The following is a 66,362-nucleotide window of genomic DNA, read 5'->3' as shown; positions in this document are numbered from 1 at the left end:
ATTTTTTTAAAAAAACCAAAAGTCGCCCACAAGAATCTGCCTGTTTTTTCTTGCTTCTCCTTAAGCCCGGAACTTCTTCCCAGAAAGGACACAGAGAGTCCTGCCTGTTTTCCTTCTTCCAAAACTCAGCTGAGCCGAAAAGGGGACATTGTGTACTTAGGGTAGCCAATTATGAGGATTCGAATCACCAGCCGCAAGGACAAAAGAGAGTGCCCATTTGCATAATATCTGCACGTGGTAATTTACATGCAAATATTTAAATTTAAGAAACAATGGCTGTGCTTTCAGGAGAAGCAGAGTGCATCTCGCCATAGCGGGGGGGGGGGGCACCAGGGGACGTTTGCAGCTGCCTCTTTGGTCTGTTGACCAGGATGGGAAACTTCAAAGACCCTTCTGCTCCCCTTTGGGTGGTTCCTTATTTTTAAACTAGTCTTGGGCTCGGCAGGCCTCAAATGGAGGAGATCTTCAAGCAAAGGACTGCCTCTAACAGCCCTCCAAAACGTTGTGAGAATGTTTAGTAGGATTAGTATTGGTTTTAGCTGAACATAAAATTGGGGAAAGTTTGGGTCATAGTGATTTGACTGAGGGCTTTGCTACCAAGGCGGCTCAAAAAAGTTCATTTCATTAAATAGGGAACTAGAGAATTTACAGTGGTACCTCGGGTTAAGTACTTAATTCGTTCCGGAGGTCCGTTCTTAACCTGAAACTGTTCTTAACCTGAAGCACCACTTTAGCTAATGGGGCCTCCCACTGCCGCCATGCCACCGGAGCACGATTTCTGTTCTCATCCTGAAGCAAAGTTCTTAACCCGAGGTACTATTTCTCGGTTAGTGGAGTCTGTAACCTGAAGCATCTGTAACCTGAAGCGTATGTAACCTGAAGCGTATGCAACCTGAGGTACCACTGTACTCGTATAGGATTAATCATTATGGCAATTTTATCAGTGAACTGGTTATCACCAACTCACCATATGCTCCTCCTACTAATATGATTTTTAAAGAGGTTTGGTTTGGGGGGGGGGGCTGTTTCTGTTTACGTACGAGTACCACATGTGAAGGTCACAGCTTGCTTCTTCTCGTGACCTGCATTCATGTATTTAGAGTGCATTAAGTGATATTCTCCACCCCAGTTGTAATAAAAAATTGACCCTGATGGAACGTATTGTGATACAATCAGCCTTACTTTCATTTTAACTTCCTGTATAGAAATTAGTGAAATGTTATGCTTGACTTATTTTCGTACCTTTAAAGGGGATCCAAATGACATTGCCCATGGTCCCCCAAACCAGAGGGGGCCCCCACTGCCCCATAGCTCCCCACTTGAGAACAAGAGAAAAGATGCTGGATGAGGCTGATGGGAGTTGTGGTCCAGAACAGCTGGAGGGCACCAGTGTGGGGAAAGGGAGCCTAGCCAACCAGATTACTCAGGTCTAATAAAGCTAATTCAAAAAGGAGGCAAATTCTGTTTGGCCTCAGGGTCATCCTGCAGCCAAATCTGATTGGCTAGGTAATGACCTGCTGGTTCACTATAGGCTGATGGGGAGGATGGGGTTGCTAGGGTGAGAGGCAGTGGCATTTGGAGGGGTCTGGGAAAGCCCCCTTTGCACAATGAGAGCGAGCTTGCAAACTTGGACACCTGTGATGGCATTAGGGTAGAATTATGTGGTGCTTTTTTGCATGTGATGATCCTCACCGGTACAGAGGACCATCGTTTCTTTTCTTGCTACCCATGGCAACTCTTGTGTGTGGGCACCCATGGCGCTTTTATCAAGATATGTGTACCAGCATCTCATATTTCTACTCCCCCAAAGCACCGGAATTACACGTTATCTTGGCAGCCATGGCTGCATTCACAATGTGGGTTTCTCCGCCTGGCTCAGCAGGTGAGATCATTCAGAATATGGAGCATTAGCTTTATTGGATTTGTGAATTACTTCCCATTATATAAAGTCCCAAGTATAGCTGGGAATTGGTACCTAAAGGGAAGCAAGTGAGACCCTGGTCGCTAAAGAGAGCAGCACATTTTTCTTGCAATCTCAGGGGAGGAGGCCCCACATCACTGGATATATTTAGAGGCATGGCTCAGCCCCTGGATCCAGGTTTTTTACAGACTGAGGGCTCATCCACATTTCTGTTTGCCCCACTACTCCCCTCCCCTCTGGGTAAACCTGCTCTTTTCTGCTGAACTGGAGTAAATGTCAATTGGGTTTTCCCACAGATTGCTGTTTGTTCTGATTTAGCACTAAAGAGCAGGTTTTCAGTGGGAAAGCGGCGGGGCAGAGGCAAAACTGCTCAGTTGGTGCTGAGCGTGGTGCTGATAATGCCAAGCTTTCAGGTTCGCTCCCTGTATATTCCTGCATTGCAGGGGGGTGGACTAGATGACCCTAAGGGTCCCTTCCGACTCTACAATTCTATTATTCTATTTTAGGCAAATTGCATACAGACCCGTGCCTAGGAAGTACAGGACAAGCAGGAAACTGCTCAGATCCTTGTCTTCTAGGCACAGGACAAGCGGAAGTGTGGATTGGCCCTTGTTGGCAGCGCGGCAGCCACACGCACCCTCTCAATTTGCCTCTTTCTGTATGTGTTCTGTTCCTCTTTCTCCTGATCATGGCAATTTACCAGGCCGCGGCCCAGGCAGCTGCTCATTCATCCCTTCCTTAGTTAAGGATGCCAGGATGTTCCAAGAATGGCTGGTGGGTTTTTTCCACCTCCCCCATCGCCACAATAACGCTGATTAGATGGTCCAGGGTTGCCAACTGGCCGCAAAACAAAGCTGCCTGTGCCGTTCTTCTGCAGCCTAAGATGCAGCCAGTTGGCAGGTGAAACACTTCACACCGTGGAGAGGAGCACATTCAGCTGCTCGTTTCTGCTGACCAAGCCAATGTTAAAAGCCAGCGGAAAAATAAAAACAAAAAGAGGGCATCTCAATAAGAAGATCAAGGCCTTTTCTTCTCCGAAGGGTCTGACTAAACGTTGCAATTAAACGCATTATTGCATTTAACATATCTGGGCCGTGTTTTTTATTTGTTTTTGTGTTTTTTCAAAAATAGCAGCTGTCATGGCACACCGTAACTTTATTTAATGTTCTCCATTCTCGGGCTGAGATCTGCCTTCTCCACCAGCTCTTACCTGTACAGTGGTGCCCCGCAAAACGAAAAACTCGCTAGACGAAAGAGTTTTCCGTTTTTTGAGTCGTTCCGCAAGACGAATTTCCCTATGTGCTTGCTTCGCAAGACGAAACGTCTTGCGAGTTCTTGCGAGTTTGTTTCCTTTTTCTTAAAGCCGCTAAGCCGTTAATAGCCGCTAAGCCGCTAATAGCCGTGCTTCGCAAGACGAAAAAACCGCAAGACGAAGAGACTCGCGGAATGGATTAATTTCATCTTGCGAGGCACCACTGTATCAGGAAGGAAGACACATTTGGGGCCAATTGTAGCTTTCCCTCCACACATGGCAAGTAGCAGCTTTGAGAAGTGGGGGGCAATTTTTCATCAGATTAACACATCCCTTCCTATGGCCTTGATTCCGATCAGAAGATCTGTGGTTCGAATCCATGCAATGGGTTGAGCTCCTGTTGCTCTGTCCTAGCTTCTGCCAACCTAGCAGTTTAAAGGCATACCAGTGCAAGTAAATAAATAGGTACCACTGCGGCGGGAAGGTAAACGGCGTTTCCGTGAGCTCTGGCACTTGTCACGGTGTTCCATTGCACCAGAAGTGGTTTAGTCATGCTGGCCACATGACCCGGAAAGCTGTCTGTGGACAAATGCCGGCTCCGTCACCTGAAAGTGAGATGAGCACCGCAACCTTTGACTGGACTTAACCATCCAGGGGTCCTTTACCTTTTCTGCCTGACCCTAATCAGCCCCTCCCAAAGCCGCCATTTTAAAAGGCATCGTAAGTGCAACTCCACATTTAATACAAAGGATTGTTTCCAACATTAGGCCCACTGGGATTAATTAACATGAGAAATTTACGTCCATTAATTTCTATGAGTGCACTCCACATAGAACTTAGCTGCCTACAACCTGGTGTGTAGCTTATTCCTTAGTTCTAGTGAATTATTATTATTATTATTATTATTATTATTATTAATGCCCCGCACATCTGGCTGGGTTTCCCCAGCCACTCTGGGTGGCTCCCAACAGAGATTAAAAACAGAATAAAACACCAGACATTAAAAACTTCCCTAAACAGGGCTGCCTTCAGATGTCTTCTAAAAGTCAGGTAGTTGTTTATTTCCTTGACATTTGGTGGGAGGGCGTTCCACAGGGCGGGCGCCACTACCGAGAAGGCCCACTGCCTGGTTCCCTGTAACCTCACTTCTCGCAGGAGTGGAAGATCAGTAAAAAAAAAGAGGGGGTAGAACTCAGCTCTTTTAGAATCCAAATCCTGCCACTTATGCAGCAAGCTCAGAATTGCAGATCCCAAGACAGCTTGGAATCATAGACTTGTAGAGTTGGGAAGGACCCTGAGGATCATCTAAGTCTAACCCCCCTGCAATGCAGGAATATGCATTTGTCCCACACGGGGAATTGAACCTGCAACCTTGGTGTTATCGGCACCATGCTCTACCCCACTGAGCTACCCAGTAGTGAGATGGAACTTTTGAGCCCATTAGGGTAACAACAAACAAAACAAAGCAAGCGAGTCTAGTTAGAAAAAAACAACCCACGTTTATTGATTGGTCAAAGTTTGCTCCATGCTTGGATGAGAGACACGGAGATGTGGATGGTACAGCAAGGAGAAGCTGTGAGCAGCGCCCCCTGGGGGAAGTGGAGTGTATGCCACAAAAGCAAGCCCTCCCTCGCTCCTTTTTATTCCTTCGGCTGGCCCTATCCTTGGCTTCACAGGTGGCCCAACACCACCACCCCACCCCAAAAAAGCGTCCTGGTTTCTAGCACTGGGGCAGATTGGCTCTTGGGTAGAATACCCGTCCCCCTTGTGGCTATCGTGGTCACTGGACTTCTTCTTTTTTTTCTTACAACGTAGCGGGAGGCACATAAAGCAAAGCAGCAGCAGCTATGGGGGGGTTAATATGCCCAGAAGCAAGGGGGCATCGCTGGGGGGGGCGTGGTGTGGCATGGGGTGGGTGTTACCCAGAGGGTGGCAGCAGGCAGCGTTATTGCAGTTTAAAGGGACCCTGTTTTGGGGGTTATGGGAACCAGCCCCCAGCGGGGTGGGTGCCAGCTGAAATAGACAGGCAGAGGGACTTTGCTACCTCATGGCCTGTGTAGCGCCCCCAACCCCGCCCAGGTGCCCGCCCCCGTCATGCAATGGAAGCGCAAGAGCTAACTGGTTATAAAATTGCCCCTCCCTTGTCGAGGATAGAACGGAGAGCCCCTCCCCCTCCCAGGCAGTCGGTGCCAAGGTGCCAAGGTCTCAGGAGAAATGTTCCTGGGCGCAGTTCATCCCCCAGCCAGTCGGGAGCAGCAGAGATTTGCGAGGGCACCTACACACCACCGGCTGGAGCTGGAAGAGAGAAGGAGAAGAAGGAGAGAGGGAGAGTTTGAGAGAAGAGTGGCAGTGGCCGTGGCAAGATGGAGAGAGACGAATCCTAGCATTCGGGAGCCCTGGCAAACAATGTCTCCCTGTAGGCTTCCCAGCTGCTGCAGGAATCGTGCTCTCCGTTGCCATGGCGTCACCATAGAGTCCTCAGCATCCCCTCCGACGTCAGCAAACTCCATGGTAACGGAAGGTGGGCGGGAGGTTACCTCAGGTGTGGGAGCTTCAAGCCGCCCTCCCTCTCACAATTTCCTCAATGCCTCCGTAAGGCGAAGGTGAAGGGGGCAGAGAAGCAGGCACCTTCGCATGTGCGCAAACACAGATCGGCGGCGGGGGGGGGGCTGTTTTCGCCTTGGCGAAACGCCCTGGCCACTTTGAGGCGGTAGCTGTTCTTACAGGGGTCTGACCGCATCCTGGCAAATCCAGCTTGCACCATTGAAGTGGATTCGGCCCTCTTGTGCAGCAGGGCCCATTCCCCCTCCCCCCAAAATATTTATTTTTATTAATTTATTTTTGCAGTAAGGAAAGGGATGTGCTGGAAACTGAGGTAATGGCTGCTTTTGAAGCAACGTTGTCTAACCTCTCTGGGAAGAAATCAGAATGAATGTCTAATAAACGTGACCTCTCTTATGGGTAAAATATGGCGGTTCAGGTGGACCCCTGGCAGTGGAGGCTGGTCTGTTAGGGCATACATATGAGGCACTGCCCTGCCAACCTCAGTCTGCACCTCAGACAGCCCCCTTCTGCCTGCCTTAGCACCCAGTCCGGGGTGCAGGGAAGGGCTCTGGCTGTCAGCTTCCTCCTCCTTAGTCTCACATACCCGTCAACTGCCCTGGAAAAAAACAGGACATCCCTTTTTTTCTTACGAGAGGACAGTGGCCCAAGTGGCCATCATGATCTCACACTATTTCACCATTTTTGGGCATGGCGCACAGAATTTGCATTTCAGGGCACCCCAAAACTCATGTTTTTGGGTGCTGTGCCTGAAAACAGTGCTTTGGGAGGGGGCTGCAATCTCACGCAGGTCACGTGACTCGCTTGAGACCCAGAAGATGGTGTCCCAGATTCAGGCCATGCCATGCTGGAAGATATGGTCTCAGTGTAGCATTTGTAGAACTCAACAGGGAAGAGGATGAGGATAAAACGAGAATTAGTTGGCTTCGCTTGTCATTGGCTCTGGCTTCACCTATTGGTGTCTCTGGCGCCCCCTACTGTTGGCCTCCGTACTGCCTATCCTACCAGTCCCAATGCACCAGCCACCACTGACCCCTGGTCTGCTTTTAAGTAGATTGAAAATAGAGAGAGAGGTTGTGTTCCCTGCTAGGTTTGCACAAGGCTACACACACAAACAGGCCCTACACACACAAACTTGCCCTGTGCCTCCCTCCCTCCCTCCCAAGGCCACGTCACACTTACTAGGAGTCTTGCCCGATGCCCTGGGGTCCGACAGGCTGCAGAGATGAAGACACAGAAAAGGGAACAAGTGAATAGGGATGAAGGGCACAACGTTTGAGGAGGAGGGACGTCAGGGATGAAGACGAGAGAAGGTGGTCAGGAAGCACCTACCTGGGGTCAGATTTTTTGCACTTGAACTTTTTACCTGCAGCAGGAGGGAAAAAGAGAGAGCAAAGTATTAATGGAAGGGAAGGGCTGGGAGGCTGCAACAACGATCCTGTCTTGCTATCTGGTGGGAAGAATTGTCATTCATAAATAAATAAAAATACTACTGGGGGCTGTAACAAAACGTTGCAGCGTAACATCGCCCTATTATTCAAGGCTGCTTCCCAGCTGGAAGAGGAGCCATGTAGTGCTGTTCAGAGCTCTCAGCATGAGTATAGCATGGTCTAGAGTGGAGGAAAGGACCCCCCTTCTCAAAACACACGGTAGACCCACGAGCCTCAGCTGTACTTTGTAGTGAAATGTGGTTCTGATTTAGGACTGGAGCATTCAGATGAGCTGAACTTGGGCATTTTGTAGCTCTATAGTGAAAGGTGGGTGAGTGTCTTGATAATGAGAAAGGGGAAGGGCACCCTTTTTCATGCCTGAAAGATCTGTGCACAATGTAGGCAAACTAGCTTGTTAACTTTACAGTTTGCATCAACCCCCCCCCACCCCTCCCACCATCTATCACCTTGTCTAGATAAACCTAATAGGGGCTTTAGCAAGGCAATTAACTCTTCTCCTCTCATTATCCCAGTTTCCTTCCTTCCTCCACTCTTTCAACTGCCACCTCAATATTCAGCACAGTCCTGAAAGGTCAGACAGGTCCTTAACAGGCTGCTATTAAAAAGTATTTTCCTTTTCATATTTTGTTTGTTTATGAAAAGATTACAGCTGTGTCATAAAATATAAGGTTATTGCTTGACAATAAAACTTAAAACGCTATTTAAATACAGTACAAAATAATCATTAAGGTGATTGGCTAATCAATAATGTTTTTAATGACTGCAAAGGCCTGTCAGCCTAAAACGGTCTTCCTCAATCACTGCTGGAGGAGAAACTAAATGACTGTCATCTAGCTAAGGCCAGTCAGGGGTCTGTAACTAACAGAGCTCCTCTGGATGGCCTCAGTGACAAATGTATATATGCACCTTCCACATATACCTAGGGAGATCCCTTGGTTAACCCTTTCCCTTCCAATGAAACCCCCCTGAAGCTGCTATTTGCCCTGGAAGTTGAGAAGTCACTGCTCCAGGCCCATCGCATGCAGCTGTATCTTGCATTTCTGTATCTCACAATGGATAAGGTTATCTATGATCTGGGATGAAAATAATAAGCAGAATTCTTTGTATTCGTGTCCCGAAAGCACGCTTCTCATAGGCAAATGGTTGGCCATTGTGAGAACAGGATGTTGGACCTTTGGTCTGACCCAGCAAAGCTCTTCTTATGTTGCTATGTATAAACACGATGCAGAATATGACTAAATTTGCTTATGTTACATTCTTTTATCTACCTATCATGTGTGCCCCACCCTTCTTCCATGAAGCTTAGAGTATTGCTGGGGATTCACCACACCACCACAACAACAACAACAACAACAACCCTGTGAGTTATGTTAAGCTGAGGGAAGGGCCATGACAAGGACCAACACCATTGGTTCAATGGAACAGCTCATGCCTTGATGACTGAAGGTCCCAACATTCAATCTCCAGCATATCTACTTTAAAAGATCAAGTAATAGGAGATGGGAAAGACATCTCCATGAGTTTCTGGAGAGCTGCTTCCAACCAAGGGAGACAACCCTGGACTGGAATGCATAGGAGTCTTGACTTGATATAAAATACCTTCCCATGACTGGTCCAAAATCAACCAATGAGCTTTGTGGCTGAACAGGGATATGGATGTTGGTCAAAGTTCAACATGCTAGCCACTGCATCACTGTGGCATCTCATATATGTTGCTTCTACTAGTCACTGGAGGGGATGAGCAGAGAGCTATTGTGGGCTCCTAATCCCCTGGCACCTCTGGCATCAAAAGTTTCCTGAGATGTTACTTCTAGAACCTTGTAGACAGGAAGGAAGGAAGGAAGGAAGGAAGGAAGGAAGGAAGGAAGGAAGGCTAGATTCTTCAGTAGCTGCTGATTCCGTTGGCTGATACAGGTATCTGCATTTGGGTAGTTTGTCTTCAGAATAGGGCAGATATTGGACCTAAGTAAAATATCAGAACTGGGAGCTGAGGGAACCAGACAGGGAGGCCAGTGTAGGAGCCAAGAGAGGCATAAAGGAAGCATACATCAATAAAAAAAGAAGTGACTCACTCAGTGCTATCAAGATTCCCAGCACAAACATGACGATGGCCAAGACCAGTCCCACTGTGCGCAGCGTATCATAGTCTGGAAGGGTAATGGAGCTGGTCAGAATGTACGATGTTCATGGTCACCCAAGCACCCAAACCAAGATGCCTTAGATGCCGTATTTGCCACCCAAAGACATGCCCCGCCTCTCCCTGTAAAACCCAGGCACCGCCACCCTTGCACCCCAACATCTTAACATCCCCACCTAGAGTTGGAAGGGACTCCCGAGGGGCAGCCAACTCCCTACAATATCTCTTCCTTCTCGTGTGGGGCAAAAGGATCTCCAGGTAAATTCTTCTCAGAGCAGATCCCATTGAGAATAGTGGAGCCAAGTTAGCCATGCTCAGTAATTTCAGTGGGTCTACTTTGGGTATGACACAACCCTCACACCCAGCGACTGTGCTGCATTTTACAACATTACTCACCATAGGTGAAGGGGTCCATGTGGCTGCTGTTATCTGGGGAGAAAACAGAGAGTGAGAGTACAGTGAGCAACCAGGCCTATTGTGCATTTCATTTCATTGTCTGGTAAATCATTGTCTTGGGTAATGTCGTACCCAATAGGGTTCACTAAAAACAATGGCTTAAATAAATGTTGTGTAGTTCATTCCTGCATCCACTATGTGGATAGTGTCATTATACTCATTAGTCACTAGGTGGCGCTGGGCTTAGTTGTGCCTGGGTATTGCCATGCATTTCCTGTTGCTGTCCTGTTCTTATTTAAGAGAGATGCTAAAAGCTATTGCCTATCTTCTTCTAAGCATCCTCTAAGCCTTCTACATTTCTCAGTTTAGGGAACACAATCTGGTGAATCTGAAGTCACTGGTTCCCTTCAAACCGTTTGACACAGGATGTGCCATGAAGTGAGTCTAGCAGTGACCAGGACACTGAGTTGGAGGCTACAGCATCACTGCCCAAGGAGCTGCACCAGGTTCCTGGCTGGTGCTTAAGAAGGTGCTGAAACCCAAAGCTACCAGGCAGGAGCCCACATAAGAAGAGACCTGCTGGGTCAGGCCAAAGGCCCATTTAGTCCAACATCCTGTTCTCACAGTGGCCAACCAGATGCCTGTGGAAGCCCCCAAGCAGGATATGAATGTTGTAGTAGTAGTAGTAGTAATAATAATAATAATAATAATAATAATAATAATACATTTTATTTATATCCCGCCCTCCCCAGCTGAAGCCGGGCTCAGGGCGGTTAACAACAATCAAATAATCAAACAATCAAATAATCCAACATTCTAAAAACATTTCATTATAAAAATTAATTAAAATCAAATTAATGGTAACCGTTAAGCAAAATTCTGTGCAGGTTGCCAGAGGAGGGAGTCAGGCTGCGCCCTGACCAAAGGCCTGGTGGAACAACTCTGTCTTGCAGGCCCTGCGGAAAGATGTCAGGTCCCGCAGGGCCCTAGTCTCTTGTGACAGAGCGTTCCACCAGATTGGAGCCGCAGCCGAGAAAGCCCTGGCTCTAGTTGAGGCCAGCCTAACCTCTCTGAGGCCTGGGACCTTCAGGATGTTTTTATTTGCAGACCGTAGGTTCCTCTGTGGGGCACACCAGGAGAGGCGGTCCCGTAGGTACGATGGTCCTAGGCCGTATAGGGCTTTAAAGGTAGCCCCCTCCCCACTTGTGATTCCCAGCATGCTGCCTCCAGCAGTAAAGGCAAAACATAGCCAGAATGTCTAGTAGATAGTGATGGCCTCACCATCCATGAATTTGTCTAACCCTCTTTGAAAACCATCAAGCTTGGTGGTCATCGCTACATCTAAATCAGGTGTCGTAGAACCAGAACTAGGATTCTCAAGAGCAATTTGCCCTGAGCTTGAGGAACAAACTGACTCCCACACTACCTCACCGTAGTTCAGGGCTTGGGAACATTTTTCAGGCCAAAGGTCTCATTGCCTTCTGGGACGGTGGTAGGAGGGGCCAGAAGCAAACGTGGGTGGAGCCATGAATGTACATGTTACCTTGGTATAGCAGACTACCTCCTATACGCACATGCACACACTCTTCTCTTTCATCCAGGCAAGAAAGAGGCAGGATCAGAGTTTAAGGACAAATTCCAGACAGGCAAAAGCATCCAAGGAAGGTGCAAAGTAGGGCTGGTGAGGGGTGTGTCCTGGAGAGAGGGTGTGGCATGGGGAGAGTCCCAAGGACCAGAGAAAGAGGCTTGGAGGAGTGCATTTGCTCCTTTGGCCAGAGGTGTCCCACCCCTGTTCTTCAAAAGGAGTGGACTGGAGAAAGAAGCTCAAAGGGCCCCTTCCACACCTTGTCACTGGGAGCTCTCCTTGGTGCTGTTGAAGCAAATTGCTTCCTAGTGGTGTTAACAACTAACCTGCTTTACTGCCTTGTGTAGATCAAGACAGGATTCGAGCGTAGCATGAGTGGGTTCAAATAGGATTGCCAGGTATCGTTCTTCTAACTTCATAAGATCTAAAGCAATGAGTGATGCTATAACAGCTGGGTTTTTTGACCATGGTCCTCCACTCACTAAGCTCTTCTACCCTACCTGTTATTCAGCAAAGCTGTAAGTTGTCCTTGATGCAGTAAGTGGGAAAGGAGGGGAGGTAGTGGGACCAATGGGCAGTGGGTTGAGAGGTACAGCGACTGGAGCTGCTTTCAACCTTTTAAAGATAACAGGTATGAATTGACACCTATCACTTGCTTCCAGGCCAGGATGGGATTTCTGCCATTGTAGAATGAAGAACACATTTTTTCTAAGAATTGACCATTAAGTGCCTGCCTCTGCATGTATATATAGCAACTCTGGTTGGGAGTGTTTTGCTTCTGATCCTAAGATGTTTTGATACCTGATTGGAAAATTCAAATGGTGTCCCCTCCCCATGGTAAAAAAAAATGTGAATAGCTGGCGGTTTGACATCCTTTAGTATTGCCTACAATTTGAGGCAACTGCCTTAATCTTCCTAATTTTATTTATTTGTGTTTATTTCCTTATAATGATGTATTGTGTTTCTTCCATCATTGAACCCAAGGCATCACCCTTCCAGAAATGGACCAGACTTGGACCTGTCTAGCTTCAGTAAGGCCGTGGTCCCACGTTCCTTCAGACTATATCATGGCATCTAATGGAAGGGCAGGCCCTAGTTCTCCAAACAGTGGTCTTGGACCACATTGGGTAGCATCTTTTAACAATGCAATTCTGGATGCTGCCTCTGATCTGGAAATGTGGTTCTGGTCTTGTGCATTCCCCCAAAAGGTGTGCAATTGGAGGGAAATAAATCTTGCAAAAGAGTACCTTTTTCTTGAGCGGTACAGAAAGCGTTTTGCTTGTTGTGCAAGTGGTCCCGTGAAGAAGGAAAAGATGGGAGTCGAACAGTACTGCAACCTGCCATCTAATCTAATCACACTTTCAGTGGATCATGAAGGCCCTTATAGGTTCCTGCCCTTTGGTGTTCTGGGTATGCAGAGCCTATACACTCAAACCAGTTTCTAAACCTCTTTAGCGGCTGAAGTTCCCGACTAAGGAACTCTGTGAACTCTTGTTCTGGCGAAGGGTCTGGTCTCTCTTAACGCAAACTTCCCAGTACCTTCCAAAAATGCCAGTTCCCATGATCCTTCAGAAGAGACTTGGAGAGTAAAACCAGTTTCAAATTGGTTTTAATTTTGCAGTGTAGACGTGCCCTGATAATGATTCAAACAGTACTGTCAAGACAGGACAGAGTGACACTGACTCATCAGGGAGTCTGGGGTGCTTACAGGCAATGGTGGATCCTTTTAACTCGGTGGCAGGGCACCTGCATTGAATGCAGAAGGCCACAGGTTCAATCCCTGGTATTGCCAGTTAAAAGGATTTACCAGCAGGTGATGGGGGAGACCTCTCTGCCTGTGAGGAACATCGTTGACAGCTCCTTGCAACTCGAAATATTGCCACGTTTCTGACTTATGGGGGGGTGGATCACATTCCACATAGAGGGCAAATCTAAGCTGCCCCAGCGATTGGCCACAGAGGCCATTTTCAGAATGCCAGGGCCTTAGAACAAGGAACACCATCAAGAGTGACTGTGGGCGTATACAGAGTGCCTTTCCCTCACCAGTAACTAATCACACACAGCCATCCATCTAGGCTTCAGTGAAAGAGGTTCTAGGCTAGAGGTTATGACTTCAAACACATTTCCAGCAAACATGACATCCCACAGGTGTTTGGCCAACAGAGGTCTAGACACATCACATTGAGACAGTGTTCATTCTCCTCACCACCAATGGTGTCTTGGCCGCTTGATATAATTTCAGCCATATTTTCAGGAAAGGCAGATAAATGCAGATCTCCCATATTCTCCAGCTTCTTGTGACCCATACATGAGCCAAACAGCCCTCAACTTGAGAAAATCCTTGGGAAGGCGGTGTGGTGCAATGGTTAGAGTGCTGGACTAGGATCTGGGAAATTGGGATTCAAAGCCCTATTCAGCCATGAAGCTCCCTGGGTGAGCTTTAGCGAGTCACTGTCTCTCAGCCCAGCCTACCTCACAGGGTTGTTGTGAGGATGGAACAGGGAGGGAAAAGAAGCACCTGGGCCATCTTGAGCTCCTTCGAGGGGAAAAGTGGGATAAATTAATACATTTTTTAAAAAATCATCTGCATAGCCAAAGATAACCCAGCTGCACAAATATTCACACCTGCCCACTCTGACATTTCTTCCACCTTTTTGTAAAGGCCACTCACCTCACACACAGAATGTCATTTGACCACCCCCCCCCCCGGAAAAAACCCTCCCCAATTCTCTGCACCATCAACCTCTCCCTCTATCCATCCCTTTTGGTGCAAAACCTGATATGCCCCAGATTTCCAAATGGAGCTGCTATGTCTTTTAGGAGCAACACAAAAAGAGAAAATACCAGCTGCTGCAACTTCTCCCGATATATATTTATACTTCAGGCAGCAGGCAGCTTTCTCTGCTACGGCTGGAAGTGACGTTAAAATCGAGAGTTAACAAGACACACGCACACCGGTTTTCACTTGCTCCCTTCTCCCATTCTCAAACGTGCCCCCTCCCACTGCCCCCCTAAGTCAAATCGCCACCTATGCCCCTCCTCTAAGAGCAGATCTCGGCTCCATCATTCTGGGTTATTGGGAGCAAAGGCCTGCTTCAAGTGCCCCTACCTCTTATTAAACAAACCCACCCTACCCGTCCCGGTCACCTGCATAAGTGATTCCTTCTCTCTCCCCCCTTCCCCCCCCCCCCCGCCCAAACCTATCTGCAGAATATAGGTAGGGAGAGGGCTCCAAAGTGCTTGATGCAAGATTGAGGGCGGTTGCTGCTGCAGCGCAGGGACTGCGGATGAATAATGCAAACTCCAATGCAGGGGATGGGGAGTTGCCATGGAGACAGGACACCGCATAGCCGGGCGCAGTGTCTTAATCCGCTGCCAGGGCTAGGAGGGGGCAGCTGAGGAGACAGGATGCTCGCTTGGGGAGCCACGCAGCTGGCGCCTTGCCAGCTGTCGACAGGAAACTTTCCTAGCTGGGGCTCCTCCTGCTCCCCACCACGAAACAAGCACCCCTCGTTTTTTTAAACCCACAACTGCCCTGCCAGTGGAAGGCTGGCGAATGAAAACGACCACCCGTGTCCTCAGATCCCCTCTTGCGCTCCCAAGAGTCCCATCTCTCACCCTTCCTGCTTCCCTCTGCCCCTCCTGTAGCCCCTGCGGCCTGTCCAGGAATCCAGGGGGCCAGACAGGAGGCTGGCGTGTGGGTCAAGCTCCCCCACCGCTGAGTCAGCAGGTTTCCCAGAAAGTTCTGGAAGCCGGCCAGGGAAACACCCTGCAGACAGCAATAACCAGGGCAGCCGCATAGATAAAGGGAGAGGCGCTTCCCAGAGATGCTTATTAAATGGAGAAGCATTTCTTTCTCTCTCTCTCCTTCTCCCCACAATACCTCCTGCCACAATCAGACCGTGGATGTCCTCGCCTGCCCACCAAAATCAAAGCAGCCTATGAGGCTGGTGCTCTGCAGTGCTGAAGATGCCTAGGAATTCTGTTTAAAGTGCTGACCCTGTTCAGAATTTGGGATTCGAGGTTGGAAGGTGGAGGTGGGGTGTTTGTGGCTCCAGGCCAGCCCCTCAGAAGTCCTTGAAGTAAAACAGCATTTCTTTGGCTGGCAGATTCTTGTTGGGCAGGGGTCCAGGATAATGCCGGTGGTAGGTTAAGGACTGTGAGCATTTGGAAAGGTAATTCTGCATCTGAAAACTGCCTGAGGCAGGAACTCTTAATAGGCAACAATATCTGCTCTGATAGGATAAGCATTAGTGGTGCGTTGACCACAAGCAGTTTCATTCTGGGCTAGACGGCTCCAGTAATTAAGTCACAGAGCCTGTTCTCAGAATGCCAGAGCTCGGCCCTAGAAACGCAATTAAGATCAGTGGCCCTAAGCATGTGCAGAGTGCCTTTCCCTCATCAGTGACTCAGCCTGCCACCTAGGCTTAAGTAGAAGAGTTCCAAGTTGGCGGGGTTGTGGTATGATTTCAGACACGATTTGTACACTACAAATCTAAACTGAGCAGTAACTAATGTAGCTTCCCCCAAGGATTCTGGGAATTGCAGTTTTGTGAGTGTGCAAAGAACCCTCTTTTAGGGGCCCCAGTGCATCTTCACATTATAGTTCCAGAGTTAATGGTTGGTAATCATGACAGCTAAGCAGGCTTGAAACCAGTTTACATGTGTAGTCCATATTTTAGTCTGGCCCCACTTTAAAAATTAAGCTCTGATCACAAGTCTATCCTGTGCATAGGAACTAGCTTTGGGTAATGATGATGAGTCTTATTATTGTTGCTATTGCAAATACTGTTTAAAGGTTCGTTGTAGAGCAGAAACAAATGTCGGAGAGGACTTCAGTCTCCAGCAGATTCTAATCTGAATTTGTTTATAAAACCTGCCCATCGGATTGTTTTTCACTACACCCAGCTATGGAGACTGTTGGATACTTAGTTTTTAAGGTGCAGAGATGTTGACTTTAGCAAGAATACTTAATATTGCCTTAAAACTCACCTACAAAAATCAGCTCATGTTTTTTAAATGCCATAATCATTTGAATTTCAGAAGCAAAACTGGATCGTCTGAACTTTTTAAAAAAATCAAATCTGAATACAGAGGTGTTAATGAATTCCAAATTTGTGTGAATTTCATTTCATCTGTTACTCTAATGCGAAGTCGTCAATGGGCTCAGAGGGTGGTCCTAGACAACTCACTATGGTTTAACTTGACTTCTCCAGCTCTGACATGGAAGTAATAAAGCAGGAGCCTACAGGCTTCTTATGAGGCTCAGTGAGATAAGGACTGTAAAATACTTCAAATGAGAAGTAATACATTAATTATGAGTCACCAATATTATTCTGCAAAGTAGTATCTCCTTAAAATTGTGGATAGGCAGGCAAGAGCTTTGATGGAGGAACTGTCTCATTTATCATGGTATGAGCAAGACAGCCAGTTGTTACTGGATAGGTTCTGGAGAGGATCAGCTAAGGAACAGATTTGGGGGGATTGGGCTCTAGTGGCATAGGAGGACTCATGCTTCAAGGTGACACAGAACTCTTCAGCAGGCAAATTGAAGAGTTCTGTCACACATTTAAAAAATTGTGCACTTGTCCAAAAGGTCCCTCTATTTGTCAGGAACCTTTCAGCAAACAATGGAGCTTTTCACCTCAAATAATTCCCCATCGGTCACAAATAGCAACCACTTCTCATGAATATGCAAACATCCAGCACTACACATAAGTGACAGGTTTCTCTGCTGGTGAAAAATAGCAGCAGAAATATCAGAGGAAGTCTCTGTTGGTGTCACAAGACATGTCCTCATGATCAACTACCACAATTTTCTGAAATCCTTAATATCCTTTAAACCACTCTGTTTGACCACAAAATCAAGGTGGCTAAGAATGCCCTCCATCCACCCAAATTCAAATTATGTGTTCAGTGGCTATTGCTGACCGCAGAAACAAACCTAGCAATTCAGCCCTACACATTCCAAGCCTATAATCAGAAATAAACCCCACTGAGTTCAACTCCCAGGTAAGTGGGCCCAGGAATGCAGCCTAAATGTTTCCACATTCAGTAACTTGGGTTAAAAACCAAGGAGGTTAGTGCACCCGTGGGTATCTGAATTCACATGGAATTTACTTCCTACCTGTTTTCCCTAGTAAATCTGAGGCCCTTTTCCGTGTACCTCCTCTATGAGAGGTTCTGAGGCTGGCAACAACACAAGAATTGGCCTTTTCTGCAGCAGCTCCCCGTTTGTGGAATGCTCTCCCCAGGGAGGTTCATGAGGCATCTTCATTATATACCGTATATTTTAAGGCACCAGGCGAAAACATTCCTCTTCAACCAGGCCTTTGGCTGAGTAATATTCTGCAGCCTTTTAAATGTTTTTGAGCAAGGTGGGGTTATTAATAAAGATGATGATGATGACGATTATATTATTTATTCCCCACCCATCTGGCTAAGTTGTTTCGTTACTTCTGTTTTAACTATTTCTTTGTGCTCTTATCTTGTATTGTTATCTTGTGAGCTGCCCTGAGATCTTTTGATGAAGGGAAGTATATCTATCTATCTATCTATCTATCTATCTATCTATCTATCTATCTATCTATATCTATCTATCATCTATCTATCTATCTATCTATCTATCTATCTATCTATCTATCATCTACTATCTATATCTATCTATCTATCTATCTATCATCTATCTATCAAACAAACAAACAAATATGTGGGTAAATCTATGGCTGTACGGTTTTGCAGCTGTCCAAACTTGCCAAGGGAAGCTTCCTCCTAGAGGCTGAGAGGGGAAAGGCTTTCTCAAACGTTACACAAGTGATTTTCAAAGGATAGGTAGCCTGGGAATGCAAGAGTTCCAAAAGGGGATACAGTATTTATTTAACTCACTGGTTTGGGGTGGGGAGTGGGGAGAGGACTTTACCAATGGACAAACAGCAGCCACACTTCTCGCAGGGCATACATGAAAAATGCAAACAGATGTGCAGGTAAGTAACTAACAGCCAGTGCTCACATTCAGGAATCTGGTAGGTGCTTATCACAAGCCGTTTAGGGACTACTGTGCCCGGTACATTTATTTTAGCCCTGAGCAAATTGCTTTAAGCATACACCTAAATATCTAAAGAATGAATGCAACCAGGGCTGGATTTAGGTTTGATGACGCCCTGAGCTACTGAAGGTAATGGGGCCCTTTATATGTCCAGCTGTCCTTTGTCAACAACAAATTGTCACTGTTTCTTGTGTTGCATATATGCTATATGGTGATTTATGGACCTAATAGGTATCTAAAGCCATTTGCACATAACAAAATATGTATTTTATCAAAGTAATTGATATAGAAATGAGCAAACCAAGCTAGGAGCCTACACAAAACACTGTTGCTGTATGTAGGTTTTATTTTACTTGTTTTTTATCTCATATTTTGGAAATGTACATCCAGTTGTTTTTTCTTTAATTTTTTTTTTTGGGCCCCCAAGAGAGTGGGGCTCTAGGCTATAGCTTGTTTAGCATATACATAAATCCAGCACTGAATGCAACAAAATTTCGCATCATGCAAGCACGCTTGGCAAGGAGCTGCGATTGTCTGGCTCTCCCTGTTGACTGCTGCGGACTACACAAACTTAAGTTTGCCACTGCAAATGGCCCTGAGCAGCTGAGTTACTAAGCAGGCGCATAACCTTCTGTGGCTGGGATCGATGCATATAGCAAACAATAACCTTTCCTGACTCCCTCCAACTTCCCAGCCTGCGTGCAGGAAAGCACATCACCTTGGCCTGGGCAGAGAGGGCAGTTCCATCACGATGAGGAGGAGGGGAACTGTTGCAGACTGCTGGATGCATGCATGCATGCACGAACACACACAAAAGCACACCCTGTACGCTCGCCTTCCCTAGTAAACAGACGTACATCTTTCCTAGAACGCCTGCAGACTGGTGGCTGGTCCAAAAGTCCCTCCCAAGCAACACCTTATTCACCAATATATCCTGCCACAGGGTCATATTTCCCGAGTGTATTACAACCACACTTCAAACAGGGGAGATGGTCACACACATTTTGAGCATTATGTGTAACAGAGGCTTGTTCCCTTGCTTTGTACCTGGCGAACATCCCATTTATGAAACTGCAGGTACCCTAGTTGTTGGTTCACATGGAGGAGGGGGAAAATAGGAAGCTGCCTTCTGCAGAGTGAGGCCACTGGTCTGTCTAGCTCAGGGGTCAGCAACCTTTTTCAGCTGTGGGCCGGTCCACCATCCCCCAGACCATGTGGTGGGCCGGACTATATGGGGGGGGGGGGATGAACAAATTCCTATGACCCATAAATAACCCAGACATGCATTTTAAATAAAAGCACACATTCTACTTATGTAAAAACACCAGGCAGACCCCACAAATAACCCAGAGATGCATTTTAAATCAAAGGACACATTCTACTCATGTAAAAACACGCTGATTCCCGGACCATCCTTGGGCTGGATTGAGAAGGCGATTGGGCCACATCCAGCCCACGGGCCTTAGGTTGCCTACCCCTGGTCTACACTGACTGGCAGCATCTCTCCACGATTTCAATCAGGGAATCTCTTGTACCTGGGAATACTGGGGACTGAAACTGGAACCTCTTGCATTTGAAGCAGATCCTCTACCACTTAGATACGGTCCTTCCCCAAGGGCTACGGAGACCTTCCAGCAACAATCTACACATTCTAAGTTAGCTCTATGCACATCCTCCCCCCCATGTTAAATGGAGAAGGAGAAGGAGAGATACTGTGCTCTTGACCCCACCAGCCTGTCACCCCAATGGCTGAGCATTCAACATCACTACGAACCGCGCATGTCCACAGCTGCAACAGCCTTGACAGCTACAAACTGGATCAAGCAAATGAAAAGAGCTTAGATTTGATTAGGGAGCCAGATAATACTCAGCACAAACCATAATTTAATACTTAAAACACAGCCCATAAAATATTCCAGAATAACTATTCACATTTGCAGGGGGGGTGGAATGTATATACAGGGGGTTGTTGTTGTTTTCTGCAGAGGATGGAAGTAACTATTCCCCATAGACTCTGCCTACTGCATTGATCCAGTTGCAAGCCTTAAGACCAATAAAACAAGATACGTACTGGTAACATTTTCTTGTTTTAAAACCAAGAGGATTGGTAATGAAAAGAATCAGGGAAGGGAGTCCTAAAACTGGAGAACCAGAAATCCAGGCATATCATCCAAAAATAGGCAGTGCTTCAATTGCAGGGAGAGAGTCTGTCCCCCTTAGCCTTTTCGACGGCCATTTCAGCTTCTGTTTTTAGAAATATATTGAGGGGGTATGATTTAGCTGAAATTGGAGGAAGTCAGCAGTGGGGCTTGTAGGTTTCCTTAAGGGTGCTCCAACCCTATACAACATTTAGAAGACACCTGAAGGCAGCCCTGTATAGGGAGGTTGTGAAGGTTTAATGTTTTATTATATTTTTCTATGTGTTGGAAGCTGCCCGGGGTGGCTGGGGCAACCCAGAAAATATTTGTTGTTATTATTATTATTACTACCCCCTACTCAATTGAGTAGAAGAACCTTATGCATGTACACACACAGCACATGTAATACCACATGTGTGACCACTAGGTGACAGCATGGCTGGCAGACATATGGAGTGTTTGGTGTGGGGTGTTTCCTGGGGAGGTGGAATGTATTCATGCCCCTATTGTCAATTGTTGTCTCATCCTTAGCACCTAACTCCTATGTATGTTTACCTGCCAAGTGCTTTCCTGATTCCTCATGGGAACTAGGAACATCCATCACTACCAGGCCCCAAATGTACGGGACAAACTAGATACCATGGCCATGCACTCAAATGCACAGAATCGCAGATCTCGCCCTCTTGCAAACACCCACTCAATACAACATACACACCCAGGAGAAAATGCCATTCATGCACACACACAAAACTAGCAGATGGTACAGCATACACACACAATCACACCATCTGCACCTAGCCTGAAACTTCACACACACAGTGGTAACATGGCATTCATAGAATCAGCTCAAGCATTCACCCTAACACACCCAGGACAACATCATTTATACAAATAAGCCAAGAGGATACAGCATCTGTTTTTGCTCCTGTCTACAATCGCATCCTAACCGAGACAACTTTTATATAGAGGAGATACTCCATTTAAATGAGCTATCCAGGCACATTAATGTAATAGATGTAAATTAGGGAGAGTGAGGTGTCAAGAAGGCTGTGTCTCTTCAGACTTCATGCCAAACCATGGTTTGCACCAGCCATCGTTTAGATCCCCAACCAGCTTGTGTTTTCAAACGTACAGCAGGCAAACCGTGGTTCAGAGTGGCTCGCTTGCTTTCCTTTTTCTGTCTGCTCAGCACTCTCTTTTCTGGGTGTACCAGCCCTTGGAGGTGGAACAGCAACTGTAACTGCAATTCATTCAGATCCATTACTGCAAATCGTAGTTTGAAAACCCATTACAAACCATGGTTTCTGATTCTGGTCCACGCAACACAGTTTCTCTGTGTGGGTTTCACGGGAAACTATGGCAAAGGTTCTCTAACCACGGTTTGGCATTGTGTCCGAAGAAGTGATTCTTAGCGTGTGTGGCTGGAGGGGCCAAAGTTCAGGCAGGGAGCCAATGCTTTGCATTCAGAAGGTCCTGAGTTCAGATTCCAATATTACCAGTTAAAAAGGGTCAGACAGTGGGGCAGGGGACCCTCTGTCTGAGATCTTTGAGATCTGCTGCTGGTCAGTTTACTGGACTGGGTGGACAAACAGTCTGACATGATACGAAGCATCATAGATGTGAGTGATATCATCTACAACAATTTCTGCAAAGAATCGACCACTCACTCACTCACTCACTCACAGACACACACACTCCTCTGCACCACAAGCAACTCTCAACACTGTCGAAGCCGGGAAAAGTAAACAGGGCATGTACACTGTGTACGCAGCACACAAACACAACTGACTGGGCATTCAGAGCTCTGCACAAACTCTCCCTCTCCCACCCCGCTGCCAACCCCCGCCATCAAAACAACCGCAGCATCCCTGCTTCTGCAAAGTTGCACATTCCATCCAAGCATCCAACCCCCTTGATGCACAGAGGCTGCCGCCGCTGCCGCTGGGCAGCATCCTGGTCCTCCCCGTGCTGTCAGTCAAACAGCAGCTGCAGAAGCTGATGACTTCAGGCTTCCCAGGACTGCAGTGAGCTGGGCAACATGCTATGTGACTGCAAACACACACACACACACAGAGCCCACACATTTAGCCCCTGCAGCGACTCCTCCCGGGGGAATTCTGCGGGGGGGGGGGGGAGAGAAGAGGAGGGGAGGCGAGGAAGGAAGCAAGCAAGCAAGCAAGCAAGCAGGAAGGCAACAGCTTCACACCTGCCTCTGCAGTCTCCAGTTAAGCAACAGCCACACATTGAGAAATGCCAGGGCAAAAGGTGCTCGCTCGCACACGGAGCACCTGCCGGCTCACAACAAACTGCCAACAGCCCCAGCCAAGGTTTCCTGGGGATGGTCCTGCAGCCCCCGCGGGACCGTCTCCCCATCGCAGCTGCTCCCCGGTGCCTCAAAGTTGCAGAAGCACAAGCGCTGCCGCCCCACTCCACCCCGCAACACACACACACACATACATACACATATCCTCCTCCCTCCTGATGTAAGGAATTGCAGGGAAAGGAGGGAGCGGGGCAGTTCAGTGCAGCCAGGGTTAGCGCAGTTTTCGACACCCAAATCGGAAGTTCTTTCGTCTGCTCCGGAGCGATTCCGGAGCAGGAGCAGCAGCTCCGGATTCCCGGCTCCTTCAAAGGAAATCTGCCGGTTCGTTTTTGCCCGGAGAAGCGAGTTTCGTTTGAACCAAGCGGGGCTTCCTTTTTTGCAGGCGCAAAGGAGTGGGTTTTGTGCGGGGTCTCCCATCAGCGCCCCACTTCTCCAATTTTTCTCTGCTTCTGGAAGGAAGCGGGTGGCTAAAACTCGGGCTATCTCAAAAAAAGTAATGTGGCGGGCAAATACCTAAACTACCCCCCGACCCAGAAAACTCATTGCCTCTGATTTCCAAGAAGGCTTCCTCCTGCCCCGCAATATCTAATCTTGGGCAAAGCGGGGGGCTGGACTAGATGAGCTTGTGGGGTGCCCCGCTCGGAAGCCCCCCTCACCCAGTCCTTGCCCCGTCTCCCCCGGAGGTGGGAGGGGGGCGAATCTCACCATGCAGGGGCGTCGGGGGGGTAGCCATGGTGGTGGTGGTGGTCGATGCGGTGACGCAGCTGCTCCTCTTCGCGGGTCCGATCCGTAGCCAAGAGCGAATGCGGCACAGCCCAGCTGGGAGGGAGAAGCGCTAAGACTGGCGTGAAGATGCGGGGCTGGCGGGTGTTTTTCCCCCTCTCTTCCTCCCCCCCCCCCTCGTTCCACGTGGGGAGGGAGGGGCCAGTGGAAAGTGAGAGGAGGATCGAGGAAGGAGGAGGTGGAAACCTCAGACCTTGGACTTGCTTCTTACCGCCCCACGCGCTCCATCCCAGGACCCTTAGGAAAGAGAACCCAGGAATCCTCCATGTGGTTCACACACACACACATAAGTTCCCAGCTCCCAAAATCACACCTCCTCTTCTTCCCTCACCCCCAGACAAGATGTAATAGTAGCCACTAGCTTAGAAGGTGGGGGGGGGGGGCAAATAACTTTTTCAAGCCTTTATTCGTTTAATGGATATGCCACTTTCTCCCAGTGTCCAAAGTAGTTCACAAGAGACATCAGCTACTTTTTATTTATTTGTGATTTAAAAAAAAAAAAAAATCCTTCAAAAATGCATGGCACAACTGAAAACAAGTACGTAAGGCAAAGTCAATAAATCAAATTTAATATTAGGATGAAATAATACAAGCAAGTGCAAGGTCAACGTTAACAGGGGAAAAGAACGCAACTCTCCATTACCGTATCCAGGTACATCAGCAGCACAAAAAGTGTGAGAGCCAGCAGGGTGTGACTGGTGCCATTTTTTTAATGCTGTGATGCTTCCAGCTGGACTGAAAGGAAGCAAGGTGGACTGGGAGTGTTAAACAGCAGGGTGGCTGGAGGCCCAGTGCTCTCTTTTTCTCACATTGCGGCAGCATGAAAGGGGAAGGGGTCCGCAATAGAGAAAGAAGAAAAGAAGGGTGCTGCAGGATCAGGCCAGGGGCCCATCTAGTTCAGCATCCTGTTCTCACTGTGGTCAACCAGATGCCCATATGAAGTCCACAAGCTGTACCTGAATGCAACAGCACCTCTCGCCTCCAGTGTGGTGTAGTGGTTAAGAGCGGTAGACTCGTAATCTGAGGAACCGGGTTCGCGTCTCCGCTCCTCCACATGCAGCTGCTGGGTGACCTTGGGCTAGTCACACTTCTCTGAAGTCTCTCAGCCTCACTCACCTCACAGAGTGTTTGTTGTGGGGGAGGAAGGGAAAGGAGATGGTTAGCTTTGAGACTCCTTTGGGTAGTGATAAAGCAGGATATCAAATCCAAACTCCCCCTCCTCCTCCTCCTCCTCCTCCTCCTCCTCCTCCTCCCTCCTCCTCCTCTTCTTCTTCTTCTTCTTCTTCTTCTTCTTCTTCTTCTTCTTCTCCGCCTCCTCCTCCTCCTCCTCCTGCAATTGCTGGTATCCAGTTCTGAATTCCGGATGTCAGCCCTTAATAGTCTTAACTTCCATGAATTTAGTTCTTCCTTCAAGCCATCCAAGCCAGTGTCCATCACCACCTCTTGTGGCAGAAAATTCCAAATTTTAACTCTATGCAGTGTGAAGAAATACTTTCTTTTATCTGTTCCAAATTGTCCAACATTCAACTTCATTGGACGGCCCCAAGTTCTCTCCTGCACCCCAGAACATTCCCACAGTTCTGGTATTATAATCCATTTTCTCCACATGGTGCCTGATTCTGTAGACTTCTATCATGGCTTTCTCTTGCTATTTTTCTAAATGGAAAAGTGCAGCTGAGAGCAAAGCCTAGACTGGATTGGTGAGGCAAATCTGGACAGTGGAAAGTCTTACCTCCATGAAGAAGGAGGCCAATAAGAGAAGCTTGAGACAAGGGCTGGGAGAGTCAGGAGAATCCAGGTCTTGCACACCCTGTGGAGAGGCAGAAAGGAAGCAATATTATGAGAGAGGTGCAAAGGCAGGCAGAGATAGAGGCAGGCTCATTTCAGTGTTATGTGCAAATATTCTGGAAGCAAATAACATGGAAAGGAGCATCCAACTTGTGCTACATCCTGCTATATTTATGGAAGTGTCTTTTATGTTGTGTGGAGGCTAAACTGTAACACAGAATTAACAGGGAAACATCAGCAAAATGGAATAACCTGCTATGTGAATGCAGCCAGAGTCTGATCTTTATTTATTACCCTGATTCGTTTGCAGAGAGATTGCACGCCTTCCTTTCTCATTCAATCATCCCACCCTTTTCAAGGCGTTTCCATGTCACTTTCCAACCTGCAGAAGGTCCATTGAAGAGAAGAGAAAGAAGCTGATTTATTTCTCCAAGGCAACAGAGTGCTTTAATCCACTTTTAACTGTGCAAACCTAATGTTCTGGTCTGACAGTCTGGAGGTGCCCTGCAGCTAAAGAGCCTGCAGGGCTTGGGAAAATTAAAACCCTGTTGCGGTTGGTGGCTTCCATTGGTGGTTTTTGCAGGATAGCACCGGTAAATGCACAAAGCTGTAGACTAGAGTGGGGGGGAAGGTCTATGCTATGAGCAGCAAGATCCAGCTCTCTGTGATCACAAGGGCAGGGGGGGAGAGAGAGAATAAAAAAAACATTCACTCTCTCAAAGGAAACAAAGTCAGGATGATTAGAACCAGCAGCAAAAGAAAGGGCTTCTTTAACAGAGAACATAACTAGCTTAGAGAACGAGGGGTCGCATGACTACAATGTGATGGGCACTGGCTGCAGTGGAGTGCTTAGGTATTTTTAGTCTCTGGGCTTGATGGGCTTTATGGGAAGAAGACATCTTTTTGAAGTAGTGGTGGTGATGTTGCTTCATTCCTTCCCAAATGTAGCAAACCAGCCCTTTGGCGATAGAATCGTAGGGTCGAAAGGGACCATGAGGGTCATCTAGTCCAACCCTCTGCAACACAGGAATCTTTTGCCCAGCATGGGGCTGAAACCCATGACCCTGAGATTAAGAGTCTCGTGCTCTACTGTCTGAACTATCCCAGATTAATGGAGTTGGGGCGCCTTCCTCCTCATTCTGCTGGACACCTTGCTGAAAGTCCTGCCCTGATGGTACCTTTGCTATAGCGCAACTTATTTTTAAAGGGGGTTGGCCAAATGGATGGAGGATAGACCAGTGGGAGATGGTCCATCAAGACAACTGGGGCACTGCCGTCAACAACCTCTGCCTTCCTTCCTACTGACAACCAGTCCTCAGTCTCAGCCCTTGTAGAAAACAACAGAAAAGAGCAGGGGACAGTGGTACCTTGTATTACAATATTACAGTATTACAGTACCTTGTATTACAGTATTAATACCTTGTATTACAGTACCTTGGTACCTTGTACCTTGGTACCTTGTATTACAGTATTACAGTAATACAGTATTACAGTATTACAGTGGTACCTTGGTTCTCAAACTTAATCCATTACAGAAGTCCGTTCCAAAACCAAAGCGCTCCAAAACCAAGGTGCACTTTTCCATAGAAAGTAATGCAAAACAGATTAATCCGCTCCAGACTTTTAAAAACAACCCCTAAAACAGCAATTTAACATGAATTTTACTATCTAACAAGACCATTGACCCATAAAATGAAAGCAATAAACAATGTACTGTACTATAAAATAAATAAGACAGTATTGTCTTTTTTTTACCTGCACTGATGTTAGTCATTGTGGGGGGGCTTTTATCCATTTCCGCAGTCACACAATCAATCAATCAGTAGCTGAATTGGGTTCCACACAGTCACAAAAACAAATTAACCGAAAAAGCCACAAAAACGTGAAATAAATAGCAAAAACAAAAGCGCCAAACTTAATCCATTCCAGAAGTCCATTTGACTTCTGAAATCTTCGAAGCGAAGCTTTGAAGGTGCCTGGCAAACAATAGCTGACAGCCACATCGGACATTCAGTTTCCGAAAAATGTTCGGAAACCGGAACACTTACTTCTGGGTTTTCGGCATTTGAGAACCAAGGCATTTGAGTACCAAGGCATTTGAGAACTAAGGTACCACTGTAATCCTTTGGCTCTGCCTATCAGCTGGCTCTGGCTCCACCTACTGTTGGCTTCCTGCTTTCCACCCTGCCAGTCACAATGAGCACCAGCTACCACTGGGGTAGACCTAGTCAAACACCTCTCCCCACCCTCTCTCTCCCCTTTGAAGTGGTACCATTCAGGATTCTATAACCTCGGTCTACTTAGGGGTGGGGGGAAATATATTTTTCAGCCAGGAAGCCACATGCCCTCATTCAGGGCATATTCCAGTGGTAGGCAGGGGGGCAGGTGCAGAGGGGGAAAATGGTCTAAGCAACAGATGCTAGTGACAAAAGCAGTAGCTTACATTGCAGCCTTGCTAAAGCCAGGGGTTAGGAAAATAGGAAGATGCCTTATATGGAGTCCAAGCAGGGGACCAGAACATTTGGACTCAAACCCTCATCATCTGCGTCCAGCATGGCTAATTTTTAAAAATGTATTTATGTATTTATTAAATTTCTATACCACCCTCCCTCCGAGGATCACAGGGCAGTTTGCAATATAAAAACAGAAAAATGCATAACATAGCAAGAAAGCTGTAGCCTGGAAACATCTGCAGGGCCACATGTTCCCCATTGATGCCCCACTGCATATATAAGTCCAGGGGGTTCAGCAGAGCCTGCTGCTATTATTATTATTATTATTATTTTATTATTATTATTATTATTATTATTATTATTATTATTATTATTAAAATTTGCATACCGCCTTATACCCACAGGTCTCAGGGTGTTTACAGCATAAAATCGCAATATAAAAACACAAAATACATAATAAGAATAAAAACAAAAACCACCCAATTACCCCACTCCCAAATACGTGTTGCAGTTCTCCTTGCTTTCATTGTGCTATATCAACTTTTGGGATGCAGGTGTCGAAATCAAATGCCAATTCATCGGATATTTTTATTTGTTGTTTATTATGTTTATTTACTGTTTATATAGCACCACCAATGTGTACAAGTGCTTTAAAGAGGAACAGCATGACAGGCCCCCGCCCTGAGGGGCTTACATTTGGAAAAAAAACAACTTGGCTTTCTGGCTGCTAAGTCTTTTTACCTCTTGGTCCATCACATTACTAAACTATTTGTGAAGCCAAACCCTTTTAAAACCATTATTATCTATTGGGAGGATGTGTCGAGACTTTCAGGATTCTAACGAGACTCCTTGAGCCACGGGAAACGAGGTCGCATGTGGCTCACAGCCGTCCCCGTTCCTCGTTAAGTCTTTCCATCCCCTAATGAAGCCAGTCTGTGATTTAAGGCGGAATTAGTTTTATGCAAGAACTAATTAACATTTTGCTGAGCCATCTTGCCCAAGGTCAAGTACACATAGTGTTGATGGAATCGCTTTTCTCAACCAGCTCGCTGTATTGACAAGCCTCATAAAAACACAAAACAGAAGATCACAAGCTCATAAGAATGACAGCGCTGCTGGAGCACAGCCCATTAGGCTCTCTAATCCCATCAACTCCCCGAAGGCGACAAGACACATTATCCCCCAATAGATAGTGCCTGTCGCAAGCCTTTCTCCTTACAGTCGCAACCTGCCCCAGCAGCCTATTCTGTTACTGATCGGTGCTTACTGTTCAAAAGAGTAAGGCTGTGCACACACTTTCCCCTCTCCCTCAAAGAATTCTGGGCATTGTAGTTTTTAAAGGGTTGCTGGGAATTGTAACTCTATGAGGGGTAAACTCCAGTTCCCAGAATTCTTTGAGGGAAAGCATGTGCTTTGAATGTGATTTAAAAGGACAGTGTGCTGCATGGCTGATATTGAATCAGACCACAGCTGATTTAGCTCCATAGCTCCATCAGTAGAGCACGAGACTCTTCATCTCAGCGTCATGGGTTTGAGCCCCATGTTGGGTGAAAGACTCCATGTGAATGTGTCTTTTGATGAACTGAGTAAAAGACTATGAGTCATGGGGGTGGCGAGAGGGTGTGTATGAATTCAGCAGTGCTTAGTTTATTTTTGGTTGTTAGTTTGTTAATATTGTTAATGTTGTTTTGTAGAGTGCTGCGATGCTTTGTGAATTTGATAATATGATTTTTCTTGTGGTTGTGCTGTTTAGCCTTTTTGTTTTGTGGTGGTTGTTTTACTGATGATTTGATCATTATTTTATATGATCTATGTTGTAACTGTGATGTTCTGTTCTGTTGTTATTTATTGTGTGTAAGCCGCTTTGTGACTCGAGGGAGTGAAAAGAGGTGTAGAAATATAAGAAACGAAATGAAAACGAGACCGCTTGCGGACTTCCCATAGACATTTGGTTGTCCACTGTGAGAGCAGAGTTCTGGAGTTGATGGGTTTTGGGACTGATCCAGCAGGTCTCTTCTCATGATAACAGAAGCACAGAGAAGGCTGCCATTGACTGACTCACAGTACCTTTTGTTCTTACGCTTTTGAGTAAGCTTTCAAAAAACAGACGCAAAGAGTTTCTTACATTTCCAGAGCATATTGGCTGCAACCTGCCAAATGGCATTAGATACTCGCTGTGCCATCCTGAGCACAGTTGCTCAGAAATAAGCCCCACCGTGTTCAGTGGAATTTACACCCTACTAGGAGCGTTTACAGGGACATGGGTGGCGCTGTGGGTTAAACCACAGAACCTAGGACTTGCCGATCAGAAGGTCGTGGTTCGAATCCCTGCGACGGGGTGAGCTCCCGTTGCTCGGTCCCTGCTCCTGCCAACCTAGCAGTTCGAAAGCACGTCAAAGTGCAAGTAGATAAATAGGTACCACTCCGGTGGGAAGGTAAACGGTGTTTACTTGTGCTGCTCTGGTTCGCCAGAAGAGGCTTAGTCATGCTGGCCACATGACCCAGAAGCTGTACGCCGGCTCCCTCGGCCAATAAAGCAAGATGAGCGCCGCAACCCCCGAGTCGGTCACGACTGGACCTAATGGTCAGGGGTCCCTTTACCTTTTTAGGAGCTTTTACGGATTGAAGACTGTGGATGGAAAAGGAGCCTCAGGTTTCCTTTTTTTAATAATCTGATTGCATGTTCACATTGCATAAGAACGTAAGAATAGCCTGCCCCATCAGGCCAAAAAGCCCCTTTAGTTGAGCATCCTGTTCTCATAGGGACCAACCAGATGTCTACAGGAAGTCTGCAAGCAGGATCACGGCAGCAATAGTTTGTCAACCCCAACAACTGGTATTCACTGGAAGTAGTTCATAGCCATCATGGCTAATAAGTTAACGGTAAAGATAAAGGACTCCTGACAGCTAAGTCCAGTCACAGACGACTCTGGGGTTGCGGCGTTCATCTCACTTTACAGGCCGAGGGAGCTGGCGTTTGACCACAGACAGTTTTTCTGGGTCATGTGGCCAGCATGACTAAGCCGCTTCTGGCGCAACCATGATGGAAACCAGAGAGCGGTGCATGGAAACTCCGTTTACCTTCCCACCAGAGTGGTACCTATTTATCTACTTGCACTTTTTGGCATGCTTTCGAACTGTTGGTTGACAGGAGCTGGGACCGAGCAACGGGAGCTCACTCCATCGCAGGGATTCAAACCGCCGACCTTCTGATCAGCAAGCCCAAGAGGCTCAGTGGTTTAGACCACAGCGCCACCCACGCCCCCCATCATGGCTAATAGCTATGGATAAAAAGGGATGCCTCTCCCCAATTCCATGGAAATATTAGGGTTCAGAGTGACTGTCTCTGGAGATGCAGGGTAGTGGATCTGCTGCGAGGATGTCAATGGACTACACAAACAAATGGCCATTGCAACTGGGGCTGATGGGAGTTGGAGTCCAGCAACATCTGCAGGGCACCATATTGGAAAGGCCTTGATCTGTAGCACACTAGGGGTGTTTACGCCACTTGTCTCCTCTTGTCCACACAGAGCACGTAGCAGTATCTTACAACTCCCCTTTTATGGTAGGTATAAATAAGGATGGAAGGAGCTGTCATTTTCAATTCTCTCAGTTTCTCATTCTTTTCAGTCTTAAATTCAGTTTGTGTAGGAATCTGCATTTATTTAAAAAAACCCTCATGAAAATTCACCAGCATGTTAGCACGAATTTCTCCTTGTAAATTTTGTACACAGCTTTGACAAATGTACAAATTTGTAGAAGCAATATAATCCCAATATAATGCATTTTAGCAAGTTATATTACTTTTTAAAATCACACTTTCCCCAAATAGATGTGTTTTTGAAAACACTGGCTGGAGAATTGCATCGCAAAATTCGGATACGCGGCTTTCAAAGGCTAGCTGTGTTTAGATTCTCATCTTGTTTCAGAAAGAGCGGATTTGAGAAGTTCGGGTTTAAACGCGAAATCGATTTTCTCCATCTCTAGTACAAACGCCAGCTGTTATTATTGTGTCTTTGTCATCCAAGTATACACTCACGGTGTTTGGTTTTGAAGAAATCCATCTGCTGATGAGTGTTGGCATATGTGTCAGAAAGGGTGCCCAAATGTCTGTGATCTCTTCATTCGATTTGCATAAGAGTCCTCTGGCCCACTGAACATGTTCAGTCACTGCCATTGCCCTCACATCGTGGGCTATGAATAGCTTTGATGCAGCCACTGGGATGCACTGACTCCATATGAATATACGAGGCTTCGGTGATGTGATTCATTTGTGCTGGGCCATTTGGTGATGCTCCCTGGAGACCACTGTATAAGCAATCAATCATCCTTGGTGTAATGCATTTCCAGGGCTGTTCGAACCTAAAGTGTCAGCCTAAACAAACTGTTTGCACAGGGAGGGCAGCAGAGAGCAAAGCAGGTCTCTGAATTATTTCCGTCAATTTCAAGAAAATCAAAGAGGGAAAAGCTGCAACAGGCCCCAAATTGCTTGCTCCTTGCCCCTTCTCTGTGTGTATATAGTATGTTGTTGTTGTTTTTAAGTTTTTATTTATGATTTTCAGTTTTATACATTTCAGTGATTTTACAATCATTTTAACATTTCAAAACTTGACTTCCTTCCCCCTCTTTCTGCAGTTCCTTAAATTTATTTTTAATATTTTCTGCATATCCAAATCAACTTAATTTGCTCATTTATTCATCTACTTTAAATATATACTCGTGTAAAACTGCATATTATTACAATAATCCTGCCAATGTTCTTATCTGTTCACAATCTGTTTGTAAATATGCAATAAACCATTTCCATTCTTTTTTATAAAAAGTTTGTTGATTTCTTATTTTTCCAGTACTGTATGTTTCACAGTTTCTGCATACAGTGGTACCTTGGTTTAAGAACAGCTTAGTTTATGAACAACTTGGATTAAGAACGCTGCAAACCCGGAAGTCGGTGTTTTGGTTTGTGAACTTTGCCTTGGAATGAGAACATATTTTGCTTCCTGTTGAGTGTGTTCCATTTGTAAAATGAGTTCCCCGCTGCTATGGGAAAGCACGCCTTGGTTTAAGAATGCTTTGGTTTAAGAACAGACTTCAGGAACTGATTACTGTAAGTTCGTAAACCAAGGTACCACTGTATTCCATATCCATTCTTCTTTTGCTCCTCTTCCCCTTATTTTTGCAAAAGGTTCTTATGTGGGTGGTTGCAGGCTAGATCCAGGCTGGAATCTCTAGGTAGGGCTGGGAATATCTCCTGCTGGAAACCCTGGAGAACCAGTGCCATTGCATGTAGGCAATACTGAGCCAGATGGACCAGTCTCTGACTCTGTATAAGACAGCTTCTGTGTTCCTGCATGCAGTGGGCACTACTCATGGGTTAACATGCTTAGTACAGGCAACTCCCTATTTACATGGGGGTTGCATTCCAAGGCACCATGTGTTTAAGTGAAATAGTGTATGTCGGGAACACCATTGAAAAAGCCTGCAAAAACCCTCTAGACCAGGGGTCAGCAACCTTTTTCAGCCATGGGCCGGTCCACCGTCCCTCAGACCATGTGGTGGGCTGGACTATAATTTGGGGGGGGGTGAACAAATTCCTATGCCCCACAAATAACCCAGGGATGCATTTTAAATAAAAGCACACATTCTTCTCATGTAAAAACAAGCTGATTCCCGGACCGTCCACGGGCTGGATTGAGAAGGCGATTGGGCCACATCCGGCCCATGGGCCTTAGGTTGCCTACCCCTGCTCTAGACCCTTGAAAAACCCTTGAATTTTATTTTAAAAATCCTCCAAACTCCACCACAAACTCCCTCTAAACCTCCTTGCTCAAATTCCAAGTCTACACAGGCTTCAAAGGCTCATGGGATTGCATTTGCAAAGGCTTGTGGGATTGCTAGATGCAGTTTTTGTGCCATTTTCGCAAAAATGTGCCATTTCCCCATTTTAGGGCTATTTTTTGCCTCTTTTCGTGCCACTTTTGTGGCAATGCATGCATGCACGGTTGCACAAGCCTTGAGCCATACGTAAATGGGGAGTTTCCTGTGCTGCATTGTAAATGTCCCAGTCGTGACCTTTATAAGTCCAGGCACTTTCTAGGTGCTCCAAAAAGGAAGCCCAGTAAGGGACAGGTGACTGGAGTATGATGACCTTCAGTAACACTGAATTAACAGGCAATACCTTGTTCCCAAAAGCCATGTGATGTCCAAGAGCAGAGCAAGCAAAGAGAGGTTATATTTCAGGTAAGGCTGATGATGAGAAGCTGTTGATGGAAAGGATCAGGCTGCTCCAAACTGGCCAAGTCCGATGTTGTGTTAATTAAGTTACTTCTTTCAGAAGAGATTACCTGGAATCTAGGACAAGGAGTGCCTGAAAAAGAGGTGTCCTCAGAGTCAACCACAAGACGAGCTGTTCAGGTGCCTACCTTGGTAGTTGCCACAGAAATATCTCAAGAGGGGGATGAAAGAGGAAGTCAAAGAGGGGTGGAGAACCTGTATGGTGGACATCCAATGAAGCTGCACATTGGAAGCTTCAGAAGCCCATCCCTGTCTAGATGACCCACAGGTCCCTTCCAGCTCTACAATTCTATGATTCTAGGACTGATGAAAGAATTAGCTTCTTCACACTGTAGGATTTGATCCCACAAGGAACAGTGATGGAAACCAGCTTGGATGGCTTTAGAAGAGTAGACAAATTTCAGAGGAATGAGGTTACCAGTGGCCACTAGTCATGATAATCATGTTCTACATTCAGGATGCTTCTGAAGGCCAGTTGCCGGGAATCACAGTTGGAGAGAGTTGGGAGCAAAGGTTGGGTGGCCATCTGTCATGGATGCTTTAGCCGATATTTCTGCATTGCAGGGGGTTGGTCTAGATGGCCCTTGGGGTCCTTTCCAACTCTATGGTTCTGTGATTCCATGTGAGTGCTGTTACGCTCATGTCCTGCTTTGTAGGCTTCACAGAAGCATCTGATTGGTCACTATGAGAACAAGATGTGAGACTAGTTAAGCCATTGGCCTGATCCAACTCTTATACACAGGCGTCCCCCACTTACATGCAATTAACTCACGTGCAACCACATATACACGCAGCACCGGGAAATAGATTCAAACCAGGAAATGGCAGGAGACAGCTGGAGAGTCCTCATGGCTTGAGAGGAGACCCTCCTCAGACGCTGAAAAGAACTTTAGTAAGGGCAGAGCAAGCCCCAAAGAGACCTGAAGTGCAGAGAGGCTTTGTTTAGGCTGCTCAGCCTCCCCATCTAGCAGCTGACATGTGCAGTAGTGCAGCAGCTGTTTTCCTGTGCATCCTCCAGCTGGCCCCAGAGCTTCAACTCTAGTTGAAGAGAGAGTTGTGGGGAGAGAGAGAGAGAGAGAGAGAGAGAGAGAGAGAGAGAGCAGGAGGGGGCGAAATGGGCATTGAGGGGCTTTTCAGAGGCTGCTCCCCACTTGCCCAATTTTCCTTATGCATGTAGACCCAGAACGTAGCCCCCACATAAATGGGGGTTGCCTGCACACACACACAGAGCTGAGGACAATACTTTATATTGGCTTAATGGTGGAGTTAGATCCACAGCAGCTTTGCCACACCTAATCTATTAGCTTTTCAGGCATCAAAAACCTCTGTTGTTTCTGCTGCGGCAGATTAACATGATTACCTCTTTGGAAGCTGAAACCCAGCTTTGGAGATCCGAGCCCTGGGGAAATGGAAACCTTACATTCCCCTGGAGATTTTTGTTATTTTCCACTCAAGTCACAGAGACAAAGCAGCGTTCAAGGAAGCTGTACAGGGAGCCCCCGAGGGCAGCTTATTTAAGACTTTGGGGAGTTGCGCCAGTCCCTGAGCAAGGCCTAGAGGGACAAGTGGAAGGCAGAGAAGAAAACAGTTTTGATTTTCATGTGAGACGTGTGGCTGTTTGATGAAACCGTCTCCCTGTCAACCGTCAAGCCTTGTGTGCAAGCTCATGTAGGACTCCTGCCTTCCCCATCCTGGTGCTCTCTACTTGTCTGCAACTACAGCTCCCATCGCTATGCTGGCTTGGGTTGATGGGAATTGTAGTCAGAAACATCAAGAGGGCATCAGTATGAGGGAGGTGGCATCAAACAATTCCTTACTTGCAGGCACTTGTGGCCTGGACCTGTCACATTTGTGCCTTGCAGATTGCTGGTGAATAGTCCCACACGACCAGCTGAGGTTTTGTCAATGAGAGCTCATGGTTTAGAGATGGTCTCCTGCCAGCTGAGGCTCTCTCCGCGTTTTTGAATGAGATACCCAAGGGGCCCTGGCAAAGGTGATGCCGTTCCAGCCGAGGAAGCTGGCGTGTGTCAGAGCACACACAAGTGTGGAAGGCAGGAAGCGAGCGAAAGCTTGGGGAAGAGACAAAGGATGTGGAGCTTCCCCCAAAACTTCTCATCGTTCATGGAAGTAGGGGGCACACAACAGTTGCAAATCTGTGAGGCTCAGTGTGTTTTTTACACGCAAACCACCCGTCATCTGGATGAAGCAGGCTCCTTTGGAACTGGAGTCCATAGATGCTGCAGATAACCGAGACAATACATAGTTCCGAACCTAGGGCACTCTTTCCTTACACATAAGAATCACTGATTCTTTCTCAGCAGGTTGTGCTTTTAACTAAGGCTATGTGCACATTACCAGCTCAAAACATAGCTAGGTATTTCTTTTCCCCCAATAAGCCTGTCCTCAGCTGATCCATAGGAAGAACAGGACCTGCGAAAGCTCTGTTGGTATGAGCCTCTTCATCTCAGGGTCATGGGTTCAAACCCCACTTTAGGCAAAAAGATTCCTATGTTTCAGGGGGATGGACTAGATGGTCCTTGGGGTTCCTTCTAATTCTACAGTTCTGCGATTCTGGAACACAGAAGTCACGCTATACTGAGTCAGGGACAACTGGTCCATCTAGCTCAGCACTAGCCTGGCAGACACTTTCCAGCTTTTCACATAGGGCGTCTCACCTAGCCTTGCTTGGAGTAGGTGAGGAATGAGCCAGAAAAATTCTGCCTGCAAAACAGGGGCTCTGGTCAGCAGAGAGGGGTTATTGTTCATCAAATGATCGATGTGATGACCACAGTGGGGGTGACTTGCAGTCCTATGATGGCACTCATAGAATCAGAGAATTCTAGAGCTGGAAGAGGCCACAAATGTCATCTAGTCCAACCCTCTGTGATGCAGGAACCTTTCAGCTAATGTGGGGCTCAAATCCATGACCCTAGGATCAAGCCTCATGCTCTACCGACTGAGCTATCCAGCCTGTGAACCCTAATTTATATTACAGTGGACGCTCAGGTAGTGAACGTGATCCGTGCGGGAGGCATGTTCGCAACCCGCAGCGTTCGCAACCCGCAGCTCCGCGTCTGCGCATGCGTGGGTTGCGATTCAGCGCTTCTGCGCATGCACAAAGCGCAATTTAGCACTTCTGCACATGCACAACCGCCAAAACCCAGAAGTAACCTGTTCCGATACTTCCGGGTGTTAGCGCGTCCGTAACAAAACAAAAAAACCACAACCTGAAGCGGCTGTAACCCGAGGTATGGCTGTATTTTTGTTGCTGCTTCAAAATTGAGGGTGGGTGGGTGGGTGGGTGGGTGTGGAATTGCTCCAGGAGCTGAATTAAGCCCCCAACCTAGGTGGCAAGTCGCTCCTGCCTTAGGGGAAGCAAAGGCAATTAAACTCACAATGGGGAAATGTGGAGCTCTCCTCCAATCCCCCCACAGCTGTTTGGTACAGCTGTTATTTGGTGAAGGAGATAGTTCTATGTCTATGGCGTCTGGGAGTTTGTGTGTGGAAATTCCCGAAAATACCACCCATGTCTTACTGCTCTCAAGCTCGTTCATGGACAAGCACACAGACACACAGAGAAAGCAAAGTCTGACATTTCACCGCAGCTGGAGGAAGTAGCATTTTAATGTCGTGGAAGAGACTTGGCAGACATAAAAGGTCAGAAACATTGAAAGGGGTCAGCGAAACCAGGGGAACGGGGCTCAGTGGAGAGCTTTCCTAAGGGCCAGCAGTACAAAGAGCATCAGGCATTAAGCTTTGACAGGTGCCACCCACACCTGCTCCTCCTACGCAGCCTAGACGGAACCAAAGCAGGTGGATGTTATAGCACTGCCCTCTGCTGGAAAGAAACCACACTGCGAGAGAATGCAGGTAACCTCAAATGATACCGCACGCAGCAAGGTTAGCCTATAACTGAGAGTCATCTTTCCAAGAAGGTGAAGGCGGTATAACAGGAGAACTAGCGTACACACTCATTTATTGCATCCTACACACCCAACACTCAGGGCAAAGGCGGGAATTACTTTCTGCCTCCAGGTTTTATTATTTGAAGCATCGGCACTTGGGAGTAGATTTCCAGTTCTGGTCTGGATTTTCAGAGCCAGGCTGCATTGCTATGCCACAGGCAAAGATTTAGGCTAAGGATGGGGAAGCCGTGGTCCTCTAATTTGGTGCTGGACTCCCATCAGCCCCAGTTACCATAGGCAATTGAGTTGAGAGTCCTATCACATCTGGAAGGGCTACGGCTTCTGCATCCCTAGTTGGTTAGATCCAGCCAGCTTGCTGAGCCCAACAGCTGGATATTCTGCACTGACTGTAGGAAGTTCTTGGCAAAAAAGCAAGCTTGTAATAAGGCCAGAACTTCTTCTTCCTGTCGAAACTGTCACTATTTTTTGTTCAAGAAAGAAAGGCCTCAATTTACTCTCATTAAAAAAAAAGAAAGATCTCATACTCCCTTCCCATTTATAAGAGTGTATTATTGTGCATTTGGCAGGGCTGGGAACTCACACCAGACAGGAACAAAATGAACATTCCCTGCTACATCTTGTGGCTGCAGCTGCTAAATACAACAAATAGGCTCTGGGGGAATTGCAAAATCCTGGTTAGGGAGCCTCACGGTTAGGGCTGCATTATTCATCACCCTCTTCCTGGGGGTGGGGTGTTAGGAGAGGGGTAGTACCTCTGGTGGGGGACACATTGTGCTCCTTCCAGGGTAGTTTGTTCAGCTCTGGGCCCCACCCTGCACTCAGCTCTCACCTGTGGCTCCTAGAAGCTGTCAGCATATGACAGCAGCCACACTCTGGGCAATGGCTTAAAGTGGCCGGCTAAACCAGGCGAGGATAGCCGATGGGTCTCAAACCCTTGGTGAGTTAAGGAATTCCCCTGCATATGAAGTCAGGCTCCAGCAGATGGAGTGGATGAGACCAGTAGTGGGCCCAATGGTCAAGAAGGCGATTTCTGCACATCCTGCAGAGGGAAGTGAGGGGCAAATGGGGCTCCTCGACAACTTGGGAAAACAGCCCATCTAGGAGAAGGAAGACTCTGATCCTAGACCTCTGCTGCCTTGAGGGATGTCTTCAGGAGAAGACAAGGCTAAGGAGAAAACCCTAAGCAAATCTGCAGTTCTCAAGGTGGTTGGATGGCGCCTTGTATGCCTCTGTCCAGCAACTCCTACAGCCAAGCTGCTGTCAAACGTATTGCTCTGCTTTCCTTTGGGCCACATCAGCAAGGCCGAGAGAGGGGTCTTGCCATCTGGCCAGCCTGGGACCTCCATACACACTGTCCAGGCTTGCACCCTGGGGAGGTCACTCTGGTGCTATTAACACAGCGATTAGACTTCACCCCCAGAGGCGCACTCCATTGTCTTTCAAGACAGACAGGTGTCAACAACTTCTGGAGACAGTGCTCACCTTCAGCTTCTCCCAAAACAGTGCCATCCAAATGTCAGGACTGCAACTCCCTTCATCCCTGGCCATTGGGCACGCTGGCCAGGTTTGATGGGAATTGGGAGCCCGACGAGATCTGGAACGCACCAAGTAAGAAAAGGCTGCCTTGCACTCTGCACTTGCACTGAGTAACTGAGATTGCACCGAGTGACAATCTGAAAGGCCAGTGGAAGCAACCCCCCACTTTGGATGAGCTCCTAGCTTCTCTGGATGAAGAACACCCCTTCTGTTTTCTTTTCATGGACAGAGCTGCCAGCCTTTATGCCTAGATATGTCTGAAAATCATTTCTACCACCACTCTTGGGAAGTCTCATCGTAACCGTTTGAGCACCAGGAAGGCAGATTTAGTATCCCCCATCGCCTAGGATGAGGACTAAGCTTGAGCAAAATGTGCCGGACAACAACTCCTTTCTCTCGGAGTCTCGCAGCAAGCTAAGCACTTCCAAGTTAGGCTGGGATCACCACGAAGACAGCAGGCCTGGCGTTTTGCCAGGTTTGGTGTAAAAGGCAGGCGGCTTGCTGGGGAGCAGGGAGGCAAGGTCTGTGTGCAGTGCAGAGACAGGAACACTCTGGATCATGGGGGGAACGACATGTCAGGCTGCTCCTGGGAGGAGAAAAAGAAAAGTCAGGCGCAGAAGGAGTTCAGTTCAAAATAAATCCAGAAAGGCAGAAGCCCAACAGATGCCCCCAGAGAGCCCTGATGAGATCGCAGTTTCTCCAGATGGTTCTCCACGACATACTGCTCTGTGAGGTGTCCCACAGTCAATTTAGAGGAAAGGACTGTAGCTCAGCAGGAGAGCACGTGTTTGGCATGCAGAAGGTCTCAGGGTGAATCCCATCAGCGCCAGATAGGTCTGGGAGAGACTCTTGCCTGAATCCTGGAGAGCTGCTGACTTAGGATAAGGCAGCTTCTTGTGTACTTCCGGGCCTCTCTGTAATTGCAAGCCTGAAGGTGCCTGGCTAAATTAAAAGGGACAGGGTTCACCTTTAAAAGCCCTAGGCAGCTCAGGCCCTGGGTACTTCAAGGACCGCCTCTGCCAGGCCCAGAGTTGGCACGCAGGGTTCCTGGGCAGCTGCCAGTAGTGGTTGGCTGGTGCCCCTTGGAACTGGTAGGTTTTAAGGCAGGGAGACTGACAGTAGGTGGCGCTAGAGACAATTTCTGGCAGAGGCAACTAATTCTTGTTTTGTCTCCACCGGCCTCTTCCCTGCTGGGATAGGGGGCAGGAAGATGGCAGGTAGTGCCAACCCCTGGCTGGAAGTAAGAAGGCAGGCAGGCTGAGTTGATTGAGCTTGGCAAGGGAATGCCCATTCGCCCCAATGGATGAGCCTCCACTGGCTGCCAGGGGTCCGGCAGACCCTGCCCTTCTGGTGGCTGCCCCACAACCCCCTCTTTAACCCCTCCGGTGTTCCAGTCAGCACTATTGGCAGGGTGTGCGAGCCGCCATTCAGCGTTTCCCACAATACCCCTGGATTGAACCCTGGCCAAGCAGGTCCTAGTCCCAGTCTAACCATTGTGATACACTGCCCATTCAGTAGTGTTCACTGGAAAGTTCTATCATCACTTTCAATTTCAATACAGTGTAAACTATGAGCAAAGCGGTTGACTTGATTTTCAGAGCATGCTAGTGGGGCATGGAGCCCAACCAGTCTGTCCAAACCAGTGGTCCATCTCCCCAGTCCTGCGGTATATGCAACTCACCAGTTTCAGGCTTCTTCTATCTCATCCTTGTGGATAAACCTAGCAAGGAGAGTCAGAAAGAGACAGTTTTTAAAAAACGGTTGTTTCCCTAAAAGGCTTTAAGCTTTCTTTCCTTCTTTTTCCCTAATCCACCTCAGGCAGGAACAGTTTGCCCCAGCAGTGTGTCCTGTTACATGACAAATCAAAGCAGTCCCAAAACACATTTCGCCCCACAGCACAGGATCTAGCAGAGGAGTGGGGAACCTGAGGCCTGGGGATGGAATGAGGCCCTCCAGATATCTCAGTCTGGCCCTCCTCAGGCCACAGCCTCTTCACAGGCCTTTCTTTGTGCCTCAAGGTTTTTTTGCCTGGCTGGATCCTATCAAAGAGGTACAATTCCCAAAATTTCCTGGAAAGAAGAATTGATTGTTAATCCACTCTGGGAACTGCTGCTCTGTGAGGGGAATAGGGGTCTCCTAACAGCCCTCACCTTGCCAACAAAGGTCTGTATAGTTAAAGCTATGGTTTTCCCAGTAGTGATGTATGGAAGTGAGAGCTGGACCATAAAGAAGGCTGATCGCTGAAGAATTGATGCTTTTGAATTATGGTGTTGGAGGAGACTCTTGAGAGTCCCATGGACTGCAAGAAGATCAAACCTCTCCATTCTTAAGGAAATCAGCCCTGAGTGCTCACTGGAAGGACAGAACGTGAAGCTGAAGCTCCAATACTTTGGCCACCTCATGAGAAGAGAAGACTCCCTGGAAAAGACCCTGATTTTGGGAAAGATTGAGGGCACAAGGAGAAGGGGACAACAGAGGATGAGATGGCTGGACAGTGTTCTCGAAGCTACCAGCAGTGGAAGACAGGAGTGCCTGGCGTGCTCTTGCAGCGGCGTAGCATGGGTTGTCAGCACCCGGGGCAAGGCAAGTAATTTGCGCCCCCTAACCCGGGGCAAGGCAAGTAATTTGCGCCCCCTAACCCCTAACCTGCCGCCGCTGCCAGCTTCTTCTTGCTGCTGCCTGGTCTGGTCTGGTGTGGTTCTCTCCCGCGCTCAGCGCTGCGCTGGGCGGCCGCTGCACTGTCCCTCCCCCAGATAGTCCCTCGCTCTCTCTCCGCACCGCACGCCTGGCACCCACCCCCTCCACAGTGGGCGGCGACCCAGTGGCTCGGATCAGATTCGCACAGCCAGCACTGCAGTGAGAGAGAGTGAGTGAGCCAGGTAGGGGCAGAGAGCTGCGAGTGCGAGCGCGCCCCCCCCAGATGTTGTGCCCGGTGCGGCCGGCCCCCCCTGCACCCCCCACGCTACGCCACTGTGCTCGTCCATGGGGTCACGAAGAATCGGACACGACTAAACGACTAAACAACAACAACAGCCCTCAGCACCCTTAACAAACTACAGCTCCCAGGATTCTTTGAGGGAGGCCATAGGTGTTTAAAGTGGCATGATACTGCTTTAAACGTGTGGTGTAGATGGGACGCAAGTTGAACACGCAGTCCTACCACACAAATGTCCACTCACTTTCTTTTTTTCAGCAGCTCAATTACGGTGGGAAAAGTCATATCCTGGTTGCTATTGTTAAACACCTGAGCCAGGAGTCCTTGCCAATCTATTCCAATGCACTTAGAAATCCTAACAGCAGATCCCAATCTACCTTCTGCCGACCCCTTAATATATATACAGTGGTACCTCTAGATACGAACGGGATCTGTTCCGGAGCCCCGTTCGCATCTAGAGGTAAACCTAACTAGCGACAGCACGTCTGCACACACACACACCACTTTTCGCTGCTTCTGCGCATGCGCGTGACGTCATTTTGAGCGTCTGCGCATGAGCAAGCGGCGAAAGCCGGAACTAACGCACTCCATTACTTCCGGGTTGCCACGGGACGCAACTCGAACGCGCTCAACTCGAAGCGTATTTAACCCGAGGTATGACTGTATAAGCTTTTGTTTTGTTTTGTTTTTGCAATCAAGCAGTGTATAATTTTTACAGAATAAACAGATAAAAAGTTTTTAACGAAACGAATAAATCTGAGGTAGGCACAAGGTTCAACTCCTTGGTTTTCTTTTTAAAGTTTCTAGTCCTCAAGCATGAGGAAAAGAAGGGCGCAGAAGGGGAAGTGAAGGATGACTAAAGTAGGCTGGATCTTACGCCGAATTGAGCTGCGCAGGGGCCCCTCCTCCTCGTCAGGTTCACCCGTCCTGTAAATAGAAAAAAATATTTGTCATGCTGCGCTTAACAAAAATGCCTTGCTCTCTTCATATCCTGCAGCAATTTCTGTATTTTAAAAACCATGGTGTTTTGTACAAGAGCAAAGCAATAGCTCCTCCTGTTGACAGACAAAATAACTACTCAGGGCACCAACAGAAATGGTTAATTAAGGTGATGCGAGCTAATGAGCCATACCAACTATGGATTTATTCACATTTCCATGGGCCCAAAAGGGTTGACTACCCGTGTTTTGCATTGTGACAGGCTCTGCTCTGCTGTTTGGAGGGCTGGTGGTCTGACCCCTACTGCCAAGGACCCCTCCTTCCAACCCAACTATTGTGGTGGGGGAGCAGGGAGCGGTGGCGTAGCTTGGGGAGGGCTACAGGGGTAATTGCCCCGGGCGCAAAATTGTTAAGGCCGCCAAATCTCAACACCTGGTGCTGTCTCAATACAGTTGCCGATTCCGTTGCTGGGCTCTGTTGAAAACGGCCTCTCCATGAGAACTTCTTAGGGCAATGGAACAACTTTTCTTTTCTTATCTCTACAGCTGCAATCTCTTGGGTGCTGCAGATGCTGTTAGGCAGCTGAATGTACATGCGTTCTCTGTCTCTGTCTGTTTCCCTCCTTCTCACCCTTGCTCCTCCAGGTAGCCCGGAGTGCTGGCAACCCACCCTACGCCTCTGGTGGGGAGGGAGAAGCTTTGTATTTACTTTTCCAAAGCCCCAAGTTTAACAATTTGCTCTCTGCTACCAGGCCAGATTCAAATTACTTGTGTTCATTCATAAAGCCCTAAACAACTTGAGGTCCAAATACCTTAAGGACTGCCTGATTCCTTATGGTCCACCTCAATCACTGAGACTGTCTGATGGATGACTTCTGGCTGGTTCCCAATGCTCCTAAGGCTGGGTTGTTCTAAACTAGGGACTGAGCCTTGAGTGGGGCACGCTCTGCCCTGCGGAACTCCCTGCCACTAGAGTTCGGCAGGAACCATCCCTTCCTTCTTTAAGATGTCTTTTGAAAACAATATTGTCACGAACCATCTCTTTTTAAGCAATCACTATGTTTTACTGATGTATTTATGGATGCTTTTGGCTGATTTTATCCTTATATGTTGCATACCACCTGGATATGTTTTTATGAAAGTGCCGGCTATAAATATATATATAAAGAAATAAATAAACAAAATCTTGTGAAAGCTCCTTAAGAAAACAAAGGAGGCAGCTTAACAACTGTGCAGTCTTAGCACATGGGGAAGCTTTTGGAAATGAGTGAAGCCAAATGTCCAAGTGTAAATAGTTTTTATCTGGAGGAAAGGGTGTGTGGGAAGATCTTTTTCCGATTGTACTTCTGGTTGTTTTGTACCAAACTGTTTTACTGTACACCTTGGTATTGTTTTAATGAGAAGTGGTATACAAATATTTTAAATAATATTAAATAAAGGGAAGGCAACAAAATCATACACAAGACTTGCAAAGAAAAAGAAAAATCAGCCTGACCTAGTTACATTTTACCTGCTTAAGCAAAGTCTTGGATTTCAGAGCATGTCCAGAGTTCCTTATAGAAGAGAATTTCTGAACGAGAGAATATCTTTGGCCTCCTGATTGGATGGTTCCAAGAAGACAAAGACAGAGTGCAAAGCCTGTTTGTTCACAGAGGCAGATCGGTTTTGGGCCTATTTGTGTAACAGACTACTGGCACATGAGATAAAGTATATCTTGCCAATCAGAATTTCTTTAGAGGTTGATTCCACCTCCTTGATGATTCATTAGAACTTATATTATAAGAAGGCTTAGCTGTTTTTGATTAGATGAGGTACTGCAATAAATGATTATCAACCTCAGAATGCATACTGAAGAATAGAAGACAGGATATCAGTTTGTTGCAGACTTCCGGAGGAATGGTCTGATCACAGATGCTCTAGAGGGCGCTGTTGTCCTGTTCAGGTTATAATGTCACATTCTCCAAGACTCATAATTTGAGTGTGCTACTTTTTTCTCTCCTTGCTAGGTCACCTGTCTGCATCTGCCGTATATAATAGCCCCTCCATCCTAGGTCACCCATTTAAGCTTTTCAGGAGAAAGGCATTACCTCTGTTGCTGGTTGAACTTGCAGCGACAACGTCGACCTGGGAAAGAGAGACAGAAATCCCAAACAGTGAAAGAAAATCAGTATGGGGACAGACGAGAAGCAAAGACTCTGGGATTGCCAGCATTCTTTGGGAAGGGAGTGTTGCCCAGTGGTTGGAAGAGAAAGCAGCTCACTCTAATTTAAGGTTACCAGACATCCCCGTTTCCCCGGGACAGTCCTGGGATTTACACATCAGTCCCCATACAAAATCCATTGAAGTTGATAAGTGTCCCCAGATTCATTGAAAAAAATCTGGTAATCTTACATTAGAGGGAGCCCACAGGTCAGTGGCAGAATGCATAGAGACAGTCCCAACTCCAATCCACAAAATATCTAAAGACAGGATGGGAAAGACTAAACTTAAGAGCACTGAAGCCAGCCAGTCTTGAGCTAAATAGATCAACAGTCTGAGGTCCACATGGGGCTCAGAGACTACAAGTGAGACCTGCAACAAAATGTTGCACAGAGTGCGGCTGCTTGGGGTTCCAGCCAGCCATGCCCTCCTCCCGAAAACTCCATTCCAAACATCCTCTCAATGGCATTCTGAGGACACAAGCAGCTTTCATTGGGTTGCTCTTTTGGTTGAAGATTCCTCCCCTTCGGGTTTTCCCTTGATGTGTTTTCCTTTTGCAAACCTCAAGGTTCCCCCAAGTATGCCAACACACCCTCCTGTATCTCAGAGGCTCCAATTTATCTACAAGCCTGGTGACACTTAGGAGCTGCATGTGCTGTTAACGTGCTGCAGAAGACCACCAGAAGGTGGCAGTAGAAAGTTATGGCAGAGCACGTAACTTTGCCTGTGGAAGGCCCCAAATTCAATCCCCGGTGTCTCCAGGGATGTGAGCGATGGGAAAGACATCTGCTGGGGTCCCTGTAGAGCCACTTCCAGTCAGAGGAAGCAATCGTGGACAAGGCAGGCCAAATGCCTGACTCTGTAAAAGACAGCTTCTTATATAAAATCATAGAATTCTAGAGTTGGAGGGGACCACAAGGGTCATCAAGTCCAACCACCTGCAATGCGGGATTTTTATTTTTATTTTTTCCCAATGTGAGCCTCGAACCCACAACCCTGATATTAAGAGTCTCATGCTCTACTGACTGAGCCATACGTCCACATGGGCTCCTTGATCCATTTCCCTTCAGTAGTTTCCCCCTCCTACCCCGCCCCCACCAGCTGCTTTTCACTCCTCGAGAGAAAAGGTACAAGTATCCGGTGTGTGAGACAGAGTGTGCAACTGAGCCCCACTGTGTGGGCCTTACGAGGAGAAAAAATAACAACTGGACAGTGGTGGCTGGTTCCTATTTGGAACTGGCGAGGCAGGAGGCAGGGAGGTCAACAGTAGGTGGGGCCAGAGAACGCTAATTCTAGTTTTGTGCACATCCGCCTCCCTGATGACTTCTATGACACTGAGATTGAGGACAAGGATAGCCATTAATACCATGTATGCTGGATGTAAGTAAGAAAGCAAGGCTGGGTCTGGCAGAGGGCAGGCTGAGAGTTGGTGGGGCAGTGTCCCTTTCACCCTGAGCAACCAGCCCTCCACTAAACAGGAGTGTGAAAGGAGCCCTTCCTCCTCATGCCTGCAGCTTCTGAGGCTGCATTTCATTACAGTCGCAATGTTGGGGAAATTCAGCAGGTGCCATGGCTCAGCTTGGGGGGTGGGGGGAGAGGGAGAGAATCTACTCACTGAGCACAATAAGAATGCCAAGCAGAAACAGGACGACAGCAAAAATCAGCCCCCCAATTCTCAGCGAGTGGTAATCTGAGAAGGAAGGAGAAGGAAGAAGTGGTCATTTCCAGCTGGGAACATATCCCCGACTTGGAATGAGGGGACGCTCTTGTGATGCTTTAAAGCATCAGTGTTCCCCAACCTGGTGGGGTTTTCTGGATCAGTAGCAGCTGGTGCCCATTGGGATGAGTAGGGCAAAATTCTGGTAGCCCAAACCGTAGGCGGAGCTCCCAAGGTAAAGGTACCCCTGACCGTTAGGTTCAGTCGCGGACGGCTCTGGGGTTGCGGTGCTCATCTTGCTCTATAGGCCGAGGGAGCTGGCGTTTGTCCACAGACAGCTTCCCGGTCATATGGCCAGCATGACTAAGCCGCTTCTGGTGAACCAGAGGAGCGCCCGGAAACGCCGTTTACCTTCCCGCCGGAGCGGTACCTATTTATCTACTTGCACTTTGACGTGATTTAGACCACAGCGCCACCCGTGTCCCCAAGCCAATGACAGCAAATGCCAACTAAGGAAAGGAGGCCCCATTCTCCTCACAGAGCTTCAATTCCCACAGTTCCCTATGGAGAGGGATTGACTGCGAAACCGTGAGGGGAATAGGGGTCTTCTAAGAACTCTCAGAACAACAGCTCCCAGGGTTCTTGGGGAGCGGGGAGAGAGACAACTGTTTAAAGCGGTATCACAGTACCTTTAAGGCACGGTGTAAATGTGGCACAGGTTTCCTCCTCCCTGTTGAGTCCTAGAAGGCCAGCACTGAGACTAAGGAATAGGAAGCTGACAGCCACAGCCACCTCATGTCAGTGAAGAGGTAGGCAGACATGTGAGGGCTGGCTGGGGACAGACTGATCTTGGTGCAGCAGTGCCCCATTTGCTTGAATGGATGGGTCTCCACTGTGGGGAGCAAGGGAGACATAGGCTGAGGAAAATAGCCTCCACAGGTGGTGACGGAAGGTTAAAAAACACAAAAAAATCTCTCCTTTGCATCAGTGCTGCGCTCCAAGTCAGAGTCATCCACACCTCTTTTAAAGTTGTAGTTTCTTTAAGTTCAAAAACGAGGAGATTGGCCAACACGTTTTTTGTTTCCAAAAGTCTTTTAGGGGGGTCTCTGCCCTTGCCATCTATCCCCTGACCCCAGGTAGTAACAACTGGCTCACCATAATTGAATGGGTCGTGTGGAATGTCCTTGGGTTGTGGTGGTTCTGAAAGAGGCAAACACACACACACACATATATAGAGGAGATTAATAATACAGTTATCCTTCAATCTTCCCTGCCCTGCCCCCATTAATCAATCACTTTATACTGAACTATTTAGCGTTATAATAACTTCCCATGATCTTGATAAACCCAATGGGGGGGGGAATTATTTTTATTATTTATTTTTATTCATATCCCACCTTTCCTCCTCTTTAAATTGCATTTCCTATCCCACCTGGCAACTAAGCGGCATATAAATTAAGAAATAACAACAAAAACAACACTGAAAAGGCCTGGATATATAAGTGGCACTTTCAGACACCTGCTATTTTGGGGTGACATTCAAGCAAATACTGGCAAGTTCAGGTTTATTTATTTGATTTATTATATTTTTATCCTACCGTCTGCTGCCCCTGCCCCCCACAAGAGGTTTGAGGTAGTGTATATGGTTTTCCCCTTCCCCATTTAATCCCCACAACAATCCTGTAAAGTAGGCTAAGAGGCAGTGACTAGACGAGGGGTCAGCAAATTTTTTCCACTGTCCCTCAGACCTTGTGGGGGACTGGACTATATTTTGGGGGGGAAATGAACAAATTCCTATGCCCCACAAATAACCCAGAGATGCATTTTAAATAAAAGGACACATTCTACTCATGTAAAAACACGCTGATTTCCGGACCGTCCACGGGCCGGATTTAGAAGGCGATTGGGCCGGATCCGGCCCCCGGGCCTTAGTTTGTTTACCCATGGACTAGACCAAGGTCATCCAGTGAGTGTGGATTTGAACCCAGGTCTCCCTGGTCTTAGTCCGAGATTCTAACCACTACACCACCTTGGCTCAACAAGATCCTTTTTGACTATAAGGTGCAGTATATATTTGAACTGGATTTTCTTTTTGCGCAGAGTACAAAATGCCCAAATGTCAGCGGACGTTCTCAGCTGTTTCTCCCCCTTCTCCTCCCTACCCCTCCACAAGCTTACCTGCTACTGCAGATCCTATCAAGATCCCACACAGAGGCAGAAGGAACCACAACTCCATGACTGTTCTGAGAAGATATAAAAGCAACGAATAGTCAGATTCCTGGCTTGAGCAATGTGCAGGATGTAATATGCTTTAGCTGAGATTCCTGCATTGCAAGGGTTGGACTAGATGACTCTCGGAGTCCCTTCCAATTCTATGATTCTGTGGTTCAATCTGCCCACCATTCAGGCAAGCAAGAATCATTAGAATTCAAGGACGCATTCCAGCAAGGCAAAAACTCCCAGGAAGAGCACAAAGCAAGGCTGGTGAGGTGTGCAGCCTGGAGGGAAAGGGGTGTGGCCTGGTGAAAGGGGGCGTGGCCTGGAGAGAGAGAGCTGGGGACCACACAGAGAGTCCTGGAAGGTTGCATTCAGCCCTCAGGTTCCCTACTACGGGGTCCAACTACACATTGTGTTAAGCACACTTTCTAAAAAGTGTACTGTGGTACCTCAGGTTACAGACACTTCAGGTTACAGACTCCATTAACCCAGAAATAGTACCTCGGGTTAAGAACTTTGCTTCAGGATGAGAACAGAAATTGAGTGGCTGCGGCATGGCGGCAGTGGGAGGCCCCATTAGCTAAAGTGGTACCTCAGGTTAAGAACAGTTTCAAGTTAAGAATGGACCTCCGGAACGAATTAAGTTCTTAACCCAAGGTACCACTGTACTTAGCCCCAGCATGCAAAGAGAACCCTATTAGGGCTAAACCTTTCTCCCCTATCCTGTTTTCCACCAAAAACAGCTGCCATGAGCTACAAATTCCACCTTTTCAGACATGTTCTTCTTCTTCAGGGCATTTCCTGTTAAGTTGTGGGTGAACATATCAGACGACACAGCGATTCTTCAAACAGCTCTTGTTTATTCACAGGCCAGGCCAGAACTGAACTGAAGGGTTCAGCCAGCCTGCTTATATAGAGCTCCACTAGAACGCAACAGTAACCATTTTCTGTAACTATCCAATCACTGAATGTCACTTTCAATCCCTTATTTGCATATGTGGACCTGAGTGAAAACGATCTACAATATCCCCCTGCTGGCCCAGGGTGAGAACTTCAGTACATAACATTTCCCCTCTTCATTCCCCCTTTCTTCTACCTCCTCCACCTTTTTCTCCCAGCAAGGTTGCTGCCTTTCCCTCTTGAGAGGGCTCCTGCGCTGTCAACGGACGCACCAATCTGAGGCAACCAGCAGAAATTCAACAGGTAATGTTTCCCACATCGCTCGGCATTGCCCTGAAGAAAGATCGCAGCCTGTTGGGGAGTTCATACTGAACAAGCAAGAACCCTGAGAGAACGCAAAGTCGGCTACTCTTAAGGACGGAAAAGTAAACAGCTAGTCCACCGGGAGCCAGTGGGGTACGGTTAAAAATAGAGCTTTGCTGAGAAACGTTCCAGAATTAGAGAACGTCCCTCAAAACGCAAGCAGGAAACAAAGATGGCTGAGAAGTGTCAGCAAGACGGCTGTGGGGAGAGGGGCAGTTTGCGGGGGGGGGGGGGTTCAGATCAGCCAGGTGGAAAGGGAAACGGACTGGGAGAGGAGAGGAAATGGTTCCTCAAACAGCTGGGGCTGGACCCATTATTTCACATCCTGAAATGGCCTCAGTGGCCCTGTGGAAGCGAGGGCAAAGGCCTGTAACTATGGCAATAGGCTTTTTTGCAGCCACTGAAAACTGCTTTGCAATGTTTGCAAATGATAACCTGTCTCTAGGGCGCTCAGGGACGTTTCAGGGTTTCCCTTCTGCCTGCCCTGGCAGGCAATTAAGCTCGCAACCTTCCGGCAGAGAAAGGTCCCGTCGTGCTCTTAACCAGAACATGCGGATCAAAGTGCATTTAACAAGAAAGAGGGAGAATTCAGCTAAAATTCAGAGTCTCTGTTTGCAAGTGCCCATGGCCTCCAATGGCCGAGGAGGCACTTACGGAAAACAACTGAGGCTTGCAATAAAATGCTGCAGTATATATCAGGCCTCCGACCTGCTCAGCCCTGCTCCAGGATACAGTGGTACCTCAGGTTAAGTACTTAATTCATTCTGGAGGTCTGTTCTTAACCTGAAACTGTTCTTAACCTGAAGCACCACTTCAGCTAATGGGGCCTCCTGCTGCTGCTGTGCCGCCGCTGTGTGATTTCTGTTCTCATCCTGAAGCAAAGTTCTTAACCTAAGGTACTATTTCTGGGTTAGCGGAGTCTGTAACCTGAAACATATGTAACCTGAAGCGTAACTGTACTCCATTCTGTACCCCTCTCACCCACCCGTTCCTCAGGGGTCCCATTTGGCTCAATTTGCGTCGACACTCATCACGTGACTTCGCTGCTAGGCAATGGTTCAAAAACAACCACCACCATCGAACTAATGCTGGAAGGCCAGCCCCTGCTTCCTCACTTCCTACCCCAGCCCCATAGTGCTCAGACAAACAGATCCTTTCCACAAACATCCTTCTGGCTTGCATGTTTGGCTGCTTCTATCACTAACCGAGCAGGAAAGGGGAATAGGAACACTCCCATGCCTTGGCTCACTCTCTGCCAGAAAGGCCACGCTTTCAACTGCAAACGTCAGCCAAGAGATTTCTCAGTGCAACAAAGAACACCCCAGCTCACACATTTGGAGCTGCTCTAAACGTTAGGTACCACTTTGCTCTCAAAAAATGGGTTTTCAAGGTACAGTGCCACGTGTTTGCACTTGCTCTGCCACCGAGCTATAACACTTCCTTCTTGTATTAGCCAGATTTGCAGCTAGGCAATGATGCCGGCATTGACTGAGAGAGGTGTTGCGGGTAGGAGCAGGGACCTGTCAACCACCTGTCAATCAATGAGCGTGGAAGGAGCTGCAAAGAAGCGGGGGACCTCCCCCTCTGCTAGGACGACGCTGGGGACCTCACAACCACGGCACAAGACCAAAAATGTGGAAGCCAGGCTCTGGCAGGGAGCAGAGTGTCGCCAAAGCCTTGTGGAATGTGCAGGAGACGTTTGGGCCTGCCCAGGCAGCTCGTAATTTTGAGATCCATTGGACAAGCGTACAAAAGCTTCTCTCCATGCTGGGGAGATTGAAATGGGGGGACGCAGACGGTTAGACTGGCTGGACAATCCAGGGACGGCCAGGTTTAGAGCTGCCTGAATGTTCTTTTGTCGGTTCCTTGTAGCCTTAATTTCCCACACATACACACCCTATTGTTTGTTGCTGTAGCTGCAGAGCAACACCCGCCTGCCTTTCCCTGCTGCTCAGTAACTGCACCCCAGCAGGGAGCACATTCCTGGAAGAAAGCAAGTTGGCAGCTGGGGTTGCCTCCAGCCGGGCTAGCAATGCTACTGGGCAACAGGAGAAACAGTATGCCTCTGGCAGCCAATTTTGAACCCCACTATGGGGGCAATAGGGATGCGGGTGGAGCTGTGGTCTAAACCACTGAGCCTAGGGCTTGCCGATCGGAAGGTTGGCGGTTCGAATCCCTGCAACGGGGTGAGCTCCCGTTGTTTGGTCCCAGCCCCTGCCAACCTAGCAGTTTGAAAGCAAGTCAAAGTGCAAGTAGATAAATAGGTACTGCTGCAGCGGGAAGGTAAACGGCGTTTCCGTGCGCTGCTCTGGTTAGCCAGAAGCGGCTTAGTCATGCTGGCCACATGACCCAGAAAAAACTGTCTGTGGACAAACGTCGGCTCCCTCGGCCAGTAAAGCAAGATGAGCGCTGCAACCCCAGAGTTGTTTGCGACTGGACCTAATGGTCAGGGGTCCCTTTGCCTTTTTTATGGGGACAATACATCTGTCGCCTCCAGGCTGCCTGTATTTTGCAGGAGGGATTCGGGCACAGAAAGAAATTTAGGCTTGCAGAATTCCAGTGGGTAAAAGTGCCTAGCTGTTGTTCTGCAACTACAAATCCTAGGTGGAGCAGGGCGGACAACAAACCTTTTTTGTGGTTAGGAAAGTGATAGGGAGACCAGGGTTCAAATCCCCAGGCAGACCTGACACTCACTAGGTGACCTGGGGCCAGCCACAGTCTCCCAACCTAAACAACCTCACAGGGTTGTTGTGAAGTTAAAAATGGGGAAGGGAGAAAACCATGCACACCACCCTGAGCTCCTCAGAGAAAAGGTGGAGTATAAAACCAATAAGATATACATTAAAAATTAAAGCTAGATATTGCTTAACCTCTGTGTAAGCTGTGCGTAAGCAAATCCACATAAATGCTCAAGAAACAGATCTGCAGGAGCCCAATATTTATGTAGGTCATTCTGCCATGCTCTCAAGCTTTGCCACCCTCTAGTATCCGATGGGCCAGAGGGGCTGCAAAAACAGGAGATCCGATGCATGTGCCAATCTGTCGCCATTAATGAAGCCGATTGCATTATTGTTAATTTGCCCTGATGGGAGCATGATGCAGAGAATTTCGGGTTCAAGCACCCAAAGGCCTTGGAAAATCTCGGCATTGCAATGCTGAGTTTCAGAGGAAAGGGGGCAGAGAGAGAAAAGAGTCCCCTTGCACCCATTGGTGGATCCAGTTAACACTGACTGTACCTCAGCTGGATCAGACCTTTCCTTGGGGGCTGCATGCCCACCAGGGCCATTTTCAACCATTTTCATTTGGGGGGGTGCGAGGGGGAGGAGATTCCATCACGTAACCATTTTGCTGGCAGAATCTTAGCACTATGTTGAACACAAGCCTGTACCCTTAAAGCCCCTTTCCCTCCCCACAAAGAATCCTGGCAACTTTAATTGAGCGAGGGCGCTGGGAACTGTAGTTCCCAGGGTTCTTTGCAAGGCTCCTTTAAATGCAGAAAGGACGGCTGCACCTTCACAGGGTGAGGCTAGACATCATGGGAGCATGTCACATCCACACCAAAGGTTTATTTCATTTATTTGTTTTCATAAGCTTTTATTTATATATTTCAAAGAGAAAGTTGAAGCAACATTTGCCAATGTACAATCATATTTTTCTAATTAATGCTGCAGGCTAGTTATTCCATATATTACCTTTTCCACAGTATTTTCAAATCTGTATTTTACTGCTGTTTTTACTCTAAAGCCACTTGCGTTTTAGCATGTTTACAATAGTTGTTTTTTAAAAAACAATCTACAAACTTTCTCCAACCCTCCTTGAATTCTGCCTCATCTTGATTTCTGATTTCATGAGATAAACTTGCCATTTCTGCATATTCCATCAATGTGAAAAATCACAACATTATTTTTAAAGCACGTTAAAAACACATTGCCCCACAACGACCACCACAGAATCCTGGCAACTGCAGTTTCTTTTAAAAAACTGGCTTTCCAAGCACTGCTACACACCAGAGAAAAACGCTCGCCCCCTGAGTATGACATGCCCCATTCCAAAAAGCCAACACAACCACCTCTCTGGGGAGGAACAGGGACAGCTCCATTACAGCCCCTGACACAGCTGTCCCTGTTCCTCCCCAGAGAGGTGCCCATTCTGCTGGGCTTTGGCACGCAAGGGTGTTATATCATCCCACCCATAGGCTCACCCTCGCAGGAAACTCACCCTGCACAACAGCAGTGCCCTTGGGGTCGTCTTGTCTCCTTTCCCCAGATAAAGAGTGGGGAAACTGCTTCGCTACCTGCCCCGTGCAGCCCCTCACACCTACCCCTCAGGATCCGTACTTCTGGGCCTCCCTGGTCTTCCGCGAGGAGATAAGGGCTGGTTGGAGTTGAGGGAAAGGAACAAACTTCTTTTTTAAAAAAAAAAAAAAGAGGGAAGGTACTGGCTAGCGGCAGAGAAGGAAAGATTAGGGGAGCTAAATTAAGTCTGCCTTGGCTCCAGGACAAAGGCTGCAGGGGAACAGCAGTGTATGCTGCTGACCAGAAGGTGCGAAAGAAAAGAAAAAAACCCACAGGCAGCACAGCAGAGGAGACAGCCCGGCCGTGCATGCACCATTCACTTAAAAGCACATGGCTTTTAAGAAGCCTGGGAACTGTAGTTTGCCCTTCGCAGAACTACAGTTCCCAGATCCCTTAACAAACCATGGTTCCCAGGATGCTTTGAGCCAGGGTTTCCCAAACACTGGTCTCTGGCTGTTTTTGGACTACAATTCGCATCATCCCCAACCACTGGTCCTGTTAGCTAAGGGTGATGGGAGTTGTAGTCCCAAAACAGCCAGAGACCCAAGTTTGGGAAGCCCTGCTTTGGGGAAAGCAATGTGCTTTAAATGTATGGGATGCACACAGCCATAGAGGGAGAAGGAGTTGGATCAGGCTAGACTGCCGCCCCCAAACAATGGGATGGACTATCAAGCAGGTCAGGACGTGGGTGGCGCTGTGGGTTAAACCGCAGAGCCTAGGACTTGCCGATCAGAAGGTCGGCGGTTCGAAATCCTGCAACGGGGTGAGCTCCTGTTGCTCGGTCCCTGCTCCTGCCAACCTAGCAGTTTGAAAGCACATCAAAGTGCAAGTAGATAAATAAGTACCACTCAGGCGGGAAGGTAAACGGCGTTTCCGTGCGCTGCTCTGGTTCGCCAGAAGCAGCTTAGTCATGCTGGCCACATGACCCGGAAGCTATACGCCGGCTCCCTCGGCCAATAAAACAAGATGAGCGCCGCAACCCCAGAGTCGGCCACGACTGGACCTAATGGTCAGGAGTCCCTTCACCTTTACCTTTACCTTGCAGGTCTACAGAAGAGAGTGGCCCTACAATTCATGCATTTGTATACTGTGTGTGTGTGTGTGTTTATTTTCATGTTTTGAGAATATATACCACAGGAAAGCAAGCTACAAGGACATCAAAATACATGCGCCAATGCAGTATTATTGTTCTTTAATGTTGCAACTGACTGAATCTGACATTCTGCCGAGGACAATCTGTTAACCAAGGGTACATCAGGTTTGGAAACCTTGAAATGAAACCAGCCCTTTTGTTTTCCCCTCTGCGGGGATGCCTGCAAGCTTTGCCGTGACTCATGATTCATTGCTTTTAACTAGCTAGATTGCCCACACAAACTGATGCCACGCTCTTTGGAGAGAGAATGAAGCACCTCTCTTCCCTTTTGCAGACTTACCTGGAGGGGATGCACTTGAGGCTAAACCCCTGCATATAATTTATCGCATTTATATCCCACCTTTCCCTCCAAGGAGATCAAGGTAGTGCACATGGTTTTCCCCCTCCCCATTTAATTCCCACAACAACCCTGCAAGGTAGGTTGGGCTGAGAGGCAGTGACTGGCCCAAGTGAGCTTCATCTGGAGAGCGGCAACATGAGAACGGGGCCTTTTCTGCAGTGGCTCCCTGTTTGTGGAATGCTCTCCCCAGGGAGGCTCAACTGGCACCTTCACTACATATCTTTAGGCGCCAGGTTAAAACAGTCTTCTTCACCCATGCCTTTGACTAATTAATCTATGGCTTTTAAAACTAAGTATAGGATGTGTGTGTTATTGTTTTATTATGCTATATATTTTTGTGTTTATATACTGTAAACCATCCTGTGATCTTCGGATTAAGGGTGGTATATAAATTTAATAAATAATACTGGCCAAATGGCAATTTGAACCCCGGTCTCCCAGCTCCTAGTCTGGCCCTCTAACCACTACACCACACTGTCTCTCCCCTAGGCTGCCTTTGATTTCCAAGGCAGGAGTGGGATGGGAGGGGTAGGACTGGAAATGGGGAGTGCAAAGGTTTAACCCTTTCTCTGCGTGCTAGTTAACTCACCCGCCTGCCCACTCCGTTGCTTCTTGTCCTTATCTCACGCAAACACACACGCCTGCTATCTTAAGAAGAAAATACACAACAGCAGACTACACATTTAATGCAGACTGCAGTTTGTCTGTTCCCTAGCATAGTTAACTAGATTTTTTGCTGTATGGGGCTATTGGGTCAGTGGTTTGATCCAGGTTGGTACACTGGGTATCAGAAACCAAAAAAATGGCCCCAGAACCAGCTGAGAGGCATCCTTTTATCGTTATTTTCGGTGGAAACATCAATGCACATCTCTTTGCACTTGGAATGGGGAGCATACGGCTTTCCTGATATGGATTAACTCCCAGCAGCAGCATGGCCAATGGTCAGAGATGAAAGCCAAAGGTTCTCCAACCTTACTTCGCTTTAATATACTCAAAACAAAGGAGTGAAAGGAAGACAGATCTCTGCCCCAAGAAGCTGGAAATCTAAATTCCAGCAGTAAGGGAGAATAATGAAGGCAGCCAGGGACACCGACTCTATAAGGCCAAGCTGTCTATGCCCCCCACCACAACATTACCTGTTGGGAGCAGGCCAAGGTCTTTTTGTCCAACCCCCTGCAATGAGGGAATCTCCTTTCTTGTAACTTGAAGCCACTGGTTCAGGTACTATCCTCTGGAGCAAGAGAAAACAAGCTGCTTGCTCCATCTTCCACATGACAGCCTTGTATATATTTGAAAATGGCTATCCTATCTCCTTTCAGTCTCCTCTTTTCCAGGCTAAATACTCAGCTCCTTCAACTGTTCCTCATAAGGCTTGGTTTCCAGACCCTTGTTCATCTCAGTTGCCTTCCTCTGCACATGTTCCAGCTTGTCAATATCCTACTTAAATTGCGGCACCCAGAACTGGACACAGTAAGTATTCCAGGTGTGGTCTGTCCACGGCAGGACAGAGTGGTACTATGACTTCCCTTGACTTGGACACTATACTTTTGTTGATGCAGCCTAGAATGGCATTAGAATTTTTTTGCTGCTGCATCACACTGTTGTCTCATGTGAAGCTGTAGTTCAAAACATCTGGAGGGCAGCAGGTTGGGGATGCTTAGAAGATATAAACAGAAAGGGAGGCTTGGTTCCTGCCTAGGACTTGGCCATTCATTGGCTCATTGCTTTTGTAGGTTAGCATTGTGAGAGCTGGACCATAAAGAAGGCTGATCGCCGAAGAATTGATGCTTTTGAATTAGGTGCTGGAGGAGACTCTTGACTGCAAGAAGATCAAACCTGCAAGAAGATCAAACCTATCCATTCTTAAGGAAATCAGCCCTGAGTGCTCACTGAAAGGACAGATCGTGAAGCTGAGACTCCAATACTTTGGCCACCTCATGAGAAGAGAAGACTCCCTGGAAAAGACCCTGATGTTGGGAAAGATGGAGGGCACAAGGAGAAGGGGACGACAGAGGACGAGATGGTTGGACAGTGTTCTCAAAGCTACTAACGTGAGTTTGACAAAACTGCGGGAGGCAGTGGAAGACAGGAGGGCCTGGCGTGCTCTGGTCCATGGGGTCACGAAGAGTCAGACACGACTAAATGACGACGACGACAAAACTGCGAGAGGCAGGGAAAGCAGCGACCCAGCAAGGAAAATTCCTCTTGGGTGTAGCACACGGGAGTTCAGCTAAGCCCTTTGGCCAAGCCCTCTCCCCTGACTTGTTGTTTGGCAGCTCTGTCTAAATATACCCAGGCTAGCAGGATGCTGGAGTTATAAATATCCCCCATACTCGACCCCCATGGCATCCAGCCTCACAGATCTGCTTGGGTTCATTTCAGTACCAAGCCCTTCCAAAGACGATAAGTAGCAACAGCATTCCACCTTTGCCGCAAGCCTGTTCTCCATTTGCACAAACTCACGGGCCTGGAGAAGACTGTCTTGGGTTTGTGGGTGGGGAGCAGCAATTAATATCTCCATGCATTTGCACCCTGGCCTTGATCCTGAGAAGGGTTGTCAGAGTGGCTCACAATTAAAACTATCCATTTAAAACGACAGGTGGCTGCATTTTAAAAAAAGAAGCAAAACATTAAAAACTCGGGCAAATTATAAAACTTTAAAACCCACATCAGTAGAGTGTTATTTTGCTTTAATTGCTTTTTAAAAAAAACTGTTTTAATAGTTATAATGTTTTGATGAACTTGTCTTACATTTTTAATAATGAATGTTTCAACTTTTGGAGGAAATTGCATTATTGTGGATTTTAAACACGTCTGGATATATTTGTTACCGTTTATACTTGTAAATAAAGTAGAAGCCCTTTTGGCAACTCAGCGGTATATAAATAAATAAATAGCTAACAGCAACTGTGGGAAATTGCAGTCAAATATAACTCGCAAGCTTAGGGCTAATTAATGCATGAAGGAGTTAAAACAACAGAATTGTATTCCTAGACTCAGTTAGTTCACGCCCCCTCACCTCTGGTGAAGAAGAATATGCTTAATGTAGAAGGAAGAGCTAGTAGGAAAGGGGGAATTAATTACACCGTCTGCACCATGTTGGTCTCGTATGTTAAAGTAATTTAAGAGACCAAGGGTTTTCTTGTTCCCACCTGCAGAGATTAGGAAACTAGGAAATTCCCTGGATTTCACTCACAACAAAAAACCCCCTAAAAAGTAAGTTACTATTGTTCCCCTTCTACAGATGGAAAAGCCAAAGAAGGGGAACGTGTTCTATGTGGAGCCAGTGCCTTGATCCATCTGGCTCAGCGTCACCTTCACCAACTTCCACCGCCGGCGCAGGCTTCTCAGAGGCATCTGGTTGGCCAACCATATGAACAAGAAGCTGGGGTTTTCAGGGCCATTGGCCTGATCCTGCAGGTTATACTTACATTGTGCGGATGCCTGATTATCGTCTTCCAAAGCAACTACTCTATTCCCAACTTAAAAATGGAAAGCGTAATGCTGGTGGTCAACAAAAGGGGTTTAAAGGCAAATCTCAAGGCAAATCTAAACAAATGTAGTATAAACACCGACAACTGGGAAACACTGGCCTGCGAACGCTCCCACTGGAGAACAGCCTTTAGCAAAGGGGTCATGGGCTTTGAAGACACTCGAACTCAGAACGCAAGGGAGAAATGTGCTAAGAGGAAGGCACGCTTGGCAAATCCACACCGTGATCAACTCCCACCTGGAAACCAATGTCCCCACTGTGGAAGGACGTGTGGGTCCAGAATTGGCCTCCACAGTCACTCATTGTTAAAACCGTGTTTATGGAAGACAATCTTACTCGGCTACAAGTGATCGCCAAAGAAGACGACTTATGCTATTATGGTGCTCTCCAGATTATTTGGACAGCAATCATTCCCAAGTAACAAACAGGCTGGTAGAAATGAGAACCACCAGGCATCCACAGAGCACATAAGAAGAGCCCTTGTAGGATTAGTTTGCAGAGCATCCTGGAAAGGCTGTACTTCAGCAGTTGAGCAGCTCCTTTGCCCGCAAAAGGTCTCAGGGTCAATCCCTGGCATCTCCAGGTAAGGCTGGAAAAAAAACTCCTGCTGGGTGTCAGCTACATGTATAAGAAGGCAACTTCCTGCCTTTCCCCCAGTGGCCAGCCAGACACGACAGCATTAGCCCTTTCCCCAGCAACTGGTCCTCAAGAGGCAGGCTGCCTTTGCCCTGGCAGTTTGCATGTAGCCCTTCATAAGACACACCCTCCATCCATTTGCCTAACGCCCCCTTCCGGGCCATCTCAGCACACCAAGTTCCATGAAGAAATTCTGTAATTTGCAAAACACTAACACAGCATTCTCGCAAGCCCAGAGCGTTTCCCTTAGGAATGTTGCTGAAGGCAGTCAAAGAAATGGGCCATTCTTTGTCCCTTAAAGCCAAGCAAATATTTCGAGTCAACATGAGTCGATCGGGTCACTTGCCATGCTCACCTAACACAAGCCTCCCATTCAACCACCTTCCTCTGGAAATACTTCCAAGCCTTTCCCACTTAGGGTTGCCTGCCAGCCACCTCCACCGCCAGCACCTAGGCTCCTGTCTCTTTTTCAAATTGAGCGGCACGCAAAAATTCAACAGGAGAAGCCTTCCCTGCCAATAACGTGATGTGGGGGGAGGGAGAGGTTTCCCCTGTTGAACTTGTGCCCATTTGCAACACTGGGGAAGACACAGAAGCTTTTCTAATAAGAGTCATGCGGCTCTTCGGAGTTATCCTCCCAAACTCCTGGGATTACGGTATTCCAAAATATCAGGTCTTTCCCACAGATTTCAAGATCACCCCGATGACCTTTGCAGGAGAAAGGCCTCCTTCGTACGCTGTTAAATTTTCAGAGACCACAACTAATGCAAAGAAGGCACACGCTCTTCCACATTATGCAGCTGTTTCATGGGGCTTGGGGAAGGGAAACTGTTTATTTGCCCCTTCAACTGAGCACCGAGAGGCACGCAAACAAGGAGGTAAAGGATCCCAATAACCAGGGGCAGAAACGTCAAGGGGGAGAGTCCTGGCTCAGCTGTAGAACATCTGCTTTGAGTGCAGAAGGTTCCAGGTCCAATCCTTGGCTTCTGCAAGTTAGGGGCTGGGGAATTCTCCGGATTGAAACCCTGGAGAAACAGCTGTCAATCAGTGTGGGCAATACAGAACTAAAGGGACAGCTGGTCCGCTTCCTCCCTTCTTAAGTTGGAAAAGGTCAGAAACCCCCACCCCACCCCAGACCCTAGCACACTAACAAGAGCCCCCTAAACCTGCCACAGCGAGGGGGAAGACTCACTAAGAGGAGTGGGGCCATGGAGAGTATCCTGCCCTCCAAAAACCTGCTAATAGCTCCCAACTTAGATTTAATAGTCCACTAATGACGGGTGACCACCAGCATTAGCACTTTTCAGGAAGCAAAGTCACGCACAAAAAGAAACCCGACCTCCAAAAGGAGGCGATTTCGTGCCCCTTATCCAGATTCTGACGTCTCTGCTAACTCCGGATCGCACCCTCCTCGAAATCAACCCACAACAGCAGACCGTTGCCTTGAACTTACTTGGCAAAGCGCTTTCCGAGAAGTTCAGAGACGCACACAAACACCGGTTGCTTTCTGTCGCCCCCACCTCTTCCTACCCGTCCTCGCTGCTTGCCACGCGGTTCCGGGCCCGATCGGTGGTCCCGACCTTGGCGCGCTTCCCTTGCCGAGCGTCGGAAAGCAGCTTCGTACGGCGCGAACCCGGGTGGGTGTGGGAGGCGCTGCGGGGGCCGGCGGGGCCTGGGCGGGGCGCGGAGCTCGGCGGGGCCGGCCGGGGGTCAGCAGCCGGAGGGAAAGGCCGGAGGAGGGAAAGGGAGGCTGGCAGGCTGCCGTCGTGTTGGCGTGTGCGCACAGTTAGCGCGCCTCGCAGTTGCGTGTGGATGGCGCACGCGGCAGATCCGGGCGTGGGGCTGCTTGACGCGCGCGGACACGCGTGTAGTAAATGAGATCCGTGCCGAAGACCGTTCATGGCAGGCGTCGATTTCTCTTCCCCTCTTTTTTTATGCGTGTTTCTAAAAAGTGACTCTGAGGAATGCGTGGACGCTCCTCTCTGTCGGGCACACAAGCCCCGCCCCCTTAACCACGTTTTTTTCTGGCCGCCCCCCCCCCCCCATTCACCCCACGATGGTCCTTTTTCTTTGCTTTCTCCCACTCCTGCAGTCTTTGCCCACCCTCGGTAACGACACGGTGGTGTATCCTCGTGGGTTGGTGTGCGCGTGCGCGCATAGCAACGCTGGGAAGTCCGGGATCAAATTGCAGGGGGGTGGACTGGATTACCCTTAAGGTCCCTTCCAACTTTACAATTCTATTATTCTATGAAATCTCCACGAAGATTACTTGGATGATCTTGGGCCTATCACCGCTTCTCAGCCTAACTTACATCGCAGGGTTATTGTGAGGAACGATGGATCGGGACAGAACGACATATGTCATCGTGAATTCCTTGGAGGAATAGTGGGGGTGTAAATGTCATAATAAATAAATGCATTGAAGAAAAGCAACATACGTATCGGGCCACGCCTTACTTTCTGGGCAAGCTTTCACATGACCTCACTAACACGCATTCTTGGACTCGGAACGCCACTTGGAAGCTCTTTCATTGCAGAGTTTGGTGCGCACAGGGGCGCCGATTCACACGGCCACCATACAGGCAGGTGTTCCAGGCTATTTAAATGCGACATTGCGACCGCTACACGCACTACCAACGCGCTACTCAGCGCTATTCAGACGTTACTTGGATCGCCACGTCTGCACGTTCCCTTCCCTCCACCCACGCAATCAAAGTAAAAATCTGAACACTGATAAACCGCAGTTTGATAATCCACCGCATTGTTCCGTGCTCCGGATCCTGGCCATGTTTACTCGGGAGGCAGGGTCATCAATGCAATTGCATTGCAGCCTCGCTGGAAGTCGCGAAATGGCTATGATGGCGAACTTTTTTATTGGGCTAACGAAACCTGAGGTCAATTGACCTACCTGTGTGAGTGCTTTTAAGCGCCAAAAATCGCCCCCCCCCGCCTGCATTGGCATAGATGCAAAACAGCTTGAGGAAAAAAGGTCACATAAGAGTTGCATATCTGTGGGGGGTGAGCCCTCCAGATGTGGGTGGACTACAACGCAGAGCCCTCCAGATGTGGGTGGACTACAACTCCCCTGACCCCTGACCGATAGCTCTGCTGGTTGGGTATGATGGAAGCTAGACTCCTAACATCATCTAGCTGTTTCCCATCTCTGCTATAGGTATCACCTGTTTCCATGATGGCAGGAAAAGTCCCAGAGCAGGGTTTCCCAAACTTGGTGCTCTTCCAGTTGTTGAACTACAACTCCCATCATCCCTAGCTAGCAGTACCAGTGGTCAGGGATGATGGGAATTGTAGTCCAAAAACAGCTGGAGACCCAGGGTTGGGAAACCTCTGTCCCAGAGCAAGATTTTTACGTGGCATAGAGTCTTAAAAGAACAGGCCCTCTCTGAGTCAGTTTAGCAAGCTAAGCTGCATTTTAAGCTGGTGTTGTGCACACTCAATAAGATGCTGAAATATGCAGGTGGGGATTGGCCTTTTAAAAACTCCCTTTAGCCCCACTGATGGTCAGCATGACAGCAGGGATAAACAGTGTTCAAGGGCTAATTTGTAATATGCATCAAGTGACCTTGATCATGAGCTGGGCATCAGGCTAAATAGCCTACCAATTAACAAGCACATATCGAAGAGTGCTCTGCAGCTTATCAGATTCCCACATCAAATGTGAGCATTCATTTCTTTTGACACATGTTCAAATTCATCTGCAGGGAAAGCAGTGGGGGATGGGTGAAGAAATGTACCAAGCTTATTAGGATGTGAGTCTTTTAACGTCTGGGCCAAGCATGTAGACACAGTCTTAGCTGCTATTATAGTGGCAGGCTGGGAAAGTAAATTAGCTCTGGAAAGGAAAATTAACACAGCTTCAGAAAAGGGCAGCCTTTCTCTCGTAAGGACTGCACAACATTCAGTAGATATCATTCTGTACATATCATATATTTTATATCTGTAAAAAGAAGAATGTAAGTTGAGCAGTAATGTGCATAACAACCAGCTATTGTGCATATTTCCCGGTCAATACACATAATCTCCAACAGGCCTTTGGAATTATGCATAAATCAATTAACTTTTATACATTCCCTGGCCAATGTGCATAATCTCCAACAGCCAACAGGCCTTGGGGGATGTACATTTCTGCACAATTCCCTGTTCAATGAAGGATTGTGTGCACATTCTCCACAAGGCCTGGTGAATGTGCACAATGACCAGTTATGCACCTCAGCCACTCAACTTACACTCACGTCCACTGGGTGATTTGACAAATTACCAGTAGGGGGCAATCGATTTCTAGCAATGGGACCCCAAATGTCTTTCCAGGAGATGGAGGATGCAATGTCTTCAGGAACAGTTGTAGAGGATTTGCTGGAGTTATTATTTCTAGAGTTTCCAACTTCCCCCGTCTGCCACCAATAGTTCTGCTGTCTCTTTAAGGGCAGCCTAGTCCGTAGAAACTTAGCATGTGGAACTTTTCCTGACATGAGAAAGAACTCATAAGAAAAGAGTCACCTTCTGAATTTCTGAGTGTCAGGATGTGGGCAAAGGCACTAAAGCAGAGCCAGTCGAAAACCTGGGAATGCTCGCTATTTCTGTGCTGTGACACAAATGTGTGGGAGAACCTGCCTCCCTTTCACCCATCATTCAAGCAGACTTGCTCAAAGCACCAGTACAGGATAGGAGCATGATTACATTTTTTAATGTACACTGTATTTCTCCATTCCTGCAACTAGATTCTCTGGAACAATTTGTGCTTAAGTACTGCTAAATTTTTGCAACAGGACTATGTTATGAGGCCACCAGCAAATGTAAATACAGTGGTGCCCCGCAAGACGATTGCCTCGCAAGACAAAAAACTCGCTAGACGAAAGGGTTTTGCGTTTTTTGAGCTGCTTCGCAAGACGAATTTCCCTATGGGCTTGCTTCGCAAGACGAAAAACGAAAATGTCTTGCACGTTTGTTTCCTTTTTCTTAACACCGTTAATACAGTTGCGACTTGACTTCGAGGAGCAACTCATAGAACGTGGTGTGGTAGCCTTTTTTGAGGTTTTTGAAGACTTTGGTGATTTTTGAAGCTTTTCCAAAACTTCTTTTAAACTTTTAAAACTTTTTTGGGGGGTTTTGGATTTTGGGTTGGGGTGTTTGGAATTCAAGGACTTGGTGTTGGGGAGGGGTTTGCAAGAATCTGGAAGCTTGTGTGTTTTTTTTCTTCATTTTTATGATTTTCTGTGACCATTGGGCCACTCTGCTGTTTTTTTTAAAAAAAATCTGGATTTGAATTTCTGTGTGGTGGGTGGCTGGGGGAACAGTTGAGGAGGGGGTTCTTCAGCAAGAAGCAAAGAGTGGAAGAGGAACCTTCTTCGAGTTGTCCCCCAGAGTCTTAGAAAATGTACTGTACACTTTGTTGATTTTTAAATTTTTTTCTGTTATGTTTAGAAACTTAATTTATTGTTCCTTCAATTTTTGAAATGCTCTTTACAGTATGTGTGACTTTAAAGAGCACTTAATAAACTCTTGTTGTACCAAATCTGGCTTTGTTTGGACTTTTTTTACCATAGGAACGCATTAATTGAATTTCAATGCATTCCTATGGGATTTCGTGCTTCGCAAGACGAAAAATTCGCTAGACGAAAAAACTCACGGAAC

At 47.6% G+C, this 66,362-nt stretch overlaps 2 protein-coding genes and 1 long non-coding RNA gene across 6 annotated transcripts; all 3 read right to left on the bottom strand.

Moving 5' to 3' along the window:
- Window positions 1-4,652: 4,652 nt before the first annotated feature.
- Window positions 4,653-23,703, bottom strand: LOC308483642 (FXYD domain-containing ion transport regulator 7-like). 2 transcript variants are annotated; one of them, XM_081017702.1, is made up of 6 exons: window positions 23,516-23,703; window positions 9,720-9,752; window positions 9,259-9,333; window positions 7,068-7,101; window positions 6,918-6,952; window positions 4,653-5,468 (listed from the first exon to the last, which is right to left on the bottom strand). In XM_081017702.1, the coding sequence occupies exons 1-6, from the start codon at window positions 23,541-23,543 to the stop codon at window positions 5,449-5,451; spliced, it is 225 nt and encodes a 74-aa protein (XP_080873828.1). In that variant the 5' UTR covers window positions 23,544-23,703; the 3' UTR covers window positions 4,653-5,448. The 2 variants fall into 2 exon arrangements, with proteins under 2 accessions (XP_080873828.1, XP_080873827.1); XM_081017701.1 differs by lacking the exon at window positions 23,516-23,703 and adding an exon at window positions 14,923-16,315.
- Window positions 23,704-25,170: 1,467 nt separating this feature from the next.
- LOC308482353 lies at window positions 25,171-26,731 on the bottom strand. Its single transcript, XR_013989244.1, has 3 exons — window positions 25,854-26,731; window positions 25,676-25,763; window positions 25,171-25,403 (listed from the first exon to the last, which is right to left on the bottom strand). It is a non-coding gene; the product is annotated as an uncharacterized lncRNA (long non-coding RNA).
- Window positions 26,732-37,731: 11,000 nt separating this feature from the next.
- FXYD1 (FXYD domain containing ion transport regulator 1) lies at window positions 37,732-62,379 on the bottom strand. 3 transcript variants are annotated; one of them, XM_081019342.1, is made up of 8 exons: window positions 62,167-62,379; window positions 49,495-49,559; window positions 48,472-48,516; window positions 47,275-47,349; window positions 45,548-45,584; window positions 43,400-43,449; window positions 41,269-41,307; window positions 37,732-40,173 (listed from the first exon to the last, which is right to left on the bottom strand). In XM_081019342.1, the coding sequence occupies exons 2-7, from the start codon at window positions 49,550-49,552 to the stop codon at window positions 41,285-41,287; spliced, it is 288 nt and encodes a 95-aa protein (XP_080875468.1). In that variant the 5' UTR covers window positions 49,553-49,559; window positions 62,167-62,379; the 3' UTR covers window positions 37,732-40,173; window positions 41,269-41,284. The 3 variants fall into 3 exon arrangements, with proteins under 3 accessions (XP_080875468.1, XP_080875469.1, XP_080875467.1); XM_081019343.1 differs by lacking the exon at window positions 62,167-62,379 and adding an exon at window positions 55,118-55,250; XM_081019341.1 differs by lacking the exon at window positions 62,167-62,379 and adding an exon at window positions 55,015-55,158.
- Window positions 62,380-66,362: the final 3,983 nt, after the last annotated feature.

The sequence above is a fragment of the Podarcis pityusensis genome, assembly GCF_964106645.2.
Source record: "Podarcis pityusensis genome assembly, chromosome: 8".
Classification (NCBI taxonomy): Eukaryota; Metazoa; Chordata; class Lepidosauria; order Squamata; family Lacertidae; genus Podarcis; species Podarcis pityusensis.
Note: the sequence above shows the minus strand (reverse complement) of the source record. Positions and strands in the feature narration are given on the sequence as shown.

What these genes read in the sequence shown, in the direction of transcription:
- LOC308483642 (XM_081017701.1), bottom strand. Translation starts at nt 15,154, where the DNA reads ATGCTTCTCCATTTAATAAGCATCTCTGGGAAGCGCCTCTCCCTTTAT. An exon ending in GGGAATCTTGATAGCACTGA is followed by an intron (nt 7,102 to 9,258) that starts GTGAGTCACTTC and finishes CTCCTGCTGCAG; the next exon opens with GTAAAAAGTTCAAGTGCAAA. An exon ending in GGCATCGGGCAAGACTCCTA is followed by an intron (nt 5,469 to 6,917) that starts GTAAGTGTGACG and finishes TCTCTCTTCCAG; the next exon opens with CTCCAGCCGGTGGTGTGTAG.
- FXYD1 (XM_081019342.1), bottom strand. Translation starts at nt 49,552, where the DNA reads ATGGAGTTGTGGTTCCTTCTGCCTCTGTGTGGGATCTTGATAGGATCT. An exon ending in ACACGACCCATTCAATTATG is followed by an intron (nt 47,350 to 48,471) that starts GTGAGCCAGTTG and finishes CTTCCTTCTCAG; the next exon opens with ATTACCACTCGCTGAGAATT. An exon ending in AAGTTCAACCAGCAACAGAG is followed by an intron (nt 43,450 to 45,547) that starts GTAATGCCTTTC and finishes TTCTATTTACAG; the next exon opens with GACGGGTGAACCTGACGAGG.